The sequence below is a fragment of the Gymnoscopelus microlampas genome (genome assembly GCF_963454915.1).
Source record: "Gymnoscopelus microlampas genome assembly, chromosome: 22".
NCBI classification, from domain to species: domain Eukaryota; kingdom Metazoa; phylum Chordata; class Actinopteri; order Myctophiformes; family Myctophidae; genus Gymnoscopelus; species Gymnoscopelus microlampas.
This window is the reverse complement of record NC_139959.1, coordinates 44,205,452-44,272,951: the sequence shown is the minus strand read 5'-3', so window position 1 is coordinate 44,272,951 and position 67,500 is coordinate 44,205,452. Positions and strand designations below refer to the sequence as shown.

Sequence of the window (67,500 nt, the reverse complement as noted above, 5' to 3'; positions counted from 1 at the left end):
ACGCACACGCACACACACACACACACACACACACACACACACACACACACAGGCACCTGGATGGACTTCTGTGCTAATCATTCCATGGACTTGCATACATGCACGCACGCACGCACACACACACACGTGAAGTCATACACAAACACATTCTGGGTGCTACACAAGTGTGGAGAGGACATTGCTTTATTTTAAATTTAGAATTGTATCTTTTATAGAATTGAAGTACTTTGCTAGGTGTTTTGTCTTGAATATATGCATTGATCTGAGCAAAACAATTTTCCCTTGTGGATAATGAAGACATCTAATCTAATCATTATTAGCATACTTATAATGCCATATGATCTTCTTTATAATCCTGTATAATTATAGTCATAAGAACTAATGCATACTCATAATGCTTTATAACAATAAGCATGTCACAATATACAGCATTCTATAAGGACTTATACGATTAAGTATAAATGCAATGTAATATGCTTGTAGCACTATGATTACAATTACATTATAAATAAGTATAAGCACTCCTAATGTAATCAGAACACATTAGTCATATGGTCAAGTATCATGATACTTTATAATTACTGGTCACTCACTGACTTTTTTTCCTTTGACCAGGATCATAGGCTTACTATAGTTCATTGTGTATTCTTAGATACAGATACTTAATGATAATACTATGGAGACTTCTTCTGCATGCAATCGGCTATTTTTGCAATGTTTTACTTAAAAGAGAAATGAAAAAGAACATCTATGTTCATCACAATATTTGGTCCAATGTGTTATGTATGCATGTATGTTTATCTATCTAAACTGTTTGTTCACCAATCACAAGTATGTTATTTAGATTGCATCCTGTTTGGCATGTTTACCTGTATCCTGCACTAAGTTGTTTTCTTTGAACGATTAACTTTTTGAATTTGATTGGAGTGATTGAATAACAATGCCCTTATTAAAACATTACATTACAGTCATTTAGCAGACCCTTTTATCCAAAGCGACGTACTGCAAAACCATACTGCATTAAAGTCTTTGACCTATATGTGTAGTTCTAAGATTTGCTCTAGAGATAAACCTTATTACAAATAGGGTTAATTCAACATAGTATATTGTATTATGTTTGGAGAATACCCCAGTATTTAGACTACAGCATGCAAGAGAAATCCTAATGAGTGAGGTCTTTGATGACAGTGTTATTCATCAACCGTGCTACAAGGCAGAGTGTTTCTCAGTGCTATATGTGATTGATTGATTGAATACTTTATTAACAGTTTGCAAAAAAAAGGCACAGTGGCACATGTATACAAAATAATGCTAAATGGACAACCCAAATAAGCCCTCAGGGCTTGTTTCCATTAAGATCTTGTGCATTCAATTCATAGATACATACATATAAAGACAAACAATGATATACAGTAATATGCAAAAATATCATATATACGAGTAGTAATAAGACACAAAGATATGTACTGTAAACAGTTTGGGGTTTGTTTCCGGTGATGAGCTTAGACCTTTTACAGGGGCCAGTTACAATTTGCAGTCTTTTGGAAGAGGGTAAGTCCTCCACTTTGCTAATCCTATAGGTACATAAAGGGCATGACCTTTACACCATATAATAATAATAATAATAATAATAATAATAATAACAAAGAAAAACGGAAATCCTGTTTGAAATGACCAAACCTATGATGTCACTGGTAGGCAGGTTTCTGAGACACGGAGAGAGCAGACAGACAGACAGACGGTTGAATTGACAGGAAACACATTGACGTAACCTCAGTCAGATGACAGGCGCGCGCGTGTGTGTGCGTGTGTGTGTGTGTGTGTGTGTGCATGCGTGCGTGCGTGCGTGCGTGCGTGCGTGTGTGTGTGTGTGTGTGTGTGTGTGTGTGTGTGTGTGTGTGTGTGTGCTCATGCTGTCATGTGGTTGTCGTCAGGCAGAAACCTTGTACGTCCAAAACTCTTACTTTACTTTTCAGAAAATGTATAAAATAACCTTTATTATTATTTATTCACAAGTTTTAATACTTTATAAAAATTGCTTGTGATCATAGTAAAATCATAGTAAAAAAATCTGTCAAAAATATCAGATCTACAAGCTCACTACGCATCACATGGCTGTGCATTGTGAGCTTGTAGATCTGCTATTTTCACCAATTTATAAACTATGTCATTAGTCTACTTTATGGGGGGAAATGACATAAAATGATGGAATATGAAGATACAAGGTTTCTGCCTGACAACGACAATATGTAACTTCTGCTTTGTGGTTATTACCTCCCCCCACTTCCTGTCTGTCTCTCTCTCTATGTTATTACCTCCCCCCACTTCCTGTCTGTCTCTCTCTCTATGCACTGACACTCTACAGCCTCCATTTTGAAACACGCCACATACAGGAAGTGAACGTTGAGACTCCATCTTGAGACGGAACAGAGAAGGAGTGAGACGAGACGACGCTGATATGATTCATCCTTCTAGTGTGCTGTGATAAATGTAGAGTAAGTATCTTTATATATATTATGTTCTATAGACACAGATATGATACATCCTTCTAGTGTGGTGTGATAAATGTAGAGTAAGTATCTTTATATATATTATGTGCTATAGACACAGATATGATACATCCTTCTAGTGTGGTGTGATAAATGTAGAGTAAGTATCTTTATATATATTATGTTCTTTAATAATTCCCTCTGTTCTGCTGGTATGAAGGTTATTGTTGCGTTAGAGTTTTGACACCAGGGTTGTTGGTCTGGTGACAAGGATGTTGTGACGAGGGCTGGTGTGTCGCAGTGGGACCGTGGCCATGGTTATTTATTTCATTATTTGTTTCACGGCGATGGGCTGATGGCAGCATTAACTTAATTTATGATACAGTATTTAATTAAAAAAGATGTTACAGCAAAGGATATCGTAGTGAAATCTATGTAACAAATGTACATAAATGAAAATGAAAGGGAGAAATTATGTTTTTTTTTCTATGGATTAGTCACCCCATGGAGACTTGAATTCATGGATACTTTTAAGTTTTTGACTCATTTCTAAGACAATAAGTTGATGACCGGCAGCGGTTCCGGTAGGAGATACAAATAATCTCCTTTGTGTCTCCTACCGGAACCACTGCCTACCGGTCCGCTGGTCATCAAGTTATTGTCTTAGGAATGAGAAAAAAACTAAAAATATCCATGAGGTGACTGATACATAGGAAAAAGTTAAAAAATTTCTTTAACAATATCTTTAAACCTTAATTTGTTCCAGTACACATGAAAGGTCACTACAGTAAGGTTGATGATGTCACATGGTCACTACAGTAAGGTTGTTGATGTCACATGGTCACTACAGTAAGGTTGATGATGTCACATGGTCATTACAGTAAGGTTGATGATGTCACATGGTCACTACAGTAGGGTTGATGATGTCACATGGTCACTACAGTAAGGTTGATGATGTCACATGGTCACTACAGTAAGGTTGATGATGTCACATGGTCACTACAGTAAGGTTGATGATGTCACATGGTCACTACAGTAAGGTTGTTGATGTCACATGGTCACTACAGTAAGGTTGATGATGTCACATGGTCATTACAGTAAGGTTGATGATGTCACATGGTCACTACAGTAGGGTTGATGATGTCACATGGTCACTACAGTAAGGTTGATGATGTCACATGGTCACTACAGTAAGGTTGATGATGTCACATGGTCACTACAGTAGGGTTGATGATGTCACATGGTCACTACAGTAAGGTTGATGATGTCACATGGTCACTACAGTAAGGTTGTTGATGTCACATGGTCACTATAGTAGGGTTGATGATGTCACATGGTCACTACAGTAAGGTTGATGATGTCACATGGTCACTACAGTAGGGTTGATGATGTCACATGGTCACTACAGTAAGGTTGATGATGTCACATGGTCACTACAGTAAGGTTGATGATGTCACATGGTCACTACAGTAAGGTTGTTGATGTCACATGGTCACTACAGTAAGGTTGATGATGTCACATGGTCACTACAGTAAGGTTGATGATGTCACATGGTCACTACAGTAAGGTTGATGATGTCACATGGTCACTACAGTAAGGTTGATGATGTCACATGGTCACTACAGTAAGGTTGATGATGTCACATGGTCACTACAGTAAGGTTGATGATGTCACATGGTCACTACAGTAAGGTTGATGATGTCACATGGTCACTACAGTAAGGTTGATGATGTCACATGGTCACTACAGTAAGGTTGATGATGTCACATGGTCACAGTAAGGTTGATGATGTCACATGGTCACTACAGTAAGGTTGATGATGTCACATGGTCACAGTAAGGTTGATGATGTCACATGGTCACTACAGTAAGGTTGATGATGTCACATGGTCACTACAGTAAGGTTGATGATGTCACATGGTCACTACAGTAAGGTTGATGATGTCACATGGTCACTACAGTAAGGTTGATGATGTCACATGGTCACTACAGTAAGGTTGTTGATGTCACATGGTCACTACAGTAAGGTTGATGATGTCACATGGTCACTACAGTAAGGTTGATGATGTCACATGGTCACTACAGTAAGGTTGATGATGTCACATGGTCACTACAGTAAGGTTGATGATGTCACATGGTCACTACAGTAAGGTTGATGATGTCACATGGTCACTACAGTAAGGTTGATGATGTCACATGGTCACTACAGTAAGGTTGATGATGTCACATGGTCACTACAGTAAGGTTGATGATGTCACATGGTCACAGTAAGGTTGATGATGTCACATGGTCACTACAGTAAGGTTGATGATGTCACATGGTCACAGTAAGGTTGATGATGTCACATGGTCACTACAGTAAGGTTGATGATGTCACATGGTCACTACAGTAAGGTTGATGATGTCACATGGTCACTACAGTAAGGTTGATGATGTCACATGGTCACTACAGTAAGGTTGATGATGTCACATGGTCACTACAGTAAGGTTGATGATGTCACATGGTCACTACAGTAAGGTTGATGATGTCACATGGTCACAGTAAGGTTGATGATGTCACATGGTCACTACAGTAAGGTTGATGATGTCACATGGTCACTACAGTAAGGTTGATGATGTCACATGGTCACTACAGTAAGGTTGATGATGTCACATGGTCACTACAGTAAGGTTGATGATGTCACATGGTCACTACAGTAAGGTTGATGATGTCACATGGTCATTACAGTAAGGTTGATGATGTCACATGGTCACTACAGTAAGGTTGATGATGTCACATGGTCACTACAGTAAGGTTGATGATGTCACATGGTCACTACAGTAAGGTTGATGATGTCACATGGTCACTACAGTAAGGTTGATGATGTCACATGGTCACTACAGTAAGGTTGTTGATGTCACATGGTCACTACAGTAAGGTTGATGATGTCACATGGTCATTACAGTAAGGTTGATGATGTCACATGGTCACTACAGTAAGGTTGATGATGTCACATGGTCACTACAGTAAGGTTGATGATGTCACATGGTCACTACAGTAAGGTTGATGATGTCACATGGTCACTACAGTAAGGTTGATGATGTCACATGGTCATTACAGTAAGGTTGATGATGTCACATGGTCACTACAGTAAGGTTGATGATGTCACATGGTCACTACAGTAGGGTTGATGATGTCACATGGTCATTACAGTAAGGTTGATGATGTCACATGGTCACTACAGTAAGGTTGATGATGTCACATGGTCATTACAGTAAGGTTGATGATGTCACATGGTCATTACAGTAAGGTTGATGATGTCACATGGTCATTACAGTAAGGTTGTTGATGACATGTATGTCATTATGACACATCCTAGGACCTATTCTGACTGGTTGTTACAGATAAGGCTGTGTGTGTGTGTGTGTGTGTGTGTGTGTGTGTGTGTGTGTGTGTGTGTGTGTGTGTGTGTGTGTGTGTGTGTGTGTGTGTGTGTGTGTGTGTGTGTGTGTGTGTGTGTGTGTGTGTGTGTGTGTGTGTGTGTGTGTGTGTGTGTGTGTGTGTGTGTGTGTGTGTGTGTGTGTGCTGTGGTGTAGAGTAGTGTTTCTACCTTTATACATCTAACAGTGTGTCTGTGGTGTAGAGTAGTGTTTCTACCTTTTATACATCTAACAGTGTGTCTGTGGTGTAGAGTAGTGTTTCTACCTTTTATACATCTAACAGTGTGTCTGTGGTGTAGAGTAGTGTTTCTACCTTTTATACATCTAACAGTGTGTCTGTGGTGTAGAGTAGTGTTTCTACCTTTTATACATCTAACAGTGTGTCTGTGGTGTAGAGTAGTGTTTCTACCTTTTATACATCTAACAGTGTGTATGTGGTGTAGAGTAGTGTTTCTACCTTTTATACATCTAACAGTGTGTATGTGGTGTAGAGTAGTGTTTCTACCTTTTATACATCTAACAGTGTGTGTGTGGTGTAGAGTAGTGTTTCTACCTTTTATACATCTAACAGTGTGTCTGTGGTGTAGAGTAGTGTTTCTACCTTTTATACATCTAACAGTGTGTCTGTGGTGTAGAGTAGTGTTTCTACCTTTTATACATCTAACAGTGTGTCTGTGGTGTAGAGTAGTGTTTCTACCTTTTATACATCTAACAGTGTGTCTGTGGTGTAGAGTAGTGTTTCTACCTTTTATACATCTAACAGTGTGTCTGCTGTGGTGTAGAGTAGTGTTTCTACCTTTTATACATCTAACAGTGTGTCTGTGTTGTAGAGTAGTGTTTCTACCTTTTATACATCTAACAGTGTGTCTGTGGTGTAGAGTAGTGTTTCTACCTTTTATACATCTAACAGTGTGTATGTGGTGTAGAGTAGTGTTTCTACCTTTTATACATCTAACAGTGTGTCTGTGGTGTAGAGTAGTGTTTCTACCTTTTATACATCTAACAGTGTGTCTGTGTTGTAGAGTAGTGTTTCTACCTTTTATACATCTAACAGTGTGTCTGTGGTGTAGAGTAGTGTTTCTACCTTTTATACATCTAACAGTGTGTCTGTGGTGTAGAGTAGTGTTTCTACCTTTTATACATCTAACAGTGTGTCTGTGGTGTAGAGTAGTGTTTCTACCTTTTATACATCTAACAGTGTGTCTGCTGTGGTGTAGAGTAGTGTTTCTACCTTTTATACATCTAACAGTGTGTGTGTGGTGTAGAGTAGTGTTTCTACCTTTTATACATCTAACAGTGTGTCTGTGGTGTAGAGTAGTGTTTCTACCTTTTATACATCTAACAGTGTGTCTGTGGTGTAGAGTAGTGTTTCTACCTTTTATACATCTAACAGTGTGTCTGTGGTGTAGAGTAGTGTTTCTACCTTTTATACATCTAACAGTGTGTGTGTGGTGTAGAGTAGTGTTTCTACCTTTTATACATCTAACAGTGTGTCTGTGGTGTAGAGTAGTGTTTCTACCTTTTATACATCTAACAGTGTGTCTGTGGTGTAGAGTAGTGTTTCTACCTTTTATACATCTAACAGTGTGTGTGTGGTGTAGAGTAGTGTTTCTACCTTTTATACATCTAACAGTGTGTCTGTGGTGTAGAGTAGTGTTTCTACCTTTTATACATCTAACAGTGTGTGTGTGGTGTAGAGTAGTGTTTCTACCTTTTATACATCTAACAGTGTGTCTGTGGTGTAGAGTAGTGTTTCTACCTTTTATACATCTAACAGTGTGTCTGTGGTGTAGAGTAGTGGTTCTACCTTTTATACATCTAACAGTGTGTCTGTGGTGTAGAGTAGTGTTTCTACCTTTTATACATCTAACAGTGTGTCTGTGGTGTAGAGTAGTGTTTCTACCTTTTATACATCTAACAGTGTGTCTGTGGTGTAGAGTAGTGTTTCTACCATGTATACATCTAACAGTGTGTCTGCTGTGGTGTAGAGTAGTGTTTCTACCTTTTATACATCTAACAGTGTGTCTGTGGTGTAGAGTAGTGTTTCTACCTTTTATACATCTAACAGTGTGTCTGTGGTGTAGAGTAGTGTTTCTACCATGTATACATCTAACAGTGTGTCTGCTGTGGTGTAGAGTAGTGTTTCTACCTTTTATACATCTAACAGTGTGTGTGTGGTGTAGAGTAGTGTTTCTACCTTTTATACATCTAACAGTGTGTCTGTGGTGTAGAGTAGTGTTTCTACCTTTTATACATCTAACAGTGTGTCTGCTGTGGTGTAGAGTAGTGTTTCTACCTTTTATACATCTAACAGTGTGTCTGTGGTGTAGAGTAGTGTTTCTACCATTTATACATCTAACAGTGTGTCTGCTGTGGTGTAGAGTAGTGGTTCTACCATTTATACATCTAACAGTGTGTCTGTGGTGTAGAGTAGTGTTTCTACCTTTTATACATCTAACAGTGTGTCTGTGGTGTAGAGTAGTGTTTCTACCTTTTATACATCTAACAGTGTCTCTGTGGTGTAGAGTAGTGTTTCTACCATTTATACATCTAACAGTGTGTCTGCTGTGGTGTAGAGTAGTGGTTCTACCATTTATACATCTAACAGTGTGTCTGTGGTGTAGAGTAGTGTTTCTACCTTTTATACATCTAACAGTGTGTCTGTGGTGTAGAGTAGTGGTTCTACCTTTTATACATCTAACAGATCTACAAGTTCCTCACAATGTGAGGCACTGTGAGCTTGTAGATCTGCTATTTTCACAATTTGACAATTTGGCCAATGTTTGACCAGTGTAAATGTAGTTTGGTATTTAAAAGATCTTAAAAATCCTTAAATTGTCACTTAACTGTCATCTGGGGACCCCCTCAAAATCATGTGGTGACCCCCCTGGGGGTCCCGACCCACAGGTTGAGTAGCACTGGTGTAGAGAACAGCAGGAGAGGAGAGGATGTGGTCACAGAGAAGGCTGTATGCTAGATGTAGAGCAGTGGTGCATATGTGTGCCAGAGACCCCCATATGACAAGGCGTTGTACCAGGGACCCCCATATGACAAGTTGTTGTACCAGGGACCCCCATATGACAAGGTGTTGTACCAGAGACCCCCATATGACAAGGTGTTGTACCAGGGACCCCCATATGACAAGGTGTTGTACCAGGGACCATGCGCGTCAATCCCGGGGGGGGGGCGGGGGGGTTTTGTCCCCCCCTAGCTTCAGATTGGACCCCCCCAAGTCAGATTGGACCCTCCCCAAGTAATTTAGGTTAATTAAAAAATACTTTTAATTTAATTTAATAGAATCCGAACCCGCTTTTGAAATCATGACATGCACCCCCCCCCCCCCCCCCGTGTAAATCCCAAAATGGTTTGGTCCGTTAGGTTGTACACCGTTGGGTGGAGAAGTAACTCCAGTTTCAACTCATAGAGGTATAATATAAGAGGGCGGATTGACCCGCCCCCAGCTATCATTTCAATGAATGTGCTCACTGGCGTTTTGAAGCACCCGGAAGTAGAATTATTGAGTCGTTTTTGGACACACCGTAGATTTATGAGCATGCGCAGTAGTGTCCTTTTGGCGTTCTACGGCAGCCCGTGTGTCAAGGATTGAACGCGAGATATTTATGAAATTCACTGGAGATGCCTATGTATTTATGTATAATATGTTTACATATTTATATCTATATATATAAATATATATCAGTATGTTTTGCTCGCGCATGTATTTCTCCCCGCCTGCAGTTCCAGCTTTGGCCACTGGGGTGGCGGCTTCAAGATTTCTCAGCGGCTCTGGGGGCTTGTTTCAACTAGGCTACCTGGCTACTTCTATTTCCAGTAGTATGTATCAAAATAAAACGTATGTGGAATTATAACATTACAAGTAGATAAAAAAAACTCTTATTTTGAAATGTGCATAATTTTGAAAGGAAACTGATTTCCACGAAGGCCCCTTGACGACGTGCGTCAAGCCTCCGTTCTCCGTTCTCCCATGAGTCCCATCAGTAAACGTAAACAACAGACGTGAACGTCGGACATTATGGAATATAAATACTTTAGGGCAAAAGTTCATATTTACCCCATCATGCTCTCTGAAACCAAGACAATATGCCTATGGAACAAAAGTGTGTTCTCTTTCATCATCTTTGCAGAAGGTGAGTAAGTAATTAATCAGTGGTGGAAAGTAACTAAGTACGTGTACTGTACTCAAGTATAATTTTAAGGTATTTTTACTTGACTGGAGTATTTCCAATTTGCACTTTGACTTCTACTCCACTGCATCTCAGAGGCAAATATTATAGCCTACTTTTACTCCACTACAATTATTTGAAAACTTTAGTTAGCCTATATGTTTCTTTGCCTTTGCAGCTTGATTTTAATTGACAAAACATACATAAACCACTTCAGCCCTATTTAAACTTTTGAAAATAGCCGATCTACAAGCTCACAAGCGTTGCAACGTGTTGTGAGCTTGTAGATCTGCTATTCTGAAAATATTTTAATATATTGATTTTAGCCATGGACCATCTGAAAATGTTTTGTGCCAGGGTCGGACCCCCAAAAGAGAACATTTGTTAGCTCAGTTTCATCATGCAGCCATGGGTGGGCCTGGGTATAAAGCTGGCCCACCCAATAGATTTAGCAAAAAAAGATATATATATTTTGATTCATTTATTTATTTTTGATTATAACTTGGTAAAATCAGGCAAAAATTAGAATTAAATAACATAACCCTAACCTAACCCTAACCCTAAAACTGAAATAAAGTAGGCTAAAAGAAAAAGCACTTTGAAATGGTGATGATGGCCAATGTTGATGATAATTGATAACAAAATATATATAATATATATGTATATTAAAACAATTAAATAAGCCCCCCTGCAACGTTTCCTTTTTGCCACACATATGCACTTCATGGAGTACATTTTTTTATACCGAATTCACCGAATTAAAGTAATAAAAAACGGAAATAAAAGGGGAATAACCATGAAAAAAACGCGATATAAAAGGGGAATAACCGCGAAAAACCCGGAAAAAAATTGCTTAGCACGATTAGCGCGACTAGCTTATAGTTAGTTAGACACGGACTGAGCTTGTGTGTGAAAATGTGTGTGTGAATGTAATGCACAATCTATGTAAAGCACTTTGGATAAAAGCGCTATATAAATGCACCATTTACCATTTAACAGTGCAATGTATAATGATTCAAATACTGCAAAGAAAATACAAAACTGTGCTGGATATTCTGAAAGAATGAGCTGTCTCCTCCTCCCCCCGCCCAGTGTTGTATTGGTGAATTTATCTCTTGTGGGACACTATTTTAAAGACGTCACGTCGCTCTACACAACAAGTCACACAATGGACAATTGATATGCATCTAGGCTCATTCCTATGTTCATTCACATGGTGTGACACTCGGCAGCCTTTGTGAACTTTGTTGAGGTTAAAGCTCGTTTATAATAGATGTGTGTGCGCGTGCTCCATGCAGCTCAAAGTGAAGTCTACTCAGGTAGCCTATCTAGTTTGTCGCCGTCTGACCTTCCTAGCCCGCGTTATTAAAGAAAAAACGGGCGACAAAGGCCTAAACTCAATCGAAAATTAGCGATAGGAAATCGGCTAAAGTGGCCATTTTGGTAATTATCTCTGGAACAGAAGGTCCAATCTGCTTGTTGGATGTGTGACTTTGAGGACATTAAGCGCATAATGACATGTTTTCGGGTTTTCGGGTCTAAAATCATGGTAATTGTTCGGGCCGGGCCGAGCCTCGGGCTAATTTTCAGGCCCGTTGAGAACTCTAGTGTGTGTGTGTGTGTGTGTGTGTGTGTGTGTGTGTGTGTGTGTGTGTGTGTGTGTGTGTGTGTGTGTGTGTGTGTGTGTGTGTGTGTGTGTGTGCAGACAGCTGGTTGGTACACTGTCATTGTGCGGGAAAATAGCGCTGGTAAAAGAAGTTTATAGTTTCAATTAACACATCATTTATTTTTCTATACAATACGGTCATAATTACACAGAGGATGTTACTGTGAAGATTGGGACTCAGGAGATTAAAACATAAATAAAAATATAGCTGCAAGCAGCGATAATGCGGGGCCAGTGAATAGAGAGAGAGAGAGAGAGACATGGAAACGGAATAGATTGAAGAGAGAGAGAGTGACATGGAAACAATAGATTGATGAGAGAGAGAGATGGAAACATAATGGTTTGATTGGACATCTCAACCTACTGCCATTAACAGGATTCGAACTCTCAACCTTCAGACTAATAGGCTGCAACACTACCTATAGTGCTATAGCTTTGTCCAGGCTGATATTGTCTGTTGAAGATCATAAACTCTTGCCTTCTTTCATGAACCAAGCCCCTGTTTCACTAACACTAAGATCACTCGTTCACAAACCATTTACCAATGAAGAAATTGTACATCTCCTCAGAACCAAAACTAATGAAAGTAGCCGATCTACAAGCTCACAAACCATGAAAAGTTGTGAGATTGTAGATCAGCTATTTTCAGATAAAGTATGTCATACGTTGAAAAAACATACTCTCAAATAAGCATTTCAGGTTATCTTTACCATTTGCACATGTATTCATTGATACAGTCATGTTGTTTGCAATTCAACTTAAATTAAGTCTGCATCAAGTGAGGCTTGAACTGGCGACCTTGAGATTGTGAGGCATTCATTTAAGGGAGACGCCAACTGTGAAAAAGGAGATCAAACAGATGATACAGTTTCACGCAAATAGCTGAAAAATCCTGGGTTTAAGTGTTTTTCAAACTGCTCAAAATTGCGGACAATCTAAGGGCGGAGCTTAATGGTCAAATCGATACGTGTGTTCCTCATGAGTCAAGGCACATGTGTAAGCGAGTTTCACGACTTTCGTCCAAACGAGGCATGTTTAATGCCTGTTTAAAGTCTGCCTTTTAAAAAAATTGCTATAGCGCCCCCTTTTGGCCAATTGGAGTGAGATTGGTTTCAGTGATATCTGGAATGACCCTGTACATTTCTGCAAAGTTTCAAAGAAATGTGAGTCTGCATGTATGTTTTAGGCACAGATGAATAATTTTCATAAAACTGTAATAGTTAAAATCTATCTCCTCCTGGGATTTTTGAGCAATCTGCACGAAACGTTTAACACTTGAACTTTGGACCACTGCCTACAAAAATGTCCAACGGATTTTCCATAAGTGAAAAAATGCAGAAGTTAGGAGCCAATGACTGTTTTTCATATAATTCACAATGGTGGGCGATCTAAAGGTCAGAGGTCAAAAGTCAGACCACGAAAGTTGTCGGGCATGAAGAGACGCATGTGTGTATCGAAGTTTCATGGTTGTAGCTCAAACAGGGCATGAGTTGTACCTGTTCAAAGTTGGCACTTTCAATTGAGTGCTATAGCGCCACCCTTTGACGAATGAGTGTGAGAATTATTTCTTGGTAGTTTTTCATGAGCATCTACCATATGGCCGAGTTTCGTAAAAAGCGTAAGCACGGTTAAGCCAGAACTGGCAAAAACAAGTATTTTTCAAACTGCTCAAATTTGCGGAAAATCTAAGGGCGGAGCTTAATGGTCAAATCGATACGTGTGTTCCTCATGAGTCAAGGCACATGTGTAAGCAAGTTTCACGACTTTCGGCCAAACGAGGCATGACTTATGCCTGTTTAAAGTCTGTATTTTCAAAAAAATTGCTATAGCGCCGCCCTTTGGCCAATTGGAGTAAGATTGGTTTCAGTGATATTTGGAATGACCCTCTACATTTCTGCAAAGTTTCAAAGAAATGTGAGTCTGCATGTATGTTTTAGGCACAGATGAATAATTTTCAAAAAACTGTAATAGTTAAAATCTATCTCCTCCTGGTATTTTTGAGCAATCTGCACGAAACGTTTAACACTTGAACTTTGGACCTCTGCCTACAAAAAATTCCAACGGATTTTCCATAAGTGAAAAAATGCAGAAGTTAGGAGCCAATGACTGTTTTTCATATAATTCAAAATGGTGGGAGATCTAAAGGTCAGAGGTCAAAAGTCAGAGGGTGAAAGTTGTTCAGCATGAGGAGACGCATATGTGTATCCAAGTTCCATGGCTGTAGCTCAAACAGGGCATGAGTTGTACCTGGTCAAAGTTGGCATTTTCAATTGAGTGCTATAGCGCCACCTTTGGACGAAAGATTGTGAGAATTATTTTTTGATCGTTTTTCATGACCATCTACCATATGGCCGAGTTTCGTAAAAAGCGACAGCGCGGTTCAGCCAGAACTGCGAAAAGTGGCAGAAGAAGAAGAAGTGACAGAATACTGCCAATAACAAAACAGGTCCAGAGCTGAGCTCCGGCCCCGTAATAAAAATCTATTTTAGAAAGGCTACTTTTAACAAAGGAAAACACAATGCTTTATTGCAGTGGTTCTTAAAGTGTGGTCCGAGGACCCCCAGGGGTCCTTGAGGAGGTTCCAGGGGGTCCCCAGCTGAATTAGACAAATATAGTTGAACCTCTTTAACCGTATTTTATTACTTTGGCTAATAGCTTAGATGATGCCTTGTGAGCTTGTAGATCTGCTATTCTGTTAGGTTGGTGGTGTACTGGTGTTGTTGAGCTTGTAGATCTGCTATTCTGCTAGGTTGGTGGTGTACTGGTGTAGTTGAGCTTGCAGATCTGCTATTCTGCTAGGTTGGTGGTGTACTGGTGTTGTTGAGCTTGTAGATCTGCTATTCTGCTAGGTTGGTGGTGTACTGGTGTAGTTGAGCTTGCAGATCTGCTATTCTGCTAGGTTGGTGGTGTACTGGTGTTGTTGAGCTTGTAGATCTGCTATTCTGCTAGGTTGGTGGTGTACTGGTGTTGTTGAGCTTGTAGATCTGCTATTCTGCTAGGTTGGTGGTGTACTGGTGTAGTTGAGCTTGTAGATTCTGCTCCCCTGGCGCCGTAAAAAAGGCAGTGTCAGAGTTAAAGCCTCTGGGCAGACAGGGTTATTATTGTGTGTGTGTGTGTGTGTGTGTGTTTGTGTGTGTGTGTGTGTGTGTGTGTGTGTGTGTGTGTGTGTGTGTGTGTGTGTGTGTGTGTGTGTGTGTGTGTGTGTGTGTGTGTGTGTGTGTGTGTGTGTGTGTGTGTGTGTGTGTGTGTGTGTGTGTGTGTGCGTGCGTGCGTGTGTAAAGCGTGTTGTAGAGAGGTGTTATTTAAATGCAATATTTATCTGTCTTTATCATCTATCTCTTGTTAGAACTTGTTTGGCTGAAACCAAAGTGGAGACAAAAAAACAGGTTCTCTCTCTCTCTCTCTCTCTCTCTCTCTCTCTCTCTCTCTCTCTCTCTCTCTCTCTCTCTCTCTCTGTTAGTGACCATCTCTGCTGCTGTTTAAAGGGAACCTCCACCTAAAAAGTGAAATGACACAGGTCTCTACTGTCAGAGGAACTGCACAGTGTGGGTCGTGTTTTAGGATGGATTGTCCCTTTAAATGTAGCTGCAGATTAATCTTGTTTACATTATAACAAGTGGCTGAATGTTAACAGAACTATTAAAAACAGGAACCTAGACATTACCACATTATAAAACATAGATACGTGTATATATGTGTATTCTGGGTCCGTTTGACCCAGAATAAAGGGTTTAAGTGGTTAAATATACTGTTGACTGGGGTCCCCCAGGGTTCTATTTAAGGTCTGCTTCTTTTTTTAGCTCAACACCACATCTCTTGTGACACATTGTGAGCTTGTAGATCGGCTGTTTTCATCACGTTTGTCTCTGAATGGAGCCGTAAGTATTGAGTGTTTGTTCAGTAACACTGGTCACTGGTGGTGGTGGTGGGGAGTACGATATGGTCATGTGTAGGTATGGGGAGGCATGCGATAATCCGACAGACCTTTTCTCCGACTACGTGGCATCCGCGTGCGGTTAGGGTTAGGGTGCGGGTTTGGTTCGGGTTTAGTATTGAAACGTCAGAGCGCTGCGCTGTCGGAGGAATGCGCTGTCGGACTAACGTACTGCACCCGTAGGTATGTTGGGGGGGGGGGGGGGGGGGGGGGGGGGCAGTGCATTCCTCCGACAGCGCAGCGCTCCGACGTTTCCAATACTAAACCCGAACCAAACCCGCACCCTAACCCTAACCGCACGCGGATGCCACATAGTCGGAGAATTAGGTCTGTCGCATGCCTCCCGGGGGGGTCACTGTGCAGCCTCTTGTCCTGAGCCAGTCACACACGTATACAGCAATCCCTCCAACACTTAGTGTTCAAAATGGTACATAAATCTCTCTGATGGCAGTGAATTATTATTAATGAAAGCTGATTATAAAGAGACATAATGTTATGTTATATGGTATGGTTATAATTTAGGATATATTCATTGAAATATCTGAAGATCTTTAAAGTAAATATAAAGATAGTGAGAGGACGTTAGGGGGTGTCTTATCTTAAATGTGTGCATATGATCCTGTGTTACCGTCAGGCGTGTGTTGAGAGTGCTGGGATGACTGGAAGTGGGTGACACTTGATGAGGAGGCCTGAGGAGATGCTCTGGGCATGACGATGGTGATGACCATCTAGGTCTAGGAGATGAAAACTGATGAGACCACAGTGGTTGAGATGAGGAGAGATCAGGAGACACCAGTGAGCTCAAAGAAAGAGTAGGCCTACTGATGAGATGGTATTCTAATGGTGATGACTGAGGAGACTAGAGGCTCACATCTAGTTTGAGTTTGAGTTCCTCTCCACTCCTCTCCCCTTGAAAGAATTGGTATTTTGTAAACAATGTGATGTGAGAACAGAAAATACAATCTAGACTCTAGAGCCTCAAACATGAAACTTGATTTTTAGTGTAAAACATCCTCAGTTAAGTTGACCTTGAGTAAGAGGCTAGTTTGAGAAATGTACTCTTTTAATGAGTGTAGAAATTGGACCATGGAATATTAGATTGGAAGCAAATGAACCCTCACTGAGAGTATACGTTATATTCTCTCTCTCTCTCTCTTTAAAATGTATAAAAAAATATAATATGTAGTTACAGATTTAGATTATGAATTCAAAGCAGCAGTACTGACTGTTAAATGAAGCTATTCATTTGAATTAGCACACGTTTGGGCTGAACGGACCGCCCCGGTTCTGTTGTGAACCTATCAGCCCGATCTGTCAATCTAATGAGTTAAGCCTCAACTGGTCCAGAGGCGCTCAGACAGTGTGACTATAAGGGATTCTAACCTTTAAAAACAGAGTCGGCTCAGAGTCAGTTCTATCTGGGACAGACATGACAAACACTTCAACGGCTGTTGGTAAAAAACAATATATATGTTTTTTTTAAATCGCCCCCCCAGTACTTACGCACCCTCTCCCTTCCCTCTCTCCCTCTCCCTCCTCTCTCTCTCTCTCCCTCCCTCTCTCTCCCTCTCCCTCCCCCTCTCTCTCTCTCCCTCCCTCTCTCTCTCTCTCCCTCCCTCTCCCTTCCCTCTCTCCCTCTCCCTCCCTCTCTCTCTCTCTCCCTCCCCTCTCTCTCTCTCTCTCTCTCTCCTCTCTCTCTCTCCCCTCCCTCTTTCTCCCTTCCTCTTTCTCCCTCCCTCCCATTCTCTCTTCAGGTTCAGGTGAGGTGATGTACAGACACACCTTCTCTCTCGCTCTCGCTCTCGCTCTCTCGCTCTCTCGCTCGCTCTCTCTCCCGCTCTCACTCTCTCTCTTGTTCTCTCTCGTTCTCTCGTTCTCTCTCTCTCTCTCTCTCTCTCTCTCTCTCTCCTCTCTCTCTCTCTCTCTCTCTCTCTCTCAGGTGCTTTAGACACACCCAGTATGAATCACATGTCAGGTGCGTTGGTACATTCAACCATTTAGACACGACAACAACTCAGTGATCTGAACAGTCTGGACTCCATGTTGTTTTACCATGTTGGATTAAAACATAGATTTATTTAGGGTAAGTGTTATTAATCTATATGGTATTACATGTTGGATTAAAGCATAGATTCATTTAGGGTAAGTGTTATTAATCTATATGGTATTACATGTTGGATTAAAACATAGATTAATGTAGGGTAAGTGTTATTAATCTCTATGGTATTACATGTTGGATTAAAGCATAGATTAATGTAGGGTAAGTGTTATTAATCTATATGGTATTACATGTTGGATTAAAGCATAGATTAATGTAGGGTAAGTGTTATTAATCTATATGGTATTACATGTTGGATTAAAGCATAGATTAATTTAGGGTAAGTGTTATTAATCTATATGGTATTACATGTTGGATTAAAGCATAGATTAATGTAGGGTAAGTGTCATTAATCTATATGGTATTACATGTTGGATTAAAGCATAGATTAATGTAGGGTAAGTGTTATTAATCTATATGGTATTACATGTTGGATTAAAGCATAGATTAATGTAGGGTAAGTGTTATAAATCAGGTTTCTGGTATTAAAGAGGTTAATGTAAGGTAATCATACTTGTGCTGTTATGTTATGAAAAGTTAAAGCTGTTTAAGTGTTTTATAACATATTGGAACCACTTGTTCTCATCCAGAAGAAGTTTGGTTCTGAAGGAGAACTTTGAATATTACCTCTCTATCTCTCCGTCTCTCTCTGCTTCAACTCAACTGTGTGTGTGTGTGTGTGTGTGTGTGTGTGTGTGTGTGTGTGTGTGTGTGTGTGCAGTGATGCGCTGTGGATTTTTGAGCTAGTGGGGCTCTGTGTTATGAAGCCACGTGCACGCCCACGCATGTGCACATCGCCGATCAGCTCAGTGCTAGTGTAAATACTGTGTTCAACATGTGATTTTTTAATGTCATTATATTTCTTATTATTTAGTTGCATTGTCAATTTGTTGTTTTTATTTTTGTTTCGATTAATGAATGAATTAATTATTAGTTTTATATAAAAGCCCTTTACATAGACTCACCCACACATAAGTACTTAAAATAATCAGACAACTTGTCTTTACTTTTTTTTTTAAAGACTTACATTGCTTTCAAAACAGTGTTTTTAAAACAATCTTATGAACAGTCATAAGAACTTCCACCAACAGACAGGATAACCTCTCTGTTTAGTGTCTGCTGTCTACAGCTCTTCTTCTTCATCCTCTGCTAAGAGATTAACCCTTTCACACTCTGCAGTGCAGACACTGTTGTCTCTCATTGTGACAGGAATGTAAAGTCCATGAATTTTCTCCTTTAGCCTAATGTTATGCAAAGCAGCCAGGTAGAGGCTTTTCTCCTTTAGCCTAATGTTATGCAAAGCAGCCAGGTAGAGGCTTTTCTCCTTTAGCCTAATGTTATGCAAAGCAGCCAGGTAGAGGCTTTTCTCCTTTAGCCTAATGTTATGCAAAGCAGCCAGGTAGAGGCGTGTCTGTGGAGCGCGCGTGCAGCTCCCAGCTTCTGTGTGTGTGTGTGTGTCGCTCTGGTTGCTCGCAGAACCATAGAGAGAGAGAGTTCTGTCACGCTGCTGTGGGCTGTAGTTCCAAACATTGGAACTTCCTCATTGAGACAGACAGAGCATTTCCTCATTCCATTCTTACGTTGGGAGTCTATGTTAGTGTCGTCACTCTCACTCTATATCACTCTGCCTGCTCCAGGAAAGCCAAGACAAAGACCCGCCCAACTCTGCCTCTGATTGGCTTACCGTGATATGTGACACTGTACCTTTAACCAATCATCTCTCATCATGTGTAAAGCTAAACCAATCAGAGGCAGAGTAGGGCGGGTCATATGTAGTGTAGTGAGGTTAGAGTGACAGTCTCCTTAAGGCTAAGGGACTTTCCAGCCTTTGTGCTCACCACACGCTGTTAGCCTCTCGTCTGCAGTAACAATACTTCATTAGTTAATATAACTTTAGACCATTATAAAATAATGAGTTAGAACACTGGACCCCCATATGACAAGGTGTTGTACCAGGGACCCCCATATGACAAGGTGTTGTACCAGGGACCCCCATATGACAAGGTGTTGTACCAGGGACCCCCATATGACAAGGTGTTGTACCAGGGACCCCCATATGACAAGGTGTTGTACCAGGGACCCCCATATGACAAGGTGTTGTACCAGGGACCCCCATATGACAAGGTGTTGTACCAGGGACCCCCATATGACAAGGTGTTGTACCAGGGACCCCATATGACAAGGTGTTGTACCAGGGACCCCCATATGACAAGGTGTTGTACCAGGGACCCCCATATGACAAGGTGTTGTACCAGGGACCCCCATATGACAAGGTGTTGTACCAGGGACCCCCATATGACAAGGTGTTGTACCAGGGACCCCCATATGACAAGGTGTTGTACCAGGGACCCCCATATGACAAGATGTTGTACCAGGGACCCCCATATGACAAGGTGTTGTACCAGGGACCCCCATATTACAAGGTGTTGTACCAGGGACCCCCATATGACAAGATGTTGTACCAGGTGTAGATCTATGTTTACTGGTGTTATAGATCTATGTTTACTGGTGTTATAGATCTATGTTTACTGGTGTTATAGATCTATGTTTACTGGTGTTATAGATCTATGTTTACTGGTGTTATAGATCTATGTTTACTGGTGTTATAGATCTATGTTTACTGGTGTTATAGATCTATGTTTACTGGTGTTATAGATCTATGTTTACTGGTGTTATAGATCTATGTTTACTGGTGTTATAGATCTATGTTTACTGGTGTTATAGATCTATGTTTACTGGTGTTATAGATCTATGTTTACTGGTGTTATAGATCTATGTTTACTGGTGTTATAGATCTATGTATACTGGTGCTATAGATCTATGTTTACTGGTGTTATAGATCTATGTTTACTGGTGTTATAGATCTATGTTTACTGGTGCTATAGATCTATGTTTACTGGTGTTATAGATCTATGTATACTGGTGCTATAGATCTATGTTTACTGGTGTTATAGATCTATGTTTACTGGTGTTATAGATCTATGTATACTGGTGCTATAGATCTATGTTTACTGGTGTTATAGATCTATGTTTACTGGTGATATAGATCTATGTTTACTGGTGTTATAGATCTATGTTTACTGGTGTTATAGCAAGAGACATGTGACTCATATCAACTGTGTTTATGTAACCAAACATAACATAATATAACCATTCATTCTACTTCATGATGGCTTGAATATAAGCATTTTAATGGGGGGGGGGGGGGGGGGGAAAGAACAGTTCAAAACTTCACATTTAGCTAAAAAAAACATAGTTTTAAAATCACTTCTGGTGTAAAATGTCTCATGCATGAGCGAGGAACGCATTGAGTGTGTGCACGTGGGGTTCAACATGAGCTGATTTCACATGCGTGTGTGTGTGTGTGTGTGTGTGTGTGTGTGTGTGTGTGTGTGTGTGTGTGTGTGCGTGCGTGCGTGCGTGCGTGCGTGCGTGCGTGCGTGCGTGCGTGCTGTGCACATGCATCCAGCATTTCCCCTTTTCTGATCTATGTCATTGTCTGTAACCCTGACAGGTTTAATACAGACCTAAAGATGAGTGAGTCTGTGGGGAGAGAGGGGAAGGGACCTGAAAAATCGTCTCCAACACCCAGCCGTGTGTCTCTGAAGAGTGACCGGTCTAAAGGAAGAGGTCCTGACTTCAGTAATGAACCTGGACCTTCACACACAAAGTAAGTGAATCCTCATATGAGACAAGTGGGTTAATTAACAAGCCTTACTGCTGAGAACATCTGACAAGCCTCTGACTATGTTTATGCTTTTGTCTTATAACAGTCTGTGTCATGTGTGAATATGTGTCTATTTATTTATTTGAAGGTTTTCTCTAACTCAAGACCTCTGATGACAGTCAGATCAGATGTGTCCCAGCACTGCAGCAGGCATTAGTGTTGAAAATAGTTGAAGGGGGGGCGGGGGGCAACACACAGTGGAACAGATGGTTAAATTAATAGCTGGATATCACAACCATGTGGGCTGTGGGCGATATTATTTGGTACGGATTACAACGACAGTGGGCCTGTGGCATCTATCTATCTATCTATCTATCTATCTATCTATCTATCTATCTATCTATCTATCTATCTATCTATCTATCTATCTATCTATCTATCTATCTATCTATCTATCTATCTATCTATCTATCGATCGAGATTTATCGATCTATCGATGGATCAAAGCCAGGAAAGGCAAGAAGCAAACCACCTAGATGCACTGCAGTGCGACAGCTTAGCTAACAACCCTGTAGAGCTCAAGACCCTGATATTAGATAGGAGAGTGTGGAGGGCAGTGATTCAGGAGTCCTGAGTTGGTCTTGGCTTGACTGCACTCTCTCATCACACATGTCCACATTTAACTGAAAAACAAGACATCGAGTAGAACAGTGTGTCCTCCCTGTCCAATGTTTAGCTATAGAGTGTAAGTTACTGAATATGTATCTGTCTGTCTGTCTGTCTGTCCATTTATCTGTGCCACTGTCATTGTACCGTTTTAGTCCTATGTTTTACTATTCTTCTATTGTTTATTGCTGCAATGTCAAGGAGCCTAAAGCCAATAATCTTGAACAAATGACATGTTGTTCACATAATAATAGTAGAAACATGTGTATGATTTTGTGTTCACCACAGACCAGAGTCTTCAGCAGCCAGCTGTGTGTCTATGCAGAGTGACCGGTCTAAAGGAATGGTTCCTGACTTCAATGAACCTGAACCCGAGTATGTCAATCCTCCTATACAATATACACTATAGTCTGTCTGTCTGTCTGTCTGTCTGTCTGTCCTACCGTCCGTCCGTCTCTCTAGGCGCAAGCCCAGATGTGACGGAGAATTGATTTTATCTCTTCAGTGTAACCACGTAGACCCTCTATACTTAGTAAAACAGACCTGAATTGCACTGTACTTGGTGCGTTCTTTTTCAATTTACAGAAAATAACCAAAAAGCAGATCTACAGTGCTACCAAGCTGGTCGTCACTATTTTCAAAACAGTACCTTGAGGCGGCGATGTGTACCTTTCTCAGCCGCTCCCCCAGATTCTCAGCCGCGCCCCCTAGACATATTTTATTTTATTTCAATGCCATTCAGCCACTGGGTGGCGCAAGTAAAAGTCTGGTATTCAGAATTTACTTTAAGACGGGGTATTATGGTTATACTAGGACGAAGATTTTTTTCAAAAAAGTGTACAGAAATTGTTAAATTGTTTTGCTTATTTGGACACGCCTCCAGTTCATTAAGTATACCTGGTTCTCACCTTAGCACCTCCTCCACCACCTTAACACCACCCACCTGTCCTAGTCCCTCCTCCTCCTCATGCCCACGCCTGTTATGTTATGATAATGAGGGGGTGGGTATGTTTTTACTATGTCACTAAAGGGCTGTTTTTCTATTGGCACGTTTGACCCTCACGGTTTCAGCCTCCAGGTAGAAACTCCAAATAGTCAGAGAAGACATAAAACACCATAACACCACCACCGGGGGGGCTTAACCCTCTAAGACCCGGATATATTTGTACTTGCAAAAAAAAAAAAAAAAAAATTTCAGATGGTCTTGTAGGAGTATTTTGAAGAGGAAAATATAATGTTTTTAAAAAAAAAATGTTTTGGTAAGCTTTTATGCAAATGTTGACATTTAGCAACATTGGGTCCATCAGGTAGCAACATTTCCTATAGGCCATTTTTATGGATAACATGGCAAATCTGTAATAACTTCACTAAAGCAACTTAATGATTCATTTATATGGTTTATTATTTGGCATCAGATCAATTATGAATAATATTTGGCCTCAGAACAGTATACATTATGAATAATAACACCAATAAGTCATATTCTTAAATCAATTTTATTAAAAGAACAACAAAAATGAAAATCAGTATAATATATGTTGTAAAGAAAACTAATAACCTAAACCATTGTCAGTGATCACACAATACTGTCTGGCCAACTCACTGATTTGCATTGATAAGAGGATGCAAACTGATCTCCACCCAATATGACCCTGCACATTCCTGACAATTAACACCTACTCTGCCCGCTGGGCAGTGTCGAAGCAAGCTTCATGATGACATCCACTGACAAGCCAAGTTCAGATTTGGCTTGCACGCCATCGATGCTCCCTTGGTAAACGTCAAAGTCACAGATGACGCCACTGATCCCCGTTCTGACCCACACTTTGAAGCCCCAGGGGTGTGGCTTGCCTCTCATATACTGCTTGATGGAACTGAATCTTCCCTTGAATGGAATCATCATCTCATCCACAGAGTTGTGCTCTTCTGGAACCACCTTTAGGCACTTCTCTCTGAACAAATCCAGCCATGGTCGGAGTTTCCAGAGTTTGTCCTTCTTGTCCTTCTCTGGCACGGTGAAGTTGTCAACCAGATGTAACGAGGTCAACAAAGACTGAAATTGGTTGCGTGGCATCACATCAGCTACAGACGCGTTTCGTGTGTCTGCTTCCCAGTACATCCGGCATCCATTCATTTGAGAAAGGCCCATTCTCCAAACATTTGCTCAATTTCTTTTGGACTTGTGTTGACTGATGTGGACACAAACTGGCGGAAGTACTGCAGTGGTGTTTGGATAGAACTCACATCTTCAGAGGTCAGAGGTGGGACAGAAAAGTCTGTATTAGGGCTGATGAAGTCCTTCTTCAGCCACTGATATCTTGAATCACGGCGATGAGCGGGTTTGGTCATTGGGGCAGCTGAATGTCTGCTGGGCGGTCAGTGGGTTCACTGGGTGGTTGGTTTTCTTTGGACCCCACGCCACAGTCCTCTTCATCTGACTCTCCATCAGTCTCATTGATGTCTATGTCAACATCACTCTCTCCGTTCATCACGATATCCAGAACATCCCTTGCTGTGAAGCGAGGCCCTTTCTGTTGTTATGGCATTCTGAAATGAAATAAAGACATACCATTAGTACATTTAGTAGTGCTAAGTTCTTACACATCACTGCTCACTGCAGGACAACATTTCACAAGTCATACAATGCTGTCTGGCAACCTATTGTTTGATGATGATTCACTCCCTAAGAGGTCATCATCATTATAAGCCCCTAAGTACCCACCACCCCTCGAATGAATAATGAACAACCCCCACAACACCCCAAGAATTACCACATTGGTCCCACTGGCCTTGTAGTATTGAAAGAAATTTAAACTTACTGAGAAATAACAGGGGAATATATTGGTTGAATATGTATTGTTTAGGGGGAAAGAGAAACTTTGGGTGGACATTTTCTGAGGCTTACAGCTCAATTATCATATATATATATATATATATATATATATATATATATATATATATATATATATATATATATATATATAAGGCTGAACAGTAGCAGGTGAACCCTTGTATTTTTTGCAACCAAGAGGGCCCAACGTTGACCAAAAGCAACAAGTATGAATCATGCTCTAATTTAAATTTGGGACATATTTCACAATAATAACATATATACATGTTCTAGACATTGTAATGTTCACCAAAACAATTATTACAGGCATATTACTTACGTTTTTGTGAGGAATATCTTCCAGAGAAAAAAGATATCTGTTCCAACAGAGAATTTTCAAGTTGTGATGGTTCCTGCCTCTGTGGGGGGTATTTATATGCAAATATCCTGGCCAATGGCATTGTAAGACTAAACAATAGGACCCAATGAGGATTTAGAGGTGAAAAAATAACAGAAAAACTAATTATTTTAACTCCTTTCTTTATAAAATATAATTGTTGCTCTAAAGCATCTCTGGGTCTTAGAGGGTTAAAGAAGTTCTATCAACCTCATAGACACATGAAAAACAGAAAAAGTGCAAAAACATGGCACCAGCTCTATTAGTAAAAGTACAAAAGTATTGGCATAAAAATGTACTTAAAGTACCAAAAGCAAAAGTACTCATTATGCAGAATGTCCCATTTCACAAGGTCAAAATGTACAAAACATCCTTTGAAAATAGCCGATCTACAAGCTCACTGTGAGCTTTTAGATCTGCTATTTTCAAATGGCTGAAATATATATATAGGGCTGAAGTGGTTAGTGTGTTTTGTAATTTTAATCAAAATCTACAAAGTAACCAAAGTTTTCATATAATTGTAATGGGGAATTGAATTGAAACAATATACTGTAAAAGCCTACTATAGCAGTAATTATACTTAACAGACAATTTAGGGCGGCTTTTCTAAACCAAGTCCTATTTGCACTGCATTGTTTTGTTAATTAAAGAGATATTTCCCTACTCTTTCATACTTGAACAAATGTCGTTCACGTGATAACAGTAGAAACATTTGTATGATTCCAGAAGTGTTCACCACAGACCAGAGTCTTCAGCAGCCAGCTGTGTGTCTATGCAGAGTGACCGGTCTAGAGGATTGGTTCCTGACTTCAATGAACCTGAACCTCCACACACAAAGTATGTGAATCCTCCTATACAATATACACTATACTCTGTCTGTCTGTCTGTCTGTCTGTCTGTCTGTCTGTCTGTCTGTCCTACCGTCCGTCTCTCTAGACGCAAGCCTATAGGTGTGTCAGAGAATTGAATTTATCTCTCCAGTGTAACCACGTAGACCCTCTATACTTAGTAAAACAGACCTGAATTGCACTGTACTTGGTGCGTTCTTTTTCAATTTACAGAAACTAACTTCACCATTTTTTTTACTTGAGTAAAAGTATCTATACCTCAATGTAGAAATACTCCTTACAAGTACAAGTCTGGTATTCAGAATTTACTTTAGTAAAAGTATAAAAGTGTTGGCATCAAATATACTTAAGGTATCAACAGTAAAAGTACTTATTATGCAGAATATCCCATTTCAAGTTTTCTAAATGTATACAAATTGTTTGAAAATAGTAGATCTACAAAGCTGCAAGTGTGAGCTTGTAGATCGGCTATTTTCAAATGGCCGTAATATATATATATATATATATATATGTATATATATATATATATATATATATATATATATATATATATATATATATATATATATATATATATATATATATATATATATATATATATATAGGGCTGAAGTGATTAGTGTGTTTTGTAATTTCAATACAAATCTACAAAGTAACTATAACCAAAGTTTTCATGTAATTGTATTGGAGTAAAAGTACAATATTTTCCTCTGAGATGTAGTGGAGTAGAGCAAGTAGAGAAAGTATTGGAAATACTCCAGTATAGTAACACTACCTCAAAATTGTACTTAAGTACAGTAGTTGAGTAAATGGACTTTCAAACACTGGGGGAGACACACACATTTTTTTTAAATGAACAATTTGCAATTTAGCTTTTGTGCAATTTAATGTCTCTGTAATTTTAGATGTCTTTGGCTATTCAAAAATAGCAACTCTACAAGGTCATAGTGTGAGTGCCACGCTACGACCTTGTAGATCTGCTGTTTTTGAAAAAGTTTGTGTGTGAATAAATGAAATTAAGGTAGCCTACATGAGAAATTAAAAAAGTAGTATGTTTTACCGTGAGGGACTATCATCATTGCCAAACGGATCACCTGTTTCAACTTGACAAATAAAATGCCATGGTTGTGTAATTATTAAACGTGTGTACATTCAGTAGCCTACAGCAGTGACTTTCTACCATTATGAGCGACGCGTGTGCTCTGCTGTGTTAAGTCTGTGAGAGGGCTGTACCTGATTTAGGCTTAGTTGCACGACGGTGTCCCATGGAAAACTATCCGATCTACAAGACCACAAAGCGATGCATTCGCGACGCGTTGTGGTCTTGTAGATTGGCTTATATTCGGTACGCGACACCGCTGTACATCGAGTTTGACTTCAAGCTAAGCTGCTCAGAGCTCATAATGCTGATGTAATGTCATGATGAGACCAGTTGCTGTGTAAGGTTACAGGAGCCCAAAGTCTCATGAGAGGAAGAATATATGTATTTTGTTTATTAAAACTTTTCCAGCCAATAGGAACACAGTGGGGGCGGGGCTTAAGCAATTTCAGCTTGTCCCTATTGGCCGTCTAAGTGTACCTGGCAAATTTTATAGGTATTTGATGCCGGGAACCGAAGTTATGGCTGTTTAAAGCCCAGCCAATACGAATTGTATTTTCACTTCCTGTTTGGTGTTGAAATTTGACGCTTTACCACGGTCACGCTGTTTTACGAAAACTCAAGCTTTTGATAACATTTCATTGTTAAGGTCTTTTGTGTACTCTGAGCTAATTTGAGGCAGATCGGACAATCCGCCTAGGAGGAGTTTGTTAAAGTACAACCCGTGAAAATGGCGTGAAATGCACAAAAACGGCACTATCAATTCAAAATGGCCGACTTCCTGTTTGGTTTAGGTCATGGCTCCAAGAGAGATTTTTGTGAGTCGAGGTATGTTACAGGTGTGCACCAATTTGCATGCATGTAGGTGAAACCTTATTGTGGGGCTTGAAGCACAACATTTTGTAGGGGACACTATTGAGCCATTAGGCCACGCCCCTTTTTGAGATGATTAAAATATGTAATTTTTCGCCACTGGTATCTGTACCTATGGGCCGTCTATGTGTGCCTTGCAAGTTTTGTAGGTTTTTGAAACCTGAAATATACTGTATGAAATAACATCAATATTATTGTCCCTCAACTTCACCAAAATGAATATATAGTCATTTCCATCAGGGTTGTGTTTGTGACATGCAAGAAAATCCTGCATGTGTAGACATTATATTACACTTTACATATAATCCCTTCTGGGTGATACTGCTGGGTGACACAGAGACATTCCTGTGTGTAGAGATGGTTATGAAACTATTCCAGTCAGCACGTTGTCCAGTCACTACAAATTTGGGCCAGGGAGAGACAAAGACAGACTGTGATCCTGGGTCCGTCCAGAAATCATTATGATGTAGAAATGACAAATCAATATCTCTGTGTGCATTATCATGCAATGAAATGTTCATTCATCCTGCAATATAAAGTCTGTTATTTATTCATAATACATTATAATCCTCTCCACAGAGTTCTGACCACACCCAGTCAAACAACAAGAGGACAAAGTAAGACTGGACACACTTTACACTATTTAACATTTCATGTTAATAACTGAGATGCTTAAAAAACCCATTTTCAGAATCAACAGGTTTACAGGTGGAAAACAGTGGGTGGTATTAGTTTTTGAGCAAGTTCCATTGTTTTTGTTATTTACAAGAAGAAATGAAAGCAGAGGGGGGGGGGGCAAGGGAAAGAGAGAAAAAACAACAATATATCTGTATATTTACACATAGTATATCTATCTGGTGTGGTAAGTACCTGAGCATAGCAGCTGATATATACTGTACATGACATGTTATGGACGTTAGTTAAAGTGTGAAAATAAAAAAAGCAGCTTGTTGTACATGGGATTAACTGCAGAGTGTCAGCGTGAGTCGACCACATAATCCACATAAAGTGGCTGTCACTGGTATAATCCACAGGTAGGTCTATGAGTAAATGGACCTACCTAGTTGGTATAATCCACAGGTAGGTCTATGAGTAAATGGACCTACCTAGTTGGTATAATCCACAGGTAGGTCTATGAGTAAGTGGACCTACCTAGTTGGTATAATCCACAGGTAGATCCATGAGTAAGTGGACCTACCTAGTTGGTATAATCCACAGGTAGGTCTATGAGTAAGTGGACCTACCTAGTTGGTATAATCCACAGGTAGGTCTATGAGTAAGTGGACCTACCTAGTTGGTATAATCCACAGGTAGGTCTATGAGTAAGTGGACCTACCTAGTTGGTATAATCCACAGGTAGCTCCATGAGTAAATGGACCTACCTAGTTGGTATAATCCACAGGTAGGTCTATGAGTAAGTGGACCTACCTAGTTGGTATAATCCACAGGTAGGTCTATGAGTAAGTGGACCTACCTAGTTGGCACCATTTGTCTCATCGATGACCTCTGATCTGTGGACTGTTCAGAAACGTACCTAACAGTGACATAATCAATTTGGGATTCCAAGAAACTACAGCCTTTCTCTTCCTGGAAAGTTAACATGAAGAAGTCATTGTTTTTCCATAAAAAAATACGTTTGAAATGTCATTTGAAATGATACCTACTGATGATGTCACTGGTAGGCATGATTCTGAACTGTCCACAGCCCTTCAATGACACACAGAGTGGATAGACAGAAATATTATAATGAGCATTACTGAGGACCAATTATATGAAGATAAGGTTGAAAATGGGTGAACTGCTCCTTTAAGCCCTGTATACTTACTTACTGTAATAAAAATAACAATAATAATAATAATGATGATAAATACAAAAATAATAACAATAATTTTGCCGATTTACAAGCTCACAACATGTCACATGAATGTGTGTTGTTGAGAGCTTGCCAATAGGCTATAACAATGGACATTTTTTTTTCAGAAGACATAGTCAGATTACAAATTGTTTTATCAGGATATTTTCAGTGTTCTTAATGAATTATCGATATTCTCTAGGGCATTTATTTCATGTGCAAACACAGCTGTAAATGTTTACATTATAAAATAACTGAATGTTTATAATGTATAATGTTACACTTGTAAAAGAGACACTAGTCTCAATGTGATTTCTCTGGTGAAATAAAGGTTAAATAAAAAAATAAAAAGTATACATTCTCTTATCTTTGCAGGCGTCAGTCCGCAGGAGGATTTAAATGATTATAAGATCAGTTTGAACAGCCTTGATCGTGTGACATACGTCACTGAAGTGCCCTCCCTCAGCAGCATCTACACAGAGCTCTACATCACAGTGGGAGAGAGTGAAGGGGTTAATAACCAACATGAGGTCTGGCAGCTTGAGACAGCTTCCAAGAAGAAGACCCTCCATGACAAACCAATCAACTGCTGTGACATCTTTAAGCCCCTCCTCCTTGGCAGAGACAAACCCAACAGAAGAGTTCTGACCAAGGGCATCGCTGGCATTGGAAAAACATTCTCTGTGCGTAAGTTCACTCTGGACTGGGCAAAGGGTTTGGAAAATCAAGATGTCATTCTCCTGATTCCCTTTTCATTCCGGGAGCTGAACTTGGTCAGAGAAGAGAAGCACAGTCTTCTCACACTGATCCATGTTTTCCACCCAACATTAAAGAAGGTCACAGCAGAGCAGCTCGCTGTCTGGAAAGTTGGCTTCATCTTTGATGGTCTGGATGAAAGCAGGTTTCCATTGCACTTCGAAAACAATGACATTGTTTCTGATGTCACAGTGACATCATCAGTGGACGTGTTGTTGACACACCTCATCAAAGGGAAGCTGCTCCCCAAGGCTCTACTCTGGATAACTACCAGACCTGCAGCAGCCAATCAGATTCCTCCTGAATATGTCGACATGGCAACAGAAGTGCAAGGGTTCACAGACCCCCAGAAGGAGGAGTTCTTCAGGAAGAGATTCAGCGATGAGAAGCTGGCCAGCATAATCATCTCACACTTGAAGACATCAAAGAGCCTCCACATCATGTGTCACATCCCAGTCTTCTGTTGTATCACTGCTACTGTTCTGGAGGACATGTTGAAGACAGACGAGACAGGACAGCTGCCCAAGAACCTGACTGGGATGTACGGCCACTTCCTGTTCGTTCAGACAAAGAGGAAGAAGCAGAAGTATGATGAGACTCATGAGCTGAATCAACAGCAGCTTATGGAGGCTGAGAGGGAGGTTCTTCTGAAGCTGGGAAGGCTGGCGTTTGAACAACTGGAGAAAGGTAACATCATGTTCTACCAAGAAGACCTGGAAGAGTGTGGTCTTGATGTGAAAGACGCCTCGCTTTACTCAGGAGTGTGCACAGAGATCTTCAAAAGAGAGAGTGTGAAATTCCACGGAACAGTCTACAGCTTTGTTCATCTGAGCATCCAGGAGTTTCTGGCTGCAGTCTACCTGTTCCGCTGTTTCACAGAGAAGAACATGAAGGTACTGGAGCCATTCCTGCGGGGCAGTGTCAGTTCCTTGGATCAATTCCTGCAGAGAGCCATGGAAAAAGCCCTAGAGAGTGAGAATGGCCACCTGGACCTCTTTGTCCGTTTCCTTCATGGCCTCTCACGGGAGGTCAACCAGAGGCTGTTAGTAGGCCTGCTGGGTCAGACAGAGAACAGTCCAGAGAGCATCCAGAGAGCCATCAACAACCTGAAGGAGATGACCACTAAAGATTACTCTCCTGAGAGAATTATCAACATCTTCCACTGTTTGATGGAGATGAACGACCACTCAGTACATCAGGAGGTCCAACAGTACCTGAAGTCAGGGGACAGATCAAAGACAAAACTGTCTGAGTCCCAGTGTTCAGCTCTGGCCTTCATGCTGCAGATGTCAGAGGAGGTTCTGGATGAGTTGGACCTGGACACCTACAACACATCAATGGCGGGGCGACAGAGACTGGTCCCAGCTGTGAGGAACAGCAGAAAGGCTCGGTTAGTAGTCATATAGAAAACTCACTAGAACAGAATCAATCTACCTTCACACCTATAACACTATAACTCATTGATTAATATAAAAGCTCAGATAATAACTAGGCCTCAAATCTGTCCAGGTCTCATATAGTGTATTGTGTGTAGATATGGGCAAATAAAGGCCAGTCCCCAGTGAAGCAGGATAAAAACAAGACTGAGGCTTAAAATACTGCTTAATTGTTTTTTTACTGACTGACAATGTCACCCTGCACTATGCAGAACCAAACACACACACAGTGTCATTACACTATCCTGTCCTATGCATTGACAATATGTAAGCAAATACACACAATCACAGTGTCGTTATGACATCACAGAATACACTGATAACGTTACAGTGTCGTTATGACATCACAGAATACACTGATAACGTTACAGTGTCGTTATGACATCACAGAATACACTGATAACGTTACAGTGTCGTTATGACATCACAGAATACACTGATAACGTTACAGTGTCGTTATGACATCACAGAATACACTGATAACGTTACAGTATCAGGGTGCTCGGGTGGTGCAGTGGTAAAGTACCTGTCCACCACCACAGAGGTTGTGGGTTTGAATCCACCGTGGTCCATGTAGAGCGTCTATATGAACACAATCAGCCCGTACTGATGTTACTCCAGAGTTATTGACTGAGCAGAGTGACCGTGTGCCTCATTGTAAATCCTCATGGCTACAGGCACAAAGGAGAGATCAAGTCTCATACAGATCCACCGGGAAAATATGAATCTATTGTTTGTAGATCAGTGGAGCTAAAGTAAAACACACACTAGATTAGTATTGTATTATATACTGTAATAAAATAACATAATTTAAAACATAAAGCTACAAAGTGTCTCTTGGTCAAAGGGTGGCGCTAGATGAAAGGCTGTGGAGATCACTCAGTCATTAGGGTCCATTCTTCATGGAGCTTGAAGGTTCAAAGCTAATTCCATGTCAAAGTGTCCCTGAGCAAGACATGTAACTCCTGACTGCTCCTGGGAGCCATGTTAATATTAATGTCAATTGCATCCATTTTTCCTAATACTTGGGATGGATTAAATGCAGAGGACGCATGTTCTGTATATGTGCAAATGTACAGTGACAAATACTCCACAAAACAACTAAAGCTGACTAAATTATTATTATTATTATTACACTTACCCTTATTGTTAGTATTAATATTATTAATATTAGTATTAGTATTCTTATTCTTATTATTATTATTCTTATTATTATTACCCTTATTATTATTATTAATGAGCCCCATTTATGCTCCCACAAAGTGTGAGGGTAGGAGGAGACAGATGGTGCATCCATCTCCAGAGCTTAGACAGTGTATGTCTGCAGAACTGCACATAGAATGGCCTTTTAAACATGAGCTTGATCATTACTTAGGTTTACTCACTCACTCACTCACTCACTCACTCACTCACTCACTCACTCACTCACTCACTCACTCACTCACTCACTTACTTCTAAGTTCTCTGGTTGCCTGTTCTTACTTACTTACTATTAATATCTGGATAATTAATTTAGATAAAAAGATTTCTTAGTTACCTCCATTACAGTGAACTACAGTAGGTATAATTAAGCAATATTACATAAGAGGGTGTGGTTTACTGTGATTATTGGCACGACAGTCAGGAAGGAGGCCGAGCCGAGTTCCGCAAGCATCACTGAAGTGCAAATAATCATGGTAAAGCCACCCTCCAGTGTAATATTGAGATTATACAACAGTTACCATCTAAATAAAACATATACAAATGTATCATATTGTGGGGCATTTCACTCTCAAAATAACAACCTTTCTGCAAGTGTTATCTCTGTTATTGTGTAAATACATGATAGGGTCTGACAGAGACAACAGTCCCTGTTTACTCAGTCAGTCCAGACCCAACATTGTGATGGTTGTGAGCTAGACAACTTTTACCAAACTGAACACATAGACAAAACAAAACTTAACTGTTAGCTCAATCTCATTGTAATTAAGATATTCAATAGAAATTAAAACATTTTAATGCCAGATTTAGCTACTATGTCTGTGAACTTCCCATGCAAACTGCTAGCATAGCCGCTTAGCTGGCTCTGCTCTGCTGAGACTCCATCTTATCAGCACAGCTGATTTTGATATATTTATTTGAGAATGCCGAGGTGTGCTATCATGCTAATTTAAGCACAGCTAGAGAGCCTATTTCTACCAATCAGATTGCTTTGTCCGAACTACATGTTGTATCATTTGTTTTAATAATGTCATATCTTGCATTTAATGTGTATTTACAGACTTGTTGACTGTGGCCTCAAGGAGACACACTGTGAAGTTGTAGCTTCAGCTCTCAGCTCTAATCCTTCACATTTGAAACAACTGGACCTGAGTGGCAACGACCTGGGGGAGGGAACTTCACTGGACCTGCTGGGGGCTGGACTGAAGAGTCCACACTGTTGTCTGGAGATTCTCAGGTCAGATTCATTTAACAATATAAATATGATATGAATACTGTGGTGAGACCTTATATGAAGAGTGTGAATAAGGTTGACAGCATGGTAACCAACACTGATTAGAATAATGATACAGTACACTGACCACAGTATGTAAGCCATGCTGAGATACATATCTTTATTATTATTGTGGGCTCGCTGCAGTAATAATGTTAATGTTAATATTAATGGACATCCATTGTTCCTAATACTTACGATGGGTTAAATGCAGAGGACACAAATACCCCACAAAACAAATAAAGCTGATTAAATAATAATGATAATACTTATTATTATTACCCTTACTATTATTATTAATAATATTAATAAGCCCTATTTATGCTCCCACAAAGTGTGAGGGGAGGAGGAGACAGACGGTGCATCCAGCTCCAGAGCTTAGACAGTGTATGTCTGCAGAGAGCAGCGACATTACAAAGTCTAAACCAGTTGTGCTATAAACACGCCCACTTCTGTGGCCAACGCGGAAGTGCCTTTTTCAAACAACCGCGGACTATTTATTTTCGCCGATAAAGTATAGTTTTGGACCATGACGGAGGCGCGCCGACTCAGCAGACCTTGAGGCCGAGGAGACGCGCCCGAGCGCCTCCAGGCGCGAGTGCCCGCGTCGACCGGCCAATGGTCTGCTAGTCGACTCAGCGCCGTTCGAGTTATGTACCGATAGGGACAGAATAGTAAATAATGTTTTGGTGAGAGCGTTTGCCCCAACTGTCACTCAAAGTGGCTACTGGCCAATCACAGCGCGTCCTTGCACAAGCGTATTGGCCAATCATGCACAACTGGTTTAGACTATGGAGTCACGCTGCAGAGCAGGATGGCCCCGCCCACCATCCCTCTCCCTCTCTGAACTTTGTGGGAACATGAATAAGGAATTCATCAGATAACATTAGCCCCGCCCACCATCCGTCTCCCTCTCTGAACTCTGTGGGAACATGAATAAGGAAGTCATCAGATAACATTAGCCCCGCCCACCATCCGTCTCCTTCTCTGAACTCTGTGGGAACATGAATAAGGAAGTCATCAGATAACCTCTGAACTGGGTATAATTAAGCAATATTACACATATTGTATCATTTGTTTCAATAATGTCAGATTTAGCATTTAATGTGTATTTACAGACTTGTTGACTGTGGCCTCAAGAAGACACACTTTGAAGTTGTTGCTTCAGCTCTCAGCTCTAATCCTTCACATTTAAAACAACTGGATCTGGGTTACTCCGACCTGGGGAACACAACTTCACTGGACCTGCTGTGTTCTGGACTGAAGAGTCCACACTGTTGTCTGGAGATTCTCAGGTCAGATTCATTTACCAGAACTTAAATATGATATGAATACAGTGGTGAGACCTTATTTAAAGAGTGTGAATAAGGTTGACAGCATGGTAACCAACACTGATTAGAATAATGATACAGTACACTGACCACAGTATGTAAAGCCATGCTGAGATACATAGATGTAATATTATTATTATATGCTCGCTGAGTGAGCACACTAAATTAAAATGTCTTTCAAAATATATTCTGTGAGGTTTTTTCTTACTCTTATTTCTTCGACATACTTTGTGCTTGAATAGGCTAGGCTACTCGTCTAGAGCTCGCTGTCATTGTTCTCCTCGTTTATTATGCTTACCCTACCATCTCTTTGGTTAGCGTTAAGAAAGACTAGTCTAACTATCAACGTGGGAGGGATGCAAACTAAACTTTACACTCCACCGTCTTTTTGTCCACATCTTCAGTGAAATACTTCCACAAACAAACCTTAAGCCTCTTTAGCGTCACCTGCTGCTGTGTTCGCTACCATGTTTGTTTGTTTGTTTATGTACTTTACAGCGGATGTTGGGTAGGCAGTGTGTGAGTGACTGGGTAATAATGTTGTTTATTATATTTATAAATGTTAAAAAGAAATTGGCGACATATATCGCTCCGTTGCTCAGTTGATTAGAAACGGCTCTCAAAGTCACTATTGTAGAGTGATGAATGCAAACAAACCTGTTTCTGACAGTATAAACATCACAAAACCCTTTACAAAGACTGTTTTAAAGAAAAATGGAAACTTTCTGTTTATTTTACTACTTGAAGATCCGCATCCGCAGATCCAGTCTTGTTCCTTCCTTCCTCCAGTAAGAATGGCTAAATCAACAGGAAGTTTACCTTTTTCTTTAAGATCAAGTAAAGACTATTTAGTTCATGTTACTCCTTCCTGTTAGAGTTCAGCTCTATATCTCTACTCCCAGAACCTCACAGTCAGACCAGGTCCTTTAATAAATGGTTATTTTTTCTATCCAGGAATAATGTCATATCTGATGTTTGATTCTTCATTTAGACTGACTCACTGCTGGTTGCCAGAGAGATGCTGTGAAGTTCTGGCCTCAGCTCTACGTTCTAATCCATCCCTCCATCTCAAAGAACTAGACCTGCGTTTCAACGTCCTCAATGATTCAGCACTGCAGCTCTTCTCTGGACTGAAGACTCTCCAGTGAGTAGAATGAACTGTGTCCATGTGTGTTAGTTCTCTGTTTCTATTAGAATGTTTCAATGGTTGGTAGGCAGGCTGGGGGGGAATATGAGTAAAATAAATGTGCAATACATCACCTACATGCAAATTAATCATACTATTATTGTTATTGTTGTTATCATTATTATTTTAACAAAACAATACTTCACCCCTGAGCTCTGATTTACGAGTCAATTTTAACTTTTAATTTGTATTAAATTCACCCCCAACATTACTTCCATGTTCCTTCATCAGTGTAGTGAAATGTATTAATCTGTGGGGCTATTTGCCCTTGTTTAAGGAGAATTAAAGAGTCCAGGCATTCCTTCTCCTCAGTTGATTTTATTAAGGAGAGAAGAGAATTACTTACATGGTTACACAGGACAGGACATGGCAGCTTTCAGCAGGAAAAGAGACAGAGTAAAACACAGCATCGATATTTATACTTGATGTGTATGCACATGCACACTCTTTTCTATAGGCTTGTGCACGTGGTGTGTGTGTTGAGGTCCACATGTCTAAACAGTGTGGATCCTATATGTGTGTGTGTGCATGCACGGATGCACTTCAGTGTGCACGTAGGTGCGTGTGTTATATGTTATACTATGTGTGTAAATGAGTATGTGCTTAATTAAGTAGTTTGGTGTGTGTGTAGGTCTATTGTGTGAGTTGGTTAAGACAATATACTGGTCACTAAGGTCAGATGACCCCAGGAGATACTGGCCATCTGGACCTCCTAAGAGAAAGGGTTTAAGGTTTCTGTGACTAATCAGGAATGCCTTGCTAGGCAAACTAGTAATCAATGGACTGTGTCTATTAGGCCTTTGTAGTATTTAGTAGTATGCATAGTTATATTATAATGTGAGTGCATCACAATACAAGTACTGGCATATAAGTGTATAATGATATGTGATATTATGTATGGATGCAGGTATGTAAGTACAAAAACCATGTGTTGCCCTAGGTCACTGTTAGTCATTGACCATAGGAGCATCCAGTGTTTGGCATCCTGCGGGGGATGTGTGTCTCTAGATCTGCTCTTTGTGTGTTCATCTTAGGTATTTTTAGAACTATGTTATTTCAATATACTGCAGAAGTCAGTGAAGTACATTTAAAAACATAACGATGGCCAAAACGCAAAACCTCCTATGTGCAAATTTCATGATTTTCGGATTTCACTGTGGATGAGGACTATAGGCTGTGCTGCACATGCTCAGTCTGTCTGCAAGACAATCCCACCCCTCATTTTGTCAGAAAAAGTCATGTGACTAAAACCTCCTATCAGCTTCAGCTTCAATAAGTGGGAATTTTTTGAAGTGCAAAACCTCTTATCTACACCAGAAGTGGTTGAGCAGCAGACAGAGCTGAAACTTGGGACTTCAATGGTATGTAGACCATCTAAATGTCTTTCAAATTGTAGTAATCAATTGTTTTCACCATAAAAAGTGTCTTCCACCCTTACTAGTGAAGTATTTGTTAGAAACTCTGTCAAGTTAATTGTGTTTGCCTTGTTGATTGCCAATGATAAGCATCAGGTGGTGAAACTTTTATCACACCAAAAGGGTGAGTTGATCAAAAATGTTAATGGTAATACTTGTAACAGTCCTGTAGAATGTCTTGATCTCAAAATGAGCATAATTGAGTGCCGTAAATAGAGTTATTTTACAAAAAAAATGTCTGTTTGTAAGCCAGCTATTTCTAGGTAAAAACCTCCTATCTGCATGTATGTAGATAGGATGTAGATAGGAGGTTTTGCCAAACACCTCCTATCTGCATGCATGTAGATAGGAGGTTTTGGCATTGAAGATTTTGAGTCTTATTGTGATCTCTTATTAATTGCAGATCAAAATCGTATGTGAAGTTTGAACACCATGGCAGCCAACAACCCTGAGTGGTCAGGCAGAAAGAGGCCTCTGTCCAGGGGAATGCTAATGATGCTTTTGGCTCTCAAGAAACGTAAGTAGTGCTATTGATGCATTGTTTTGACTAGTTCCAGTGATATAATAACATTATAATGGGAGTAAATATGGATATTTGAAACGGTTGAGGATAGCCAATAGCCTAATGGTTGTATTTTGAAGGAACAAAATTACACTGATGTTCAAAGACCTTATTTTGTCATCTAAAATTTTGTTTTAAAATACAAAATGACCAAAATGAAAAAATATTAGACTGCTAATATTGCATTTCATTTACAGGGAAAACAAATGAAACTGTGGGGGACACTGGTACAGCCACTGCTCCAGCCAGACGCCCAGTGACTGTGGGGGACACTGGTACAGCTAAAATTAATAATTACAGCATAATCAGAGTTTTAACTCTGTGTCATGATGCACACAGAGATAATAATATTGACAGTTCACTGATACAATTGCACTTAATGTATGTTTTATTCATGTTATCATTCCCCAGTGACTGTGGGGGACACTGGTACAGCCACTACTCGAGCCAGACGCCCAGTGACTGTGGGGGACTCTGGTACAACCACTGCTTCAGCCAGATGCCCAGTGACTGTGGGGGACACTGGTACAGCCACTGCTCCAGTCAGACGCCCAGTGACTGTGGGGGACACTGGTACAACCACTGCTTCAGCCAGACGCCCAGTGACTGTGGGGGACACTGGTACAACCACTGCTTCAGTCAGACGCCCAGTGACTGTGGGGGACACTGGTACAACCACTGCTTCAGTCAGACGCCCAGTGACTGTGGGGGACACTGGTACAACCACTGCTCCAGTCAGACGCCCAGTGACTGTGGGGGACACTGGTACAACCACTGCTTCAGCCAGACGCCCAGTGACTGTGGGGGACACTGGTACAACCACTGCTTCAGCCAGACGCCCAGTGACTGTGGGGGACACTGGTACAACCACTGCTTCAGCCAGACGCCCAGTGACTGTGGGGGACACTGGTACAACCACTGCTTCAGCCAGACGCCCAGTGACTGTGGGGGACACTGGTACAACCACTGCTCCAGTCAGACGCCCAGTGACTGTGGGGGACACTGGTACAACCACTGCTTCAGCCAGACGCCCAGTGACTGTGGGGGACACTGGTACAACCACTGCTTCAGCCAGACGCCCAGTGACTGTGGGGGACACTGATACAACCACTGCTTCAGCCAGACGCCCAGTGACTGTGGGGGACACTGGTACAACCACTGCTCCAGTCAGACGCCCAGTGACTGTGGGGGACACTGGTACAACCACTGCTTCAGCCAGACGCCCAGTGACTGTGGGGGACACTGGTACAACCACTGCTCCAGTCAGACGCCCAGTGACTGTGGGGGACACTGGTACAACCACTGCTCCAGTCAGACGCCCAGTGACTGTGGGGGACACTGATACAGCCACTGCTCCAGTCAGACGCCCAGTGACTGTGGGGGACACTGGTACAACGCCCAGTGACTGTGGGGGACACTGGTACAACGCCCAGTGACTGCAGGGGTACAGATGCCCAGTGACTGTGGGGGACACTGATACAGCCACTCGATGGCCAAAACGCAAAACCTCCTAAGTGCAAATTTCATGTTTTTCAGATTTCACTGTGGATGAGGACTATAGGCTATGCTGCACATGCTCAGTCTGTCTGCAAGATAGTCCCGCCCCTCATTTTGTCAGAAAAGTCATTTGACTAAAACCTCCTATCTTGTTCAGTGCCAATTAGTGTTAAAATGTTGAAGCGCAAAACCTCTTATCTGCACCAGAACTAGTTGAGCAGCAGACAGAGCTGAAACTTTAGAATGCTGTGTTATGTAGACCATCTAAATGTCTTTCAGTTTGTACTAATCAATTATTTTCAAAATAAAAAAGTGTCTTCCACCCTTACTATTTAAGTATTTGTTAGTAACTGTCAAGTTAATTGCATTGCCTTGTTGATTGCTAATGATTAGTGTCAGGTGGTGAAACTTTTATCACACCAAGAGTGTGAGTTGATCAAAAATGTGATTGGTAATACTTGTTACAGTACTGTAGAATGTCTTGATCTCAAAATGAGCATAAAAAAAACATTATTTATTCATTTATAAGCCGAACTGTTTCTAGGTAAAAACCTCCTATGTGCATCTATGTAGATAGGAGGTCATTTTTAGGTATAGATAGGAGGTTTTGGCGTTGAACATTTTGAACTTGTGGTTAGAGGTTGTCATTGCTGCTTAGATGTGAACATCAATGTTGTGATTTTGTATTAAATGCAGATCAAAATCACACGTGAACACCATGGCAGCCAACAACCCTGTGAGAATATTGTGCTGTGTCGGTTGGGGGGTATGAGGGTATGGGGGTGGGATGGGGTTTGGAGTTATGGGGTGTGGGGTGGCGGTTGGGGGGTTATGGGGTGGGGGGTGCATGAGGGCTTGGGTGGGTGGAGTTTGGGGGTTGTGGTGTGTTGGTTGGGGGCATGGGGACCGGGGGTTCTGGGAGTTGGGGTAATGGATTGGATGGGATTTGGGGGTACGAGGGTATGGGGTGGGATGGGGTTTTGAGTTATGGGGTTGAGAGGTGTGGGATGGCAGTTGGGGGGTATGGGGTTTGTGGGAGTGGGGGAGTATTGCAGGTGGTGGAGTTGGGGGGTAGAAAGTTTGGGGGGGATTTTGTTGAGGGGGGCATAGGCAAGTTAGGCCAGATCATATAGGATAGGGTCTTTGCGATGCGAGAGTGTGGTCTAGCCAACACCAACTCGGGACTCCTGAAGTGGAATGGGGTTTTGAGTTATGGAGGTGGAGAGGTGTGGGCTGGCAGTTGGGGGGGTGGGGTTTGTGGGAGTGGGGGAGTATTGCAAGTGGCGGAGTTGGGGGTAGAGGGTACGGAGGGGGATTATGTTGAGGGGGGCATGAGTCAGTTAGGCCGGATCATATAGAATAGGGTCTTTGCGATGCGAGTGTGGTCTAGCCAACACCAACTTGGGACTCCCGAAAAGCTGCCCTCCACACTCTCCTATCTAGCATCAGGGTTTTGAGCTCTACAGTGTTGTTGGCTAAGCTGTTACGCCGAAGTGCATCTACGTAGGTGGTGCACTTCCTGTCTTTCCTGGCTTTGCCCTGGGTTGGCTCCCATAGTGTCAGTTTGCTTGCCATTAGTTACAGTATGGGTGCCTGACGCAGTGCTCTGCCTCATCCTTCTCTCTCTGACTTTGTCTGTGACACATGGTAGGTTTCCGTAGAGGACCACATTTCTGATTTGGTCCGTCCATGTGACTCCTAGTGCCATTCATAGCATTCTTGTGTAGACTCCATCCAAGGCCCTTTCCTGTTGTGCTGTGATGGTCCATGTCTCAGCCCCATACAGCAGTACTGACTCAACTGTAACTATATGAACAGCCGCCTCTTAAGGTCTTCTCCCATGTCTGATTTCCACACTCTCCTCATCCCATGCAAGGCATTCCAGTCAAGTGCCCCCCGGACCTTCAGGTCCTGCTCCATTGAAGCAGTCCAGGCCCAGGTTATTTGAAGGACTGCCTCAAGTCCTGGATTGAGGAACTGCCTGGACTGCCTCAAGTAGCGTGTCTCCATCATCTGAACCATCTTCTCAGGAACTCCGTAGGCCCGGAGAATGTTCATCAGTTTCCCCCGGTGGATGGTGCCAAAAGCCTTTTGGAAGTCATGAAGGTGATCACCACTGAAAGATTCATCTCCTACTCCTTCCAGTATCCTCCTCAGCATCAGTCTGCTGTTCGCTCTGGGCGGAAGCCGTTCTGCGAGTTTCTCAGTACAGGGTCTAAGATGGGTCTAAGACGGTTGAGGATAATCCTGTTAGCCGCCTTGGAGACTTGTGAGCTCAGGTTAATGCCTTGGAGGTGTCCGTCTTGGTGAGGTCGCCTGACTTTGGTACTGGATCGATGATCATTTTGCTCCACAGCTTCGGCAGCTCACTAGACGTGTGTGCTTGATGCTATCCAACACCACCTCGTCTATGGGCACATACATCAGAACCTCTGCTGTCACTCCATCCTCCTCTTGCCTCACTTGATAGTAGCCATGGCCCTCTGGTACTCATCCATGGTAAATGATCCATGATCTGGTATGGGAAGGTCATGGAAGACAAGAGCATCGGATCATCCTCTTCTTCTGCTGGTACCATGTTTCAACTCGTTCCTCTGCGCTTTCTCCCCAGATCTTGGAAGTCTGAGAAGAGCTTCTGCCAGAAATTTCATTGATGAGCTTCTGCTTCTGTTTTGCATGCACCTTTTTAATGTGCCTGATCTTTTGGGTCAGCTCCTGTTTTTCGAGTTGCATACACTTGGTATAGCTCCTCCTTCCTCCGCTTATATTCCTCCCTCAGACCCTCTCCTTTTTGGTCAGCGACAAAGCCCCTGTGTGCTGCTCTCATCTCCTCCCTGGCTTTGGTGATTCTAGGGTCAAGGCATCCGTCTTTCCTCCTTGCTTATAGGCTCTTTAAGACATTCAATGATCTTACATACTATTCCACTATCCACACTGGACACAAGGTTGGTGATCCAGTTGTATGAGTTAGGGGAGTTGGACGGCATGAGGGTTTGGGGGGTGTAGTGTGCTGGTTGGGGGGAATGGGGGTTGTGGGAGTGGGGGTGTATTTCAGGTGGTGGAGTTGGGAGTAGAGGGTATAGGGGGGATTATGTCGAGGGGTGCCTGGGCCAGTTGTTTTCTAGTCCACCTAATTGTATTCCTGTTGTCCTTTTTGTACATTTTATTTGTAAGCACTTTCATTTTAGATTCTTGTTGTGAGCATTGCCCTGCAAACTTTGTTTTGTTTTTGAATAAAATAAAAAAGCATTCAATGCAACTCAGTGGTGTGTTCTACCGTGTTACGCTGTATACAGTGCAGATTTTTTTGGAAGAAGGCGTATACAGTCTACTACCCATTCCATCCATTGAAAACGCACTAGCGTATACCCACAACCACGTGCATTTCGTGCAGGGAATGATTATCGTATACCTCAACAAAAAAAAAACTAGACCACACCACTGATGCAACTGTTTTCAGCTGTAAATGTATGTATTTGCAGCTAGTACTATTTGTCATTATGTAGTTAAGCAATCACTTTACATTGAATGCAAAAGCTCCTATCTGCAGAATTATACAGGAAAAGTGGGGGAAAACCTCCTATCTGCATTTGCAATATGAAATCAGTGTAATTAACATATAATAATGTAATATAGTCCAGACATCCAGAAACGGTGTATTATGTGATGGGTTTCATAAAAAAATAGCATTGTGCAAAAACAATACAACATTTTGTAGTTTTCTTTTTCATTTTCCCAACAATTAACATTTTTCAGATAGGAGGTTTTGCGTTTTGGCCATCGCACTGCTCCAGTCAGACGCCCAGTGACTGCAGGGGACACTGGTACAACCACTGCTCCAGTCAGACGCCCAGTGACTGCAGGGGACACTGGTACAACCACTGCTCCAGTCAGACGCCCAGTGACTGTGGGGGACACTGATACAGCCACTGCTCCAGTCAGACGCCCAGTGACTGTGGGGGACACTGGTACAACCACTGCTCCAGTCAGACGCCCAGTGACTGTGGGGGACACTGGTACAACCACTGCTCCAGTCAGACGCCCAGTGACTGTGGGGGACACTGATACAGCCACTGCTCCAGTCAGACGCCCAGTGACTGTGGGGGACACTGGTACAGCCACTGCTGCAGCCAGACGCCCAGTGACTGTGGGGGACACTGGTACAACGCCCAGTGACTGCAGGGGTACAGATGCCCAGTGACTGTGGGGGACACTGATACAGCCACTGCTCCAGTCAGACGCCCAGTGACTGCAGGGGACACTGATACAGCCACTGCTCCAGTCAGACGCCCAGTGACTGCAGGGGACACTGATACAGCCACTGCTCCAGTCAGACGCCCAGTGACTGCAGGGGACACTGATACAGCCACTGCTCCAGCCAGACGCCCAGTGACTGCAGGGGACTCTGATACAGTGACTGCAGGGGACACTGATACAGCCACTGCTCCAGCCAGACGCCCAGTGACTGCAGGGGACTCTGATACAGTGACTGCAGGGGACACTGATACAGCCACTGCTCCAGCCAGACGCCCAGTGACTTCAGGGGACACTGATACAGCCACTGCTCCAGTCAGACGCCCAGTGACTGCAGGGGACACTGATACAGCCACTGCTCCAGTCAGACGCCCAGTGACTGCAGGGGACACTGATACAGCCACTGCTCCAGTCAGACGCCCAGTGACTGCAGGGGACACTGATACAGCCACTGCTCCAGCCAGACGCCCAGTGACTGCAGGGGACTCTGATACAGTGACTGCAGGGGACACTGATACAGCCACTGCTCCAGCCAGACGCCCAGTGACTTCAGGGGACACTGATACAGCCACTGCTCCAGTCAGACGCCCAGTGACTGCAGGGGACACTGATACAGCCACTGCTCCAGCCAGACGCCCAGTGACTTCAGGGGACACTGATACAGCCACTGCTCCAGTCAGACGCCCAGTGACTGCAGGGGACACTGATACAGCCACTGCTCCAGTCAGACACCCAGTGACTTCAGGGGACACTGATACAGCCATTGCTCCAGTCAGACACCCAGTGCCTGCGGGGGACACTGGTACAGCCTTCACAGAGGACATTTATTTTGAGCCAATGATGTTCACATCCTTTGTCGGGTCTGAACTAGAAATATCTCCAGTACTGGAAGCAGAATTTAATGCTTCCAGTGACTCCGACCTTGACTCCGACCTTGATTACAGCCCTACAAAGGACTTGCAGGACTCGAGTAATAGTGAAGAAAGTGGGCAAGAAGAAAGACATGACTCTGACCTTGACTCCGACCTTAATTACAGCCCTGCGAAGGACTTGCAGGACTCGAGTAATAGTGAAGAAGAAAGTGGGCAAGAAGAAGAAAGAGATGACTCCAGTCAGGTTGACTCTGACCTTGATTACAACCCAACAAAAGATTTGCAGGAACAGAGCTTGAGTAACAGCGGAGAAAGTAGTGAAGAGGAAGAACTGGCAGGGGTACCTGAAGATATTGTGGAGGAGGAAGCACACAAAAAAAAGAAAAAAGGTCTCAATCACAGAAAACTAAATTTGGAAAACAGACAGCAGGGAGAAGAGTACAAGGGGAAAAAGAAACTGGGGAGAACATCGATTGAGGTTACTAGAAGTCCACGCTCGATAGGTCACAGATGTCATCATGGCTGCGACGAGGGTCAAGTGAAAAACAAGGGAGGACAGCAATGCGAGGGCATTCTCGAAGAGCAAAGGCAAAAGATCTTCCAAGGTTTTTGGAAAATGACCTGGGACCAAAGGAGGGTTTACGTGTCATCACAGGTTGAAGTGTGCCCCGCAAAACGCCAGACAACAAGTCATCAATCACGGAAGAACAGAACGTACAAGTACAGATTACAGGTCGATAATAAGCAGGTACATGTTTACCAGGCAATGTTTCTGTCAACACTCAACATAGGGGCATGGAGTGTCCATGACTGGGCCAAATCTGAAACAGGAATGCACCAGGCACAACAGCCAACGCCAACAAGGAGCCGCAGTCAGCAGGATGGTTCTGCAGAAGAATTTCTGAATAGACTGCCGAAGGTTGAGAGTCACTATTGCCGGAGGGACTCTAAAAAAATGTATTTGGAGCCTGTGTTCAGCACATTTTCCTCACTGTACAGAGAATACAAGACATACTGTGGAGAACATGGTCATGAAGCAGCCAGTGATTGCACCCTCAGAAAGGTCTTCAAACAAATGAACCTGAGCTTGTTTAAGCCTAAGAAAGACCAGTGTGACGTCTGTGTCCAGTTTGAGGAGGGCAATATGGATAAGGAAGCCTATGAGAGGCATATCAAAGTGAAGGATATGGCACGTAGACAAAAGATACTGGACAAGGAACGCTATGCAGAAGACGAATCGACTGTGGTGTTAACAGTGGACCTTGAAGCAGTACTATTGGCTCCAGTACTCAATGCTAGTGCACTCTATTACAAAACTAAGCTAGCCTGTCACAATTACACAATCTACGACCTTCATTCCCATGATGCCAAATGTTACTTTTGGCATGAAGGTGAAGGGGGGCTAGATGCCGACACATTTGCAACCTGTCTTCTGGATTACCTGAACAACAATGACAGGTGCAAAGCGGCATCCACCATAATTGTGTATTCAGATGGATGTACTTACCAGAACAGAAACAAAACTCTTGCCAATGCACTGCTTGACTTCTGCTGCAAAACCAAGAAAACGGTTTTTCAAAAAATCCTGGAAAAAGGTCATACACAAATGGAATGTGATAGCGTACACGCTGCCTGTGAAAGAGCACTCAGGGACAAAAAGATCTATGTCCCCAGCAACTACATAACTTACATAGAGGAAGCCTGTCAAAAGCAGCCCTACAAGGTTGAGTACCTGCAGCATGACTTCTTTCAAACATTCAATGATCTCACGTACTACTCCACTATCCGCCCTGGACACAAGGTTGGTGATCCAGTTGTCACTGACATCCGTCAGTTGATATACAGAGATGGGTCCATTGAGTACAAACTTGACTACAGTGAATCTGATTTTCTTCCCTTGCCAAAGAGGTGTAAAGAAAACACTGGCTCGGTCAGGAGGAAGTATGCCGAAAAACCCAAAATCAAAAAGTCAAAATATGATGACTTGCAAGCAATGAAGTCTGTTCTTCCTCAGGACTGCCACACGTTCTACGATGCCTTACCTCACCACACTGCTTAGGGTGGGGTGGGGTGTGGGGGTACGAGGCGTGGGCTGGTGGTTGGGAGGGTATGGGGTGGAGGGGTATGAGTTAGGGGAGTTGGAAGGCATGGGGACTGGGGGGTAACTAATGGTTGGGGTGGGGTTTGGGGGTATGAGGATGTGGGGGTGGGATGGGGTTTGGAGTTATGGTGTGTGAAATGAAACATTCTGCATAATGAGTACTTTTACTTTTGGTTATGTAAGTACATTTTGATGCCAATACTTCTGTTCTGTAAAATGAAACATTCTGCATAATGAGTACTTTTACTTTTGGTTATGTAAGTACATTTTGATGCCAATACTTCTGTTCTGTAAAATGAAACATTCTGCGTAATGAGTACTTTTACTTTTGGTTATGTAAGTACATTTTGATGCCAATACTTCTGTTCTGTGAAATGAAACATTCTGCACAATGAGTACTTTTAATTTAGGTTCTTTAAGCACATTTTGATGCCAATACTTTTGTTCTGTGAAATGAAACATTCTGAACAATGAGCACTTTTACTTTAGGTTCTTTAAGTACATTTTGAAGACAATACTTTTGTTCTGTGAAATGAAACATTCTGCGTAATGAGTACTCTTACTTTTGGTTCTTTAAGTACATTTTGATGCCAATAGGCTACTTTTGTTCTGTGAAATGAAACATTCTGCATAATGAGTACTTTTACTTTTGGTTAAGTACATTTTGATGCCAATACTTTTGTTATTTTAGCCTACTCAAGTACATTCAAGTACATTTAAGCCTACTCAAGAGGGGGTTGGGGGGTATGGGGTGGGGGGGCATGAGGGTTTTGGTGGGTGGGGTTTGGGGGTACAGGGTTTTGGGGCTTGTGTTGTGCCGGTTGGGAGGCAGGGATATGGGAGTGGGGGTAATGGGTGGGGTGTGATTTGGGGGTGTGATGGGGTTTGGAGTTATGTGGTGTGGGAGGTGTGGGGTGGCGGTTGGGGGTATGGGGGTTGTGGGAGTGGGGGGTATTTCAGGTGATGGAGTTGGAGTAGAGGGTATTGGGGGATTATTTTGAGGGGTGCCTGGGCCTGTTGGGCCGCTTCATGTTTTTGAATACAATAAAGAATCATTAAATGTAACTGTTTGTAGCTGTGAATTTATGTTTTTGCTTCTACAGAGTATTTACAGGCAGTACTATTTGTCATTATTGAATTTTGCAATCACTGAACATTGAAATGCAAAAGCTCCTATCTGCAGAATTATCCAGGAAAAGTGGGGAAAAACCTCCTATCTGCATTTTCAATATGAGATCAGTGTAATTAACATATAATAATATAATATAGTCCGGACATCCAGAAACGGTGTATTATGTGATGGGTTTCATAAAAAAATAGCATTGTGCAAAAAAAATACAACATTTTGTAGTTTTCTTTTTCATTTTCCCAACAATGTACATTTTTCAGATAGGAGGTTTTGCGTTTTGGCCATCGATAAGCAGTTTTGTCCCTTTTGTTTTACAACATGAAAAGCAATCAAATGTAATTATGTTTAGGTATCACTAATGTTAATGTAACTACATTACAAGCAGTTTTGGGTAACGTTGATTTTAAAAGTAACTCATTACGTTACAGGATTACAGCCATTAAAAAAAAGTATTCTGTTACATTACAGTATTACTTTTCAGATTACTTTTGCGTTACTGAAGATTAAAACCCATTTGTAAGGAACTATATCCTATGTAATATCCCCTCATTACGAGTATGTTTGGAAAACATGAAATCAAGAGAGCAGCCTATCAGAGTGGCCACAGTGTAGAGCTGTGCTGAGCTTCACTAAGCATACTGACATATCTAATTTACATTGACGTTCTTCTTTTCAACAACAAATCCAACAATCATGTGAATACTTCTACGACCGTACTAAAGGATAACCTCTCTGTCTTCTCTCAGTCTCTGTCATGTCAACAGGTGTGACCAATTAATGTAATACAAAACCAAACCAGTCAGTCAGTCAGTCAGTCAGTCAGTCAGTCAGTCGGATGACACTGTCACACCAAAAGTGGTGACCTATTGATTACGCAATAATCACAGAATGCTGACTGTTAGCACGTGGTCACCGATTTGTCTGTAACATCCGTGCAACTCTCTGTTGACAGAGACGCGCTCATTCATTTACCAGGAAATAACACAAATGTGTCGGATGGATTTTCCTTTTCCTTTGTGGCAACAGAAGGAACAGGAAAATATAGATCTGAAATGTAATGTATTCTAAGTAATGCCATTGTTTAGGACCCAGTGTTTACCCCCAGCTCTGATTAAAATTTATATTAATATATTACTTAACTCCTGAAAAACTTTGATGTTCAAAGTTGTTGTACTTCCTACAGAGTGAAACATGGAGGAGAAGACTGGATTAGACCTCAACTCCTTACAAGATGTGAGTATCTGTCTGTCTGTCTGTCTGTCTGTCTGTCTGTCTGTCTGTCTGTCTGTCTGTCTGTCTGTCTGTCTGTCTGTCTGTCAGACATTTTATACTGGCTCCTCTCTCCCTGGATGTTGTCCTGAAAACCCTTCAGTAGCTTCCACTGAATTCATATTCATCATTTCATACGGGCTCATGCTCTCTCCCAGTCTATATCAGTGGTGCTCAAACCTTTTCATGTCTTTTCATGTCAAGGACCCCCAAAATGATATTTATTTGGCCACCGACCCCCATCTCAAAATATATTGTTCCAGGGACCCCCAGAAGCAAAGATTTTAGTTACAAATGTTCACTTTAAAACAATATATATTCAAAGATTTGAACATATTTTCATAATTTTTGAATAGCCCAAAGTGTAAAATAATGTTTTTTTGCTCAAAAAGTGACACAGATGCGTTCCAGGTCTTAATGGGTTAAAATAAAAGTAGATCTACAAGCTCATAACGCCTCACACGTCTCTATTTGATGTGTGGGCTGACTGTGTTGAACGGGACTTGATGTCGTCCTAAATAATGCCTGATTTTATACGTAAATGTGTGATGAAAATATCAGATCTACAAGCATTCACAGCTCTGTGACCAGTGTGTTTGTAACACTGTAGCTAAACACACATTAGTTCTGTCTCTGCAAACACACTCCTTACATAAAGAACAGCTCTGTGACCAGTGTGTTTGTACTGTAGCTAAAAAAAAGGTGCTCAAACTTTTTCATGTCAAGGACCCCCAAAATGATATGTATTTGGCCGCGGACCCCCATCTCAAAATATGTTGTTCCAGTGACCCCCAGAAGCAAAGATTCAAGTTAAAAATGTGAGCTTTAAAACAATATATATTCAAAGATTTGCACACATTTTCAAGATTTTTCAAAAATATCAGATCTGCAAGCTCGTAGCGCGGCACTCGGTGCCACGCTACGAGCTTGTAGATCTGCTATTTTTGAATAGCCCAAAGTGTGAAATAATGCTTTTTAGCTCAAATCAAAATGTGCCGCGCTCTGAGCTTGTATATGTGCTATTTTAGCCAAATAAATCTAAAATGACAGTTCACAACGTGTCGCATCGCAACGCGCTTTGAGCTTGTAGATCTGCTATTTTAGAACACATGTTCATGATTTTTCAAAAATAGCAGATCTACAAGCTCATAGTGCCGCACCGAAAATCTTTGTATATATATGTATTTTTTAAGCATTTTTAACTCACATCTTTGCTTCTGAGGGGTCCCTGGAACAACAAATTTTGAGATCTTTTTTCAGAAAACTGTCAGGATTTAGAAGACATTTGTAGAATCCCCCAGGAGCAAAGATTTGAGTCAAAAATGTTTGCTTTAAAAATATATATATTCAAAGATTTGCACACATGTTCACGATTTTTCAAAAAGATCTGCTATTTTTGAATAGCCAAAGAAATCTAAAATGACACGGATGCGTTCCTGGTCTTAAAGGGTTAATCTCAATAGCAGATCAACGCGCCGCCATGCGCCGCGTTGTGAGCTTGTAGATCTGCTATTTTGGAATAGTGAAGTATAAAATGGTCAAGGTGGTTGAAGTGATTTTTATGTTTTATAATAATATTTCTTAGGACCCCCGGGGGTCCCTGGACCTTACTTTAAGACCCATTGTGTGTGTGTGTGTGTGTGTGTGTGTGTGTGTGTGTGTGTGTGTGTGTGTGTGTGTGTGTGTGTGTGTGTGTGTGTCACTCAGTGAATGATGTGTTTAATGTTTATTGTGTTATTTTCTCATCAGATTTCTCTCATCTCACACTGAACACAAACACAGCATACAAGACCCTCTCTCTGTCTGAGAACAACATGGTGGTGACACATGGAGAGGATCAGCATCATCCTGATCATCCTGACAGGTTTCGATGGACGGATAGTCAGGTTCTGTGTACAGAGGGTCTGACTGGACCCTGTTACTGGGAGGTAGAGAGGAATGGAATGGTTGGTATAGCAGTGACTTACGGAGGAAAGAGGAAAGGGCTTGGTCCAGACTTTCTGCTTGGATCCAATGATAAGTCCTGGTGTCTGTACTGTGATGATAACAGATACACTGTACATCACAATAGAAAGGAGACTCTCCTCCCTGTCCGTCCCTCTGGCTCTAAGAGAGTAGCAGTGTATCTGGACTGTCCTTTAGGGACTCTGTCCTTTTATAAGGTCTGCTCAGACTCACTGACTCACCTGTACACCTTCACCTTCACCAACACATTCTCTGAACCGCTCTATGCTGGGTTCTGGTTACGGTCCTACTCCTCCTCCTCCTCAGTACGTCTGTGTGAGCAGAGATAGAGTCTCTATGTGAGGAGGACATCAGGTCTCCATGGTTACTCCACATGTTTGAGTGAGTCCAGGTTGTCATGGTTACCATGGATACTTTGACACCATGCTAAGTCTGACATCATACAACTCCATATTTGGGCACGACTGACTCATGGTGACATCATAGTGATGTCATCATAAATTAAAAAAGTACAGAAGCAGCACACTGACATAAGAGAGGGTTTGTGTCGTTAAAAATGTTCGCAATTATAACACATTTCTTCATATTTATTTAACCCTTTAAGGGAACGCGCGTCTGTGTCATTTTAGATTTCTTTGGATATTCAAAAATATCAGATCTACAAGATCATAGCGCGGCACTATGTGCTATTTTAGCCAAAGAAATCTAAAATGATAGTTCACAACCCGTCGCAACGCAACGCGTTTTGAGCTTGTAGATCTGCTATTTTGGAATAAAAATTTGCACAAATGTTCACGATTTTTCAAAAATAGTAGATCTACAAGCTCATATTGCGGCACCGAAAATCGTTTAATATATTTTTAAGCGAACATTTTAACTCAAATCTTTGCTTCTGGGGGGTCCCTGGAACAACATATTTTCAGATGGGGGTCTGTGGCCAAATACATATCATTTTGGGGGTCCTTGACATGAAAAAGTTTAAGAACCACTGATATGGAGTCAGAACAGTCTCATAATGAGTGAATGCACAAGTCCTAATGAGTGAATGCACAAGTCTTGGTTTGTATTCACACACTCTTGGTTTGTATTCACACACTAGATTTTTGAATGAACAAGTTCTGGTTTGCATGTGTTTTTTTTGGTTCAGCACTACAAATGCGATGCTTTGCGTTCGTGTTTCAAGTCCACAGGTTCGTGTTTCAAGTCCACAGCTTTAAATCCACAGTCTGTGTATTAAATTCACAGTTTGTATTTTGTGTTTCTAATCCACAGCTCTAAATCCACAGTTTGTATATTAAAGTCACATTTATATTTTGTGTTTGAATTCCACAGTTTAAAATTCACAGTTTGTATTTTAAAGTCACATTCCAGATGCTCTGCTTCACAAATATAATTCTCTATTTATCTCCAAAACACTCAATTTACAAACACAAATCGGTTGGTGTGCATTTGCACACTGCTTCTCTGTGGTGGATCTCCTCTGTGCACACACGAATCTTTTTGAGACTGACCTGACGGTGGGCGTAGACGAACGTCGTCATTGGCTGATAAATCTGTCAATCAAAATCATGATTCTGATTGACAGGTTCATCAGCCAATGAGACGGGTTCGCTTTCAGCCAATCATAAGTGCTCTTACGTTTCTGGAGTGGACATATATCTCAACACTGTCCAATATGTTGTGAACTTACTTGAGGCAACATCATAATGAGATGCCGGGTGTGTCAAATATGAGCTTTTAGTTTTAGGAAAGCTTCCAAATAAAAATAAAATTGTCTAGAACATTGTACTGCAGTGCTGTTGTTCAAGGGACTTTAAGAAGTATTAAACACTTGCAAGGTTAGCTTTTTTTCCTTCTACATGTTTCATGTCACAGAGTCCACCCTTGACTTTAGACCATGGACGTTTTCAAACAAGCCTGTCCTGGTAAGCGATTGCTAGTGCTGATAATTAAACATTTTATTTAAGTCATACAGTAGTGATGGGGAATTTAAATGTCATGAAATGGAACTTCACTTGCTATTCACTCTGAGCATTATCGTTCACCATTGTATTTCATTGTATATCGTTCAACATTGTTTTTCCTTTTATAGTCTGTGTGAACTCTTCCATCCACTTGACTTAGAATGACAAAATATAGTGCTCAGTGTGCCCCGTTACTTGAACTGACACAGCTATGACCAGGCCAGTGGTGACTAGATTTAAATTCCTGGTGTCCATTTAGTTCATAGAAAAGTTCTATAAAGTTTAATGCTCTATAACTTGTGAAACACCCAATTCACACCCAGAGAGAACCCAGATCTGCTTATACAATTTTGTCTGCTCATTCATTTCAAGAAATTGGTACTGAAGATCTGAGAACCCTGTAACTGAACACTAATGATTACCATGTGGATATAAAGCTTTTTAACACATGAACAAAATCAACACTGATGACTTAAACGTGTAGGACAGGTATGAAACAAGTACGATAAGTAAACGTTTTCCAATTGACGTGAGCAGTAGTTTCATAGGTGCACGGCCAGGATTGTAAACATCTAATCACATGGATGTATAGACGGGGGGCAATGTAAAGGGAATGACCTCACTCCCCTAGTTTCATTACTTCCAACTTCACTGTTAATCTTGGATGAAATTGGTATCCCAACCTGAGAATGCTATTTTTTTACTTAAGAGCTGCAGCGACAGAACTGTTACTGAATAAATACCATCAATATAATCATTTGGGAATATACCGTACATATTAACCAGCTTCGCTTACACCTCCTTTAATCTGTCCATTGCTTTGGGACTGGCAGGTGGAACATTATAGGACAAAGTTTAACACCAACCTTTATTGAAATTATATGGTATACACCTTTACAATTGCAGTTATAAAGCTGCATTTTTCAAGTTCACTGATCCAGACCAAGTTTCAAGGTTGTGCTTTGTGTAGAGGTACTTAAGAGTTTGTGTGTAGGTACATAAGAGTAAAACGTATTTTTGTTTGGCTTCCTTCAGACAATGCAGCAGCATAGATAACAAGAGTGACTTGTGTACACAAGAGTGTCTCAATTTAAATAGGGGTTTTGACTGTTCAGTATACACTATTGCTACGGCCCTTTAAAAAAATAAAAATAAATAAAAAATATTTTAAACACAAAATGCAGCAAGTGTTTTTATACACCACAAAATCATGCTGAATATTGTTGCTGTAGTACCCCAACAGTCTATTTGGGGTGTTTGCATTTGAATAATCTAGGTAGCTACCTCAAAGGTTTGACTGTATTGGGTAACACTTCCTGTACCCTGCTAATAAACAACACATTACCTTTAACTGTCAGTGAATGTACCATTCGGAGATACTGACCCGGACAACATTTTAAATTCAAGGGAATAGAACTTTACAGAAGGGTTTTTTTTTTCTCTCTCTTTTTTTTTTTACACAAATGAATTCCCTTTTAAATTCAAATAAAATATTAAAAAAATGAAATGAAAATAAATGACAAACAAATATATGACAAGGCTTAAAAACCTTTTAGAATGAACTTAAACCACAATAGGCCTACCCAAATAACCCAAATACTCATGCATGTGCAAAAACAAACTGTTTTTTCCCCAAATAAAACACTTGACCAAAACTAAATGATATACCTAGAAAAAAATATACACACACACACACACACACACACACACGTCATGTATCAAAATTGCAACAAATCTAGTTTAAAAAAAAAAAAAGATCTGTTCCCCATCACTCTCCCTGACTTTTACTTCACCTTTCTTTAACCCTCATTTAATTAAAGCTGCAAAAATAACACTTTAACCATGAACTTAACCCATAATAACCGTGAACTTGACAGTAACTTTAAACCATTAACACACTGTGGGCCCACACACCCACGCACATCCACCCCACGTTGCAGGCCTGCGAGACGTTCCGGCGATGCGGTGATTCTGGTCCTCAGTAACTCCAACAGATAGTTCTTTGTTGACACAGTACTTGCAGAGTCTTCAAACAGTACTTGCAATGGAAAACATTTCTCTGATACAGTACTTGCAATGGAAAACATTTCTCTGATACAGTACTTGCAATGGAAAACATTTCTCTGATACAGTACTTGCAATGGAAAACATTTCAAACGGCAACAGAGCTGGACTCTCTGTCCAGAACAGTCTTTTCCAAGCAGATGTCTCGATAATGGCGTAGTTCTCCGGCCAGTTGACCACACGCTCCGCTGGCAAACACTGACACACTTGTACCCAACAATGTACTGAGGCCTTTTTACATTTCTTATTTCTCCAAATACATTCTTCTCAGTCCTTCCTCTCTCTACCTTCTTCCGCTCTCTCCCACGGGCAATTGTTACTCTGGAACCCCTCGCATCCAATCCACTGCACCCACTCATACAACATAAAACCACTCCGTAGTCTTTGCTTAGTTAACGTTTTATATTAAATATGAAAACCAAATACCTTAGACCTGTTTGACTCCTTATCAAAACCCAATATGAATAGATAACTCTGCTAACCACTTTAAAAAGAAAATACATCACTTTCAAGTTTACTGGCATTAGTTTGGTTTTTCTCTCTCTTAATTACTATATTAATAAGTCTGAAACTAATTTATGTTAACCCTTTACTCTCCTCATTGATCAAATTATTACAGCATGTGAAAGAAGACACTGAAACAGCCAGTCCTGGTTGGTGGAGTTCAGAGTAGCTTGATACCAGGAGTGGCAAAGATCAGTGACACGGCTCATTTCTTCTTCAGTAAGATCTGCTTTCTTGAGCTACAACAGGGACACATCACAAAAGGGGACCAAATTTATTTAGGTAGAAAGTTGCCTCCAGGAGGCATTCCACAAAAAGGGCAAAAGTTGAATTTCAAATAGTCAACATTTGGAGTACATCAGAGGGACACACAAAGCTTGTTAAAATTTGCCAACACTGACCAATTCACTTATCCGTTTGATGCATGTGATGACAAACATGGTGTAAAACTCTGTGTAAGACATGCTAAATTGTAACCGTTACCCACCAAACCAATAGTTTCACGATGGTCAAGATCAGCAACATCCAGAGCTGCTGCTGCAGTTTCGGTTCCACCCCTGGTCAACAGTGTCACGACAGCGAAACTGAGTGTGAGACTAGCAGAATGTCAAAAGAAAATGTAAAAACAAAGGGGAGATGGCAGTGCCCCATTTAATGGCAGTATATGGCATGAACACTAGGCACAAAACGACAGGATACTGGATATAGTTTCATTAAGTAGGGTGCAAATACCGTCATACAAAATAGGATACCAGGTAAACATCAAACATAGGAAGTGTGTGCGCCAACATACCAACCTTAATTAATACTGAAGCCAGTCTTCAGCTTCTGCATGGCAATTGACAAACATGTCGATTGACGTCTTCACCATTCATGTTGTCGGAACAACTGACATGAAGGTCCTGAGAATTCAGCTCCTCTTGGAACTGAAGGTGCTGGCAATTCCTCTCCACTTCTGGTCCTGGCTGCTTCCCTAGGCAGCCCAAATAAAAAATGTAAAATCATAACTCATTTTCATGACTATTTCAAAATAAGTCCTTGCTTGTCCAGCTGGTCCCAAGCAAGCTGGTCGCAAGAAATATTTATCTGTAGATAACATTGTCAAATACAGTAATGACATTATTAATTTAAAGTGTGTTTGTGCAGTGTACATAAAGTACATGTGCCAACATGTACAAACACATCTTTTTATCTGAATCTATAGTCAAAACGTCTTACCATTCATCACACATACTGGCATGAAATGGAAGGACATCTATTGGGTATTCTCTCTGACAGATTGGGCAAACCTGCAAAACAAAGAAAGCAAAAGAGAATGATACAAAAACAGAGTCCGAGTTAATGAACCTCAGACATACGATATTGTCTAGCAATAGTAATATAATTCTATGATCCAAAATTAGTATATTGTGTGTTCCATAACAAAACAGCATGCCCATTTATAACTTTAAGCATCATATCATTATGAAGTGAAACTTATGATTACTTCCTATGGAATATAATGAATAAGCCTCGATTACCTCACAAGACTCTCCCATCTCTATGGAGTCTTCAATCTCAGCAGTAGGAAGGTCTGCGTCAGCTGGCGCACTGGCTCCTCAATAATCGTGCAGTCTTCGTCAGGAGATGCCTCGGATTTACTCTCCTAAAAAAAGACAGAGCTAGAGACAATCAAACACTCATTTGCACACAAAAGAGAAAAAATAACTTCAGAAATTAGAGGAAAGCTGTACAGCTTACGTTCAAAGAGCAAGCCCGCAGATGCAACGGCAACATCTGCAAAGGCATAAGATTCCCACACGTCAGGCAGTTTGCCTTCGGCATCTTAGTGGTGTACCCCCCAGGGGCCTGTAAAATCCGCCTCTCGCCATGACTGGCATGCTCTGGCCAGTGTAGCGTCCCCAACTCGCCACAACTTCCTCCACCGAGGGAGCTAGCTTCTTTGGCGCAGGTGGGTTGTTGGCCGGACTGGTGAGCCGTGGGTCATGGGTTCGACTCCGGCTCAGGGCGTTGCACTTCTCGGCCGTTACACCTGCCTGGACTGGAGGAATGGCCTGCCCCACTGTAAGAGCTGTCTGGAAGCTGCCTCTTGCCATGCTCTGGCCTGCCTGGACTGGAGGAATGTCCAGCACTTGTGAGCTGCCTCTGGCCATGACTGGCCTGCTCTGAACCCATGGCTAGATGAGATGGTCCCTGTAACTAGGGGGAGAAAATAAGATTTATATAAGGCACTGACAGTAGAGTATGAGGCACATGATATAAATCACAATATAGCAATATAGATCCTCAAATGTTGTTCTATCAAATGCAGCATTATAATTAAAAAGTACATGATGTTACACTATTTTGCTCAGCTGCTGATTAGGCTACTACCCATAAAATACATAAATAAAAAACAGTCTTAAGTAATGTAAAGTATACTTGATGTGAACATGCACGGTACATCATTAACAGTCTTAAGTAATGTAAAGTATACTTGATGTGAACATGCACGGTACATCATTAACAGACTTAATTTTATCCTTCAACTTCTTGTTTCTGCCCCAAAACGATTAGTTATACAGGTTTTGCAGCAATTTGTAGTCATTGTAGAAATATTAAACCTTAATGTCAAATGTTTAAGCATGTTCTAATCCAGGGGTCTTCAACAGGGGGTCCTCAAAGTAACTACAGGGGGGCCGTCAAATGTTCGTGATTGGATTTATTATCAGTTTTCATTAAGCACTTGAACCCTAGCATCCCTATTCTGAGGAGAACTTTAACCAAATATAGCCAATCTACAGTGAGCTTGTAGATCGGCTATTTTCGGCAAAGACGTTTGGTGTGAAAAAGGATCAGACCAAGTACAGAGTGAAAGGTCAGGTGTACTAAGTATTGACAGTTTTAAAATACACATTAACATGAATCCAACATGATAGTGCAACATCTATGAAATCTATGAAAAAGTTTAACCTGCAACACAATTTTATGCAATATGTAGTGGGGGTCTCTTACTCCCTTCTTCATCTCTCTCTCTTAACTAGGGGGTCCTTGGCATTGAAAACGTTGAAGACCCCTGTTCTAATCATGTATACTTTAAAAACATTTTCCAAAATAGTCCATTTTACATCGAGGTGCCCAGATGTCCCTAGTGCCCACCTATCCTGTTACCTTGCAGACCCTACAGTACAGTTCAGTTTTGAACCTGTCACAAAAAATATATATATATATATATTAAAATCCGCGGTTTATAAACAAAGACGAGCCCTCATACTGTTTAGGTTTGTCTTCTGTGATTTCAATGACAATAATGAGGTGCGGTGTCACGCTGACACCTGTAACCTGTAGAAATATGCTACCATATGCGTCACTCACAGCCAGGAAACACCCCCTAGTTACATCTTTCTACGGGTCACGTGTTTCAATATAACACCCACCCCACCAGAGGTTTTTTTATATTTCGATAATATAATCCAACTCTTATCTTAATCAACTTACACTTCGCTTGTAAAACAAGTATTTCCCTCATGTGAAGACAAATACCATGAATTTGAGGCTTAAACCCAACGTCGGCATGCCATCATCATCATCATCATCATCATCTGTTACGTGGCTAAGCAGAATGCTTCAACTTATTATAATTCAATAACATTAGATGATTTACAATGAGGGGATAATAACATAAATGTGTTACTTACAGATTCACGTTGTTAACCACTACTTCCAGCAGCATTCTTCATATTGTTTCTCAATCCCTGCCCCAAACTTCTGCCGTGTCCGCCATTACGCCCCCTTTGCTTTCTACTCTGCGCAGCCAGGTGCAGAGAATAGATATATGACTGTTTGATTGCCGGAGAAAATGTAACAGCACTTATGATTGGCTGAAAGGGAACCCGTCTCATTGGCTGATGAACCTGTCAATCAGAATCATGATTTTGATTGACAGATTTATCAGCCAATGACGACGTTTGTCTACGCCCACCGTCAGGTCAGTCTCAAAAAGATTCGTGCGTGCACAGAGGAGATCCACCACAGAGAAGCAGTGTGCAAATGCACACTAACCGATTTGTGTTTGTAAATTGAGTGTTTTGGAGATAAATAGAGAATTATATTTGTGAAGCAGAGCATCTGGAATGTGACTTTAGAATACAAACTGTGAATTTTAAACTGTGGATTTGAAACACAAAATACAAACTGTGAATTTTAAACTGTGGATTTCAAACACAAAACACAAACGTGACTTTAATACACAGACTGTGGATTTAAAGCTGTGGACTTGAAACACAAACACAAACTTGAAACACAAACGCACGAAACACGAAAGCTGTGGACTTGAAACACGAACGTGGACTTGAAACACAAACACAAACACGAAACACATGCAAACCAGAACTTGTTCATTCAAAAATCAAATGTGTGAATACAAACCAAGACTTGTGCATTCACTCATTATGAGACTGTTCTGACTCCATACACTGATATTATAGAATTTTTTTCAGAAAACTGTTTTAGAAGATATTTGTAGAATCACTAGAAGCAAAGATTTAAGTTAAAATATTCGCTTTAAATATATATATATATATTCAAAGATTTACACATGTTCACGATTGTTTTTAAATAGCAGATCTACAAGCTCATAGCGCGGCACTCGGTGCCGCGCTATGAGCTTGTAGATCTGCTGTTTTTGAATAGCTAAAGAAATCTAAAATGACACGGATGCGTTCCCGGTCTTAAAGGGTTAATCTCAATAGCAGATCTACAAGCTCACAACGCGCCGCCATGTGACACGTTGTGAGCTTGTAGATCTGCTATTTTGGAATAGTGAAGTATAAAATGGTCAAAGTTGTTGAAGTGATTTTTATGTTTTATATTTAATAGTTTTGCTTAGGACCCCCGGGGGTCCCTGGACCTTACTTTGTGACCCATTGTGCGTGTGTGCATTGTGTGCATTGTGTGCGTGCGTGCGTGCGTGCGTGCGTGCGTGCGTGCGTGCGTGCGTGCGTGCGCGCATATAAAGACTATCAATCTCTGCCAGTAGTTCTTAAAGTGGGGTCCAGGGACCCCCAGGGGTCCTTGAGGGGGTTCCAGGGGGTCCCCAGCTAAATATGTTAATACAGCGTCAAAATCAGTTTAAACACTTTAACCTCTATTTATACATCAGATATTTGAGAAAAAAAAAGCTGATCTAAAAGTTCACAACGCGCTGCCGTTGTGGTTGCTTACAGATCTTGTAGATCTCCTGTTGTCAAACAAAAATCTTGGAAGAAATGTGAAAAACGTGGAATATTTTTTGAAAGAAATCTTCAAAGTCTTGTATGGGGGTCCCTGGTCAAAACTAGAAAAAGTGCTCCTCAGAGCCCTGCCAGACCCCTAGAGGGACCGGCCGACCGACCGACCGACAAAGCCTCATGTAGGCCCACCCCCTGGGTCTGGCAACAACTATGATCAGATGGGGGTCCTTGACAGGAAGAAGTTAACCCTATGAAATCAACATGTGTGTGTAAATGAGACCCCCTCAAAATCAGTCATCACCACAGCTTTAGATCTGAGATTAGATTAGATTATATTAGATTATAGATTAGATTATAGATTATAGATTATAGATTATAGATTATAGATTAGATTAGATTAGATTAATTTAAATCAGACAGCGCTGCTCAAACCTCCACTCCACACATTTATAAATATGTATCATAAATAATGATGATGATGATGATGATGATGATGATGATGTCATCACAGTATCATACTTGTGTCTCTTATGTAAACACATCTACTCTATTATTTGACATGTGATTGTTTTATATGTGATATTTGACACAATAGACAGAGGAACATTATATTTTCTAACAGCAGAATAGTGACTCTAGGGTTGATATGTTTAACTCTTTCCTCTCCTACTGCTGTGAGCATGTTGTTGGTCGACTAGACTTCATGTCATTTACTCTCAAGCAGTGGTGGAAAAAGTACAAAAGTTTTTGTACTTAAGTAAAAGTGCAAAAGTATTGGCATTAAAATGTACTTAAAGTACTAAAAGTACTAGTTGTGCAGAATGTGTAAAAGTCTTCTGAAAATAGCCGATCTACAAGCTCACAACGCGTCGCTCTGCGACAGAAATACTCTGTTACAAAGTACAATATTTGCTTCTGAGATGTAAGAAGTAAAAGTATTGAAAAATGTAAATACTCCACTAAAGTAAAAAATCCTAAAATGTGTAGCCTACTTGAGTAAGTAGTTGAGTAAATGTACTTAGTTACTTTCCACCACTGCTCTCATGTTGAACTGTGTAAATCAGTGTGGATTCAAACATCTACTAAATGTCTGCATTCATTCATTAATGACATTCAAATCATTCATTGTTCATCTATTGATTCATTATGACATCATTATGTTATTGTTGTTTTTATCTTCACATGTTATTGTATGATCATCTGTAGATGTTTCATTGTTTAATAAATTAACTCTTTAAAGTCTGATATTGTTCTTGTGTATTAATATTCATAGAAGTCACATCTATGCATCAGGGTGCGTTCCCACCAGTGGTGGAAAAAGTACTCAAATGTTTTACCTAAGTAAAAGTATCAATGCCGAAATGTAGAAGTATTGGTATCAAAATGTAATGAAAGTATCAAAAGTAAAAGTACTGAAATGTTTGAAAATAGCAGATCCACAAGCTCACGCGTCGTGTTCTTGTAGATCGGCTATTTTCAAATGGCCCAAATGTATATAGAGCTGAAGTGGTTAATGTTTGTTTTGTAATAATAATCCCCCCAAAAAATAGCAGATATACAAAAAGCTCATAGCACACCACTTTGTGCTGCGCTATGAGCTTGTAGATCTGCTATTTTTGAAGAATTATGAAAGTGTGTGCAAATCTTTGAATATGTATATTTGTACCATTTGTAACTCAAATCTTTGCTTCTGGGGGTCCCTGGAACAATATATTTGGAGATGGGGGTCCCTGGAACAATATATTTGGAGATGGGGGTCCCTGGAACAATATATTTGGAGATGGGGGTCCCTGGAACAATATATTTGGAGATGGGGGTCCCTGGAACAATATATTTGGAGATGGGGGTCCCTGGAACAATATATTTGGAGATGGGGGGTCCCTGGAACAATATATTTGGAGATGGGGGGTCCCTGGAACAATATATTTGGAGATGGGGGGTCCCTGGAACAATATATTTGGAGATGGGGGTCTATTAAATTCAATTCAATCTTTATTTCAGACTCAGGGTCCATAAAAACAAGACAGTATGATACATACACAGTGCAAAAAGCTAAGAAATAAAACAAAACCAAACATAAAACACATAAAACAAAAAACAGTCCATCTACAGCTGCTCACAGTCTGTAAAGGCTGTTGCGTCAATGTCTCCATATCATGGAGGAGAACCGTGTAGAACTCTTGATAGGATTAATTAAAAACTTAAAAATATGATTGTCAGTCTCTTCAAGACGACATATGAATTTGTACATTAAGTTTCTTAGTAGGGCTTGACAGGTAGGTACCCCCAAGTTAACAAACAGCTGGCTGGCACTGTGCCATCTTGGTACCCTCACCAGCAACCGTAGAGCATCATTATGCTACTTTGAGTTTGTGCATGCTGCTGGCCTTGTAGTTACTCCATAGGTGAGCCGTATACAATGGTGTACAGAAGGCTTTAAACAGTGAGACCTTGACATCTAGAGAACATTTGTAAAATTTCCGCAGTAGTATGTTTGCCTGGGCATACAGTTTGCATCGTTGTCTATGGATGTCTTTATCATCTGATAGATCATCAGATATACAGTGACCTAGGTACTTAATCTCGCTGCACACAGATAGTATGTTGCTACTGAGAATAAAATTAGGAAATACAGCCTTTTTATCCTCTTTACTTTGCACAATCATGATGCTACTCTTTTTGGCATTATACTTGATATTAAATTCTATGCCATACTGGGAACAGACCCTCAGAAGCTGTTGTAAGCCTGCACTGTACGGGGAAAAGATAATTAAACTAGAAAAAGTGCTCCTCGGAGCACAGGTCTCCGCCAGGTCAGATAGGTTATTGTGGCCTCCTGTTGGCGCTATAACAGGCCAATGTGAAAAGGGTGCCATTTCTTCTTAGGCCTTGCACGGCAGTCGGACACTGCATTCATAATTTCAGGCATTTTGTTCAAAAAATGTGTTTTGATAAATTAGACCTGCTGGTGGCGCTATAACAGGCAAATATTAAAAGGGTAGCATTTGTTCCTCAACATAGTGTGAATGTGCATGCAAAGTCTGACCACAACCGGACGCTGCGTTCATGATTTGCGGCATTTTGTTCAAAACGGGCCACTCCTGCAAACTTTTAGCCAATCGGGATGGAATATGAAAAATTAAACAGAGCCGCCTTGATCACATGACTATAGAGATCATGTGTACCGATTTACGTGAAATTTGGATACAATCGGAAGGAGTAATGTAAAGAAATATGTTTTACATAAGTCTGCCTCCTGGTGGCGCTACAAAAGGCAGATGTGAAAAATGCAGGGCAAAGGTTTTTCCTTGACCTCTAGGGAGTGCGCATACAAAGTTTTACGCAGATCGGTGCAATTATAGGTAAAAACACAAATTGGGCTGTTATAGCGCCACCATGAGGCTGATTAGATAAATCTCAAGTGGATTTCTTCCTCGGCATAGTGGGAATGTGCGTGCAAAGTTTCAAGGAAATGACATGCTGTGTTCATAATTTGAGGCGTTTTGTTTAATGACTATAGAGATACTGTGTACCGATTTGGGTGATGTTTGGACAGAATCTGTAGGAGAACTGTGAAAAAATGTGTTTAGCAAAAAGCGGCCTCCTGGTGGCGCTATAACAGGGCCATGTGAAAAAATTGGGGCAGAGGTTCTGAATTGGCATCCAGGGAGTGTGTGTGCACAGTTTCGCTGCGATCAAGCCAACGGTGCCGGAGATTAGCTGTCCACAGACGGACGGACAGACGGCCAGACGGACGGACAGACGGACAGACGGACGGACGGACAGACAGGGGGTAAAACATACTCTCTCGCCATGCCTTTCGGCCTGGCGGAGACAATCATCCGCATACATAAGATGGTTGACAACAGTATCACCTATGACACATCCAGTATTACACAGGTTCAGATTCCTAGACAGATCATCCATGTATAAATTAAACAATAGAGGAGATAAAATCCCCCCTTGCTTAACACCATTACCTACATAGAAATGTTCAGACACAGTATTGCCCCACTTCACCTGCATAGTCTGATGTGCATACCAAAAGGCTAGTATCCTTATAATGTACTTGGGTACCCCTCTTTGGCACATTTTATCAAATCCTTTGAAGTGATTCAATCTGTCAAATGCTCTTGAAGCATCAATAAAACACAAAAACATGGTGGAATTATGACTTCTATATTTTGCTATAATGTCCTTTAAAGCAAATATACACATATCCGTACCATGTTTCTTTGTAAAACCAAACTGGTTGTCTGCTGTGGTAATATACCTTTCCCACCTGTCCAACAGGATTTTCTCCAGTACTTAGGAGAGAATGCTAGCTAAAGCAATAGGTCTGTAATTATCAATGCTATTTATTTTCCCAGCTTTGTCCTTAATAACTGGCACAAGCAACACAGATAACATGGAATCTGGTAAGACACCATGATTAAAGGAGCATTTCACCCCTGGAAGAAACTGCAATCACTCAATGGTAATAGTATTTGTAGTAGATAACAGTAGCACAATTTAAAATTTGCACCCTATGGCCAGACAAATAATGAAATCTGTGTGTTTGACTACGGTTTGACTGGACTGCTGCATTACTACAATGACCATAATGCTTTGGTTTACTGCCCCTCCTTGTGGCAGGGGAGGGTTCTATGTGGGTGTGATCTCCAACGACAACATTCAAACAGCATGGCAGTGTTGCCATGTCTGCTTATTATAAGCGGCTTCTTTCTAAAATGTAGTTGATATTTGGGCTTGTTTCCAAATGTTTTGATTGTTGTTTAAACCAGTGGTTCTCAAACATGTTCATGTATTTTTCCACAGTTTAGTGTAACAAAGTGGTGCTAATGAAGGCCCTTCATTAGAACCACTGTGTTACACTAAATGGAACAGAGCCTTCATTAGAACCACTGTGTTACACTAAATGGAACAGAGCCTTCATTAGAACCACTGTGTTACACTAAATGGAACAGAGCCTTCATTAAAACCACTGTGTTACACTAAATGGAACAGAGCCTTCATTAGAACCACTGTGTTACACTAAATGGAACAGAGCCTTCATTAGAACCACTGTGTTACACTAAATGGAACAGAGCCTTCATTAAAACCACTGTGTTACACTAAATGGAACAGAGCCTTCATTAGAACCACTGTGCAACACTAAATGGAACAGAGCCTTCATTAGAACCACTGTGCTACACTAAATGGAACAGAGCCTTCATTAGAACCACTGTGCTACACTAAATGGAACAGAGCCTTCATTAGAATCACTTTGCTACACTAAATGTAAAAAGCAGCAGCAGCTCGCACTGCCCTGAGACAGAGAGAGAATACTTCTCCATATGGCGGTGTTTTACCAAGATTTTTCTTGTTTTCTGCACTATGCCTTGTAATCCGCGGACGGCTTTGAAATCCGCGGAAGGCCTTCAAATCCACGGTCATTTCCGCGATCGCGGAATCGCATTAGTTTGTACTTTTTATATAGTTTTAATTGTTG

General features: G+C 41.1%; 1 protein-coding gene and 2 long non-coding RNA genes across 5 annotated transcripts; 1 reads left to right on the top strand and 2 right to left on the bottom strand.

Annotated features, from left to right (window-relative positions):
- Positions 1 to 17,699: 17,699 nt before the first annotated feature.
- Positions 17,700 to 63,024, top strand: LOC311039188 (protein NLRC3-like). 3 transcript variants are annotated; one of them, XM_084048859.1, is made up of 12 exons: positions 17,700 to 17,774; positions 21,304 to 21,459; positions 22,411 to 22,497; positions 26,076 to 26,186; positions 28,749 to 28,786; positions 30,397 to 32,167; positions 34,474 to 34,650; positions 35,805 to 35,981; positions 37,009 to 37,161; positions 50,217 to 50,266; positions 52,052 to 52,642; positions 62,635 to 63,024. In XM_084048859.1, the coding sequence occupies exons 2-11, from the start codon at positions 21,323 to 21,325 to the stop codon at positions 52,594 to 52,596; spliced, it is 3,246 nt and encodes a 1,081-aa protein (XP_083904985.1). In that variant the 5' UTR covers positions 17,700 to 17,774; positions 21,304 to 21,322; the 3' UTR covers positions 52,597 to 52,642; positions 62,635 to 63,024. The 3 variants fall into 3 exon arrangements, with proteins under 3 accessions (XP_083904985.1, XP_083904984.1, XP_083904986.1); XM_084048858.1 differs by lacking the exon at positions 62,635 to 63,024 and having other exon boundaries at positions 52,052 to 54,084; XM_084048860.1 differs by lacking the exons at positions 22,411 to 22,497; positions 62,635 to 63,024 and having other exon boundaries at positions 52,052 to 54,084.
- On the bottom strand, positions 54,443 to 57,833 carry LOC311039196. Its single transcript, XR_014600136.1, has 3 exons — positions 57,597 to 57,833; positions 57,287 to 57,395; positions 54,443 to 57,038 (listed from the first exon to the last, which is right to left on the bottom strand). It is a non-coding gene; the product is annotated as an uncharacterized lncRNA (long non-coding RNA).
- On the bottom strand, positions 58,384 to 61,140 carry LOC311039198. The gene is made up of 3 exons (XR_014600138.1): positions 60,477 to 61,140; positions 58,540 to 58,998; positions 58,384 to 58,444 (listed from the first exon to the last, which is right to left on the bottom strand). It is a non-coding gene; the product is annotated as an uncharacterized lncRNA (long non-coding RNA).
- Positions 63,025 to 67,500: the final 4,476 nt, after the last annotated feature.

Bases quoted from the DNA above. Each gene is read 5' to 3' on its own strand.
- LOC311039188 (XM_084048859.1), top strand. From the start codon at position 21,323: ATGAGTGAGTCTGTGGGGAGAGAGGGGAAGGGACCTGAAAAATCGTCT. The intron at 22,498-26,075 runs GTATGTCAATCC...GTATGATTCCAG, and splicing joins TTCAATGAACCTGAACCCGA to AAGTGTTCACCACAGACCAG. The intron at 37,162-50,216 runs GTGAGTAGAATG...TACTTCCTACAG, and splicing joins TCTGGACTGAAGACTCTCCA to AGTGAAACATGGAGGAGAAG.